Source organism: Phragmites australis, chromosome 19, assembly GCF_958298935.1.
Source record: "Phragmites australis chromosome 19, lpPhrAust1.1, whole genome shotgun sequence".
Taxonomy (NCBI): Eukaryota; Viridiplantae; Streptophyta; class Magnoliopsida; order Poales; family Poaceae; genus Phragmites; species Phragmites australis.
In genome coordinates this window covers 17486722-17557423 of record NC_084939.1, presented here as the reverse complement: position 1 = coordinate 17557423, position 70702 = coordinate 17486722, and the positions used below count along the sequence as shown (strand labels likewise).

The window sequence follows — 70702 nt, the reverse complement described above, 5'->3', positions numbered from 1 at the left end:
TGTTGTAAACTTGTAGAAATAGTTCTCTTTTGTTGATTATCTATCTTAAATTCCCAAATTTGTTTTGTTTCCCCCTGTTTTATGTCAAAAATAGCACTACTCAACTCAAGAACTTGCTAGGGTTCTTAGCTCCGCTCAAGACACTCCTCTCTGGGTTCAACGTTGACAAGGCTACAGTCTACACCAACGAGAGGTTTACTACCAATCATCTTTCAGAGACGCCGCCATCGATTAGCCGTCCGGGAATGAAGCCAGACAAGGAGCGATTAGTCGTCCGGGAATGAAGCTAGACTGGTGTTGGCTTACCTACCTCGGCGTCTCGACGGCGGGAGCTTAGCGTAGTCTTATTCTGGAAGGCTCTTCAGATCCATCCCTGCCCCAGCTATTGAGGTAAGAAACTCAAATACGATGGTTAAAAACTAACTTTGTGGAGATGGCGGCGAAGTCGACCAGAAATCCTCTGGCAATGGCGGAACTGTATCGCACCCGAGGAAGAAACAAGTTGATCAAGAGGTAGGGCCAGGACGTGGATGGGTTATCCAACCCTAGAAGGGTCCTTTACCTCATCCCCGTCCGCCACCTATGATTGTGCTGGCGAACTTCATGCCGCTGGCGATGATAGGCTTGCTGGACTCCTGTTCATCAACTCCGAGTTATGTGGATCAAAACCGTAATCATAGAGTGTTTCAAAATTTCGAATGCCTGCAGTGATTACCATCCAATCTCTAAAACTCTATCTGGCCGCCCGATTGGAAGATCACGAATTGATCTCAAAAGTCAAAGGGGCCCTGCTAATCATGCACTAATCTAGCACTTGCAGCCACCTCACCCTTCCATCCCGTCCTCTCTCGATCACCCTACGTACGTCATCATGGCTGCACAACCTCCTCTATGCAGTGCCAACTACCAGCATGCTGCCACGCCATGGGGTGCCGGTGGTGGGCATGATCAACAAGATGGTCAGATGCATGTCTCTCAACACACTAATGTTGCTCACAGTGGTGGCCAAGGCTACGCTGGTGGGAACAATCGAATGCGAAGATTCCAAGGCTACAATTGGCCGCCTCCTGGTGTTCGTGGATGCGGACGCGTCCCGCCGTCTCAGGTCACTCCTGCACAGCCTCATGTGTTCCCACCTATGTCGGTGGCTGCTGCTCAGCCTTTGGCGCTCGAGGGGGACACTGAGGCGATTAAGGCGAAGAAACCTCGCCCCCTGCACTACTACAGGTGTAAGTGCAATGGTCACTTGGCGGATTCTTGCAATGCCGATCTAAATTGCATAATTTGCAACAAGAAAGACGCTCATATGTCATCAAAGTGTCTGATCCTCAGCCGAAGACAAACGCCACTCTTTTCGGTTTTGGAATTGCAAAACTTGGCTTTCTGCAAGTTTTTGAGTTTGATTCAAGTTAGAGGCGCATGTCCCAGCACCTACCGCCTTGGTTACCATCTCCAGTAGTTGTATCACTGTGGAGGTTGTGCAAACAGTGCTTGCACGACTGATTCGACTAGACTAGAACTGGGAGGCCCTGCCTCATCGTGACAACTCCTTCCTTGTCACATTCCCGTCAGAGGAGGAACTGAGGATGATGGACAATGTCAAATTCCGCTTCAAGGCCCATGTCGTGGCGCTTACCATTGCTGAGTGGAAAGCGACGGAGGATGTCACCCCCGTGTATCAACTTGATTACATGTGGGTACATGTTTCTAGGGTAGCACACACATACTGCCACTACCTAGGCTTCTAGGCTCTTGGCTCTTGATATGTTAATATCCCAGCACAAAGGTGTCATCCGTATCAAGGTTGGAGTGCTCGATCGGGAACTCCTCCCTCTCAAGATAGATGTTGTTTTTGAAGGAGTGGGGTATGACCTCACCTTCAAGGTTGAGGCCAACGACTTTCAGTCAGCCATACTTGTTGTTGCAGACCCTATGGAGCACGATGACAGTGGTGCTACGGCCAAGGATTCTTTGAGCGGCAATGACACTGATGCCCAGGCAGTGAAGAGCCAGAAGAATACATCGTCAATTGCAAGCTAGTCAATTAATTGGACCTACGCTGATGCAACTGCAACTCACCGTCACTTGGCTCGGCACCCATCGCCTGGCATCGGCAACCAAGCCTATCGTCATGGATGCAACTGCTGGGCCGCTACGTACCTATGCCATCATGCCTTCATGGGGAGCTTTGCAATCGCAGCTGTCTTCGGGTCAGCATGTTGATGACGCGACCGCTGGAGCTCCTCCCCATGGAGCTTCTGATCCTACTTTTTTGTCGGCTAACCTGTGCTCGTCTCTGCTGGCGCTTGGGGTCTCAGGTGAAGCAACCATCTCTGGTGACCTGGCTCAGGTGACCGGGCTGGTGTCTTCATAGCCCTTCCATGCGCTGGGGGACACTACTCCGACCGATTTGTCGATGCTTGGCTCTTCACCTACGTTGATGAAGATTCGATCCCCACGCTCACCGATGTCCTAGGGCACATGCGGTGTGGACAAGAACCACAAAGACATTGTGGTCCCTCAAGTGAAGCCAAATGGCCTACGCCGCAGCAGCCATTGCAATGCAGTTTCCTCACCGAATGCCATCATTGCAACGGACAAAGATACCATGGCCAAGGCAATGAAGCGAATTGCTGCCTATAGTCTGGATGTTTTGATGAAGGGATAGGACAGTGGCTGACTTCAACCAGTCACCACACACGACTACCCTCTCACGTGACACATAATTAGGTATGCCACGATCTAAATACACTATTTCATTTACTTCCTTTTCTAATGATACATTCACTTCAAACTTGGGTAAATTAGGTGTGTCATTGGGTAGTTGCAGTAATGGAATAACGTTATCTATCAATGTCTTGAAACATGTAGAGGTTGACAGAATGAAGGTGACACCTAATCCTAAAGAAACAAATTTTTTTTGCCTAATGGTTCCTCAAATGAGATGAATCCCTTTGATGGAAGTGATGACGAGGACACCGAAGCTGACGGTGCCTTGCTTGCTCACTTCGTTAAGGATGTGTCGGAGGTCAATTGGGATGATGCGGAGCTAGGCACAAAAATATGTGACATTATGGCTACCGCTAGAAAATTTAAATCATCCTCTAAGACAAAAGGATGAAAGGCCCACAAATGCGGCAAGAAATCAAATAAAAATATTTCCCAATAAAAGGCATCTTCTGAAATAGCAAAGGTCTCTCTGACTTGGCTAAATATCGATATGTTGCTGATGGCATTAGGGAGCATATTTTGGATTTTGTGGCTATATTAGAGACTGGGAAGAGAGAAATGTCAAGAACAAATCTGGCTCACCTTTTAAGTGGCGCATATTTTATTTGGCATTGTCTTCCTCCTCATGGCAGGTCTAGAGAAATACTCCTCAGGATTAACGCATCCACTTTAGATTTTTATTCGATTGCGAAAGGGGAATTTTTGTCAAATTCCATCTAAGCAACAAGATAGATAAATTTAAATGGATCCTTATGGTGGTCTACGGACCAGCGCAGGGCAATTTCAAAGCTATCTTTCTAGCAGAGTTAGTGTGTGCTGGCCAACAGAACCCCTTACCAACCCTAATTGGCGGGGATTTCAATATTCTAAGGAGCAGTGGCGAGAAGAATAACAACAGATGCAGTGATTGTTGGCCTTTTCTATTCAATGTGGCCATTGATAGCTTTGATCTTAGAGCAATTCATTTAATGGGTCGATAATTTACTTGAGCAAATTCCCTTCTGAATCCAACTTATGAAAAGTTAGACATCGTTCTTATAACTATGGAATAAGAGTCTAAGTATCCATTGGTCTCTATACACGCTCTGGTCGTAAGTGTTTCAAACCACATGCCCTTGTTGCTGGATACTGGAACGACAACTTTCCCAGGGAACCAGAAGTAGTTCAAATTAAAACTTGGCTAGTTAACTAGGGATGATTTTTATGACCGTGCGATGGAAATCTAGAATAAGGCGGTAAAAGGCCGTAACCCTGCCCAATGATGGAATAACAAGATGAGCGCCTTACATAGACATCTATGGAGCTGGGCAGCTCATATTAGTGGCACTTATAACAAGAAAAATCCATCATGCAGTCCATTATAGATGAATTGGACATTTCCACTAAGGTACGTGGCTTGACCGACGTTGAGAGAGATCAATTGGATCAATCCAGAGATCGGCTAGCCAGACTTCTTCACGAAGAAGAACTCAAGTAGTACCAGTATGCGAAGGTGACAAACACCTTGCTAGGTGATAATAATACCAAATACTTCCAGATGGTTACCAATGGTAAACATAGGAAGAAATGAATCTTTTGCCTGGAGCAAGATGGTTGCAAAATTGAAGGTGATGCAGCTCTAAAGGCCTATAATTACCAATTTCTACAAGAGATTGTTTGGGCCACCTGAAGACAACTCCTTCTTTCTTGATGAGTCCAGGAAAGAGGATGTCAGTCGGGTCTTAGAGGAGGAGAATGAATTCCTAACGGCACCCTTTTCAGAGAAGGAAGTATGGGATGCTGTGTTCGACATGGAATGCAATAAAGCTGTAGACCCGGATAGGTTTCTGGTAGAATTTTACAAGAATTATAGGACTTTATCAAGTTTGACTTGATGAATTTATTCAAAGAATTCCATGTGGGTGAACTGTCATTGTTTAGCCTCAATTTTGGGGTGATAACACTTCTGTTGAAAATCAAAGAGGCAAACTAAATCCAACAATATAGACATATGTGTTTGCTGAATTTCAGCTTCAAGATTTTCATAAAGGCGGCCACACATCGAATTAATTCTGTTACGAATCAAGTGGTCAGTCCTAGTCAAACTGCGTTCATACAAGGACGAAATATCTTAAAGGGAGTAGTTATCTTACATGAAACAATACATGAACTACACAGAAAGAAAATGAGTAGGGTAATTTTTAAGGTTGACTTTGAGAAGGCTTATGATAAGGTCAAATGGCCCTTTCTGCTATGGGCCTTACGGATGAAAGGCTTCTCGCCCAAGTGGATCTCTTGGATTGAGACTTTCATTTCGGGAGGTAGTGTAGCAATTAAGGTGAATAATGATGTTAGACCTTTTTCAAACAAATAAAGATCTTCGATAAGGTGACTCTCTTTCCCCGATGTTCTATATTGTAGCTGACATGCTAGCCGTTCTTATCAAAAGAGCCAAAACAGCTGGGCAAATATGTGAAGTGGTGCCTCATCTTATTGATGACGGTATATCTATTCTACAATATGCCGATGATACGATTCTCTTTATGGATCATGACTTGTAGAAAGCTCGCAATATGAAGCTATTCTTTGTGCTTTTGAGCAGCTATCCAGACTTAAGATCAATTTTCATAAAAGTGAATTGTTTTTCTTTGGCGATGCCCTAGCCATGACCGAGTAGTACACCGATCTTTTTGGATGCGGTACTGATGACTTCCCTTTGCGGTATTTAGGTGTTCGTATTCATTATAGGAAACTAAGGAATGCGGATTAGAAAGGGGTTAAGGAACGATTTCAGAAGAGACTCAATAGTTGGAAAGGAAAACACCATTCAACTGGTGGACGACTAACATTGATAAATTTAATGCTTAGCAGTCTGCCCATGTACATGATGTCCTTTTTTTCTATACCAAGGGGTACTTAAAAAATTTGATTATTTTCATTCTAGGTTCTATTGGCAAAGTGATAATCAAAAGAAAAAAAAAATACTGCCTTGCTAAATGGAACATTTTGTGCCGCCCTAGAGACTAAGAAGGTCTAGGGATTCATGATCTAGATACAAAGAATATTACTTACTTAGCAAATGGCTTTATAAGTTGCTCACGTATGATGGAATATGGCAACAACTGATACGCAATAAGTAGTTGGGCTCTAAGCCCCTATCTCATGTTCGGTGGAGAGCTGGGGACTCATAATTTTGGGCCAACCTTATGGAGGTGAAGCGAGATTTATCTGTTTCAAAACCTTCACAATCATAGATGGCCCCTAGATTAGGTTTTGGGAAGACCAGTGGTTGGGAAATTAAACTCTGCGAGAACATTATCCATGTCTCTACAACATAGTCAGAAACAAACAGGATACTGTACAGAAGTCCTCCGAAACTTCCATCCGAATGTTTCTTTTCGAAGGGACCTTATAAGGCCAAAATTAGTGGCATGGAATGCATTACTTCCTCGAATCGCTAATATTGTGCTTACTCAGGAGCAAGATGAATTCCGCTGGAACTTAACTCAAAATAGGTAGTTCTCAGTGAAGTCTCACTATCTTGCCTTAGTGCATTGTGATGTTCCCAATGTTAACAAACACATTTGGAAATTGAAGGTGCCACTCAAAGTCAAGATCTTCTTTTGGTACTTACATCAAGGTGTAATTCTAATGAAAGATAATCTGGCTAAGCGCAATTGGTAAGACAGTATGAATTGTTGCTTTTGTCACAAATAGGATACAATTAAACATTTATTCTTTGAATGCCGTCTTGCCCGCGCTGTGTGGTCTATCATACAAGCGGCTTTATGATTCTTCTGACCTTGTAGTGTATCTCATATATTCGGTACTTAGCTATAGGGTATTAGGAAGGACTTGAAACCACAAGTCCTACTAGGGGCGGCTACTACTTGTAGGTCGCTATTATTATGCATGAATGATATAGTGTTTGATAAGAAAAATATCTTTTCTCCTTTGCAGGTTACCTACCTATGTACTCACTGGCTCCATACCTAGGCTATCTTATAGAAGCCGGATTCTCGGAATATGGTTGCACATGTGTGTTAATACTTGGAGTAGGTGGTCAGAGAGTGGTTTACCTAGGTGTATGGATGACGGTCTAGTCGGAGAATCGGTGCGCTTTAGAAACTCCTGTTTCCACCCATGATAAACTTTTATTGTGTTTTCATTTCTATTTTGGGTTGTGTTCATCTTAGTTACGTAGAGGCCAACAACGTTCTTAGTACGATTGTATCATTTTAATGTAATTATCTGAGTTCAATAAAAACTTCCTTAAACAAGAACTTGCAAGGATTCCTACATCTACCTTCTTCCATAGAAAAGATAGAGAGAGAAGGAATCTGAATTTGGGCAGATCAAATCTCATGGAAGTTCTAGTTTTCTAAAATTTGGTTAAGTCATGTGGACGCAGAGTTTGATGCATAACGCTACTTCTACTCGTGCGGGAAATCCTCTGTTTGGAGCGCGAGGTGCCCGCAAGCTTCAAGATGCATCCAAAATGGCACTGACTAAAGAATGACAGTGGCAAGTCCACAAGGCTATGTAAGCTGTAAGTTTGTAACAGGACAAGATGAACAAGAGGGCATGCAACAAAACACGATGAACAACCTGGGAGCAGACGGGGTAGCACCCATCTTTCAGATATGCAGTTGCAAGATGCCTCTGTGCTCAGGCCTACCTCTTCCCATCTTACACAAACAGCAGAAACGCAAAAGCATCAGCGCAATCTTGAGAATTGAGATCAAAGCGCCATGGTAGATATATGTGACTAAGTGAGGGAGGCGTCCACTTTGCACCTCTTGCATACATGCTACTAGCTGCTAGCTTCACAAAATGTCTGCTGCCACAATGCCGGCCAGTTCTACTACCATTGACGCAACTGATGCTACGGTGATCTTACCTACAATTGCCAAAAGAAACTAGCGCTACTAGTTGCAATTGTCATCTGCTATCTACTGCCCACCTCGGAGCTACTGCTTGCCAAGAACCTGCTTGATCCACAGCGCCCGGTGTGGGTTAGACATCGCCAGGAACGCAGCTCCATGGCCTCGGCCCTCGACAAGGTACATGAGCACGACGATGAGCTGCTCCTCGGTGAAGCCTGGGACGCCCATCATGGTGGGGTACAGGTCGAGGTGTAGTTGGGCCGGAGCAGTGGCGCGGATGGCAGATGCAAGCTCTTTAAGGGCGTCGCAGAGGGGAGCCAGCTGTTGTACGCTGTACTTCCTGCCCCTTCTCCTCATCACCACAAGGCAGCATACTGCTGCTGCAGCCGGAGCAGCACCATGAACGATGAGGCGCCGTCGATGAAGCTTGATCCGGTCCAGCTGCAAAGGGCGAGCCGATAACTGAGTCAGAAAGGAACACACATTCCCAAAATAGTTTGATAAATTCGTAGACAAGAAAGAAGTGCCATTCCAATTTGGTGCCTACAAATTCTTTCAGAGATGTTACAACATACAAAGAAGGCTACAATGATGAGTTGATGGAAGGGATTCGTGAGATGGGAATGAAAAATGGAAATCCAATCAACTCATTGCTCTAACGTTCTTTCAAAACGGAAGGGCATTGCTGCTTCTCTGTGACAAATAACAACCATTTAGTGTTACCGAACATCCGTGTTCAATTTTTTTTTCGAATCGGATACTTCAAATCCAAGTCAGATTCCAACATCCATATTATATTTTAAATTATATTTTGCGTGTCCAAATTTTTTTACCGAATTGGATACACGAATTCGAGTCGGATTCTAACACCAACATAATAATACCAACTACCCTACTAATACCAACGGACTCCACAAAGTGCCAACAGGCTAGGTGCATAAATGCACTGAGACAATTGCTGAATATTTAAATACCACTGATTTCAAATCCAGTTGTAAGAATGCCAATGAAAAATTGTAAAAACGACACTGCCAGTGGCGTTTTTACAGCTTTCCAGCAGCATTTTTTTGCAATTGCCAAAAAACAAATGGCATTGTTACAAATGCCCAAAATGCATTAAATTACATACAAACGAAGCATGCCCAAAAATCCATGTAACAGGACAGCAATCTAAACACGTCATGACGGCATACATATCTACATCTGTGAACACTGCACACTGCGCTACGACGATGAAGCTGCCTCGCAAATGCACATCCACAACAAAAGCAAAGGGGCAAGCGAACAGCCAATGCTACCTCCACACATCTATAGCCTGCACATAAGCCATCAGTTCCATCTGATGAAACACCTCAATTCCACACCATGGGCACTGCATTATGTTACCCCGAATCACAACTGAAACTATGGGATACTCCAATTTTGCGATGCTCAACAGTCCTGTGCGTCAGCATTCGCTGTGGCGTGTGGACTCTACACAGGCTAGCGTTCAGCAGATTGGCAGCAAGAGCCAACTCCGTGGCTCTGTGAAACAACTCCGAAGTCCAAACCCAACAACTTGACGAATCTAAAAAACTCAACTCATCTCGCGGGAGAAGAGAAGAGGCGAGCAGCTTAGGGCAGGGCCAGTCTAAGATTTTGATGGTATGAGACGAAACTAAAAAAATGCCCCATTTAATTGAAATATCAAAAAATTAATTAATATATAAATTATAAATATAATATTTGGTGCATTAAAAAATATTTCTGATAAACACTTAAAGTATATCCAAAAACAACGCTCAGGACCAGCCACAAATCTGGAAACGATTGATTCACATATAAGAGTCATGTGAAAACAACATCAGGAGTCCAGGGATCACAATGTTACTCATTGCTTGTCGCTAGCCTACTTGCGGTAGTCGCCTCGGACTCGTAGGACTCAGCGGCGATGTCGTGGAACGGTGGAACGCGTCAGTGAAGGTGAGCCCGCCACGAGAGGCGTCCACCCAGACGCCACCTCCAAAGAGCACACGCAGTTCGCAGGGGTCGGACGACAAAGACCGAGGACGCGGTCTGCCATGTGGCGCTGACTGCCCAAGGCCCGAAGGAGGCGAGGGCCATGACTGAAGGCGCGCCGAGGAACAATGAACGAAGGAAGTCGAGACGGTGTAGGAGGCGGATCAGGACTGCACGATAGGAATGGATCACATCAACTTCTCTGCGCATAGGTATATGGTATACCTATATCACTATACGGGAGGGGGCCCTGGGTTTTGGAGGCCTGGGGTGGCCGCCCTGTTTGCCCCTCCCAAGCTAGCCCTGGCTTAGGGGCTTCATGCCTGTACCACCACGGATGACCTCACCAATCGCCTAGGATTTGAGCTCTGATTGCGCCCAGTACAGATTGACTACGATTCGAACCTGTTGCTAAAATCGAGAGACATTTATCTTTCAGAGGGTGGAGGGGGGCATTCGTGCCAACAACATATGCAGTGAGGGGTTGATGGCAATAAGTGTTCTACATTAATGCAACGACACACAATTCTTTCGTGTGTTCAAGAAAAATGAGCACTCTATGCTGCGATGAACATATGCATGGCAAAATGCATGGGCAGACACATTTCTATTTGTTTCTCTTCCTACAGCTATTGTACACAAATCATGGAGGAGGTGCATTTCTTGAGGTTTCCCAGCTGCAGAGCGTTCTAGAGTACCAAGACTAGACATGATGACAGCACAAATGTAACTAACATAGACCAAGTTCCTCAGGACGAAAAATGGACAAGAAGCCTAACAAATATAAATCAGATACATCGGCCGGACCAAGAGAAGACAAGCGCACCAATTTCAGCACGATTACTAGGCTCCATCAAATAGAGTAAAATCCTATCAGCAGAATCCTTGTTGTAAAATAGCGACGAATGAAGTCATTCGCAGACTGTTTCTCAGAATAGTTGTATACCTAGAATTTTTGTAAATGACATGTGTTAACAATTCCCAAGGTGAAGAAGATGAATAAGGAATCACTTACAACCTACAAGTTGTGACAAAATTCTCTATTTACATGTTACCTAGAAGAATCTTCTTTTCTACAAATGGCAGGTTTCATAAGTTTTCCAACATTATTCTTTCTTTGTGACGAGCCATCCACGAATATGCATAAATGGGATGTAAATGTCCAGGCATTATGGCCAAATTGGGTGACACTTGGGCCGGCGCGCTCTCGTAAGCGTGGTTGGAGTCTTCATCTGTCTTAGAGGTGGATCTAGCTCCCATGGATGCCACATTGAAGTCTGGTGGTGTCAAAAAGTTGGCCATAACAAAGAGTGTCGAGGCCTGTGCATCATGTGTGGCGTGTGGGGCAGGAGGGGTGTGGTCCGTCGGGATACCATCCTCGAGGGGTCCTTCTGCCCATTCGCATTGAGTTTGGTGGCCGCAACGCCACAAATGGACCAGTCAAAGTGGTCAGGTGTCGCCTCAACCTTGTAATGGGTCAACGCTAAGTGAGATGGAGTAGGGGTGCCACAACAAAGCTCCGTAGACAGGATTGTGGAGGAAGCCACAATAACACATGTAGTGTGTGTGGCGGGGGTGAAAGGGGGGAGAGTTGACAACATCCCTAGAACTAGCCCTGTAGCATCGGATGGAGAATGCAAGCCCAAGTCACCACCGCACAACAACTCATCGTGTGCAAGGGGAGGGTTGAGGATGCGCAATTTGCTGGCCAGGCATGACGCCTTAAGGAATTATTCCTTGGTGTCATGCATCCACTTTGCATTGGCCTCATGCATTGCTTGTAGACTGGCGAGGAGTGGTGAGCATTCACTAGATCTCTCATCATGTCACGAAACTCATTTCGGAGCGAGGCCACATGAAAAGTGGAGAGCTCCTAGTGCACTACCACCTCTTTGGCCTTAAGCTCATCCGGCAATGACAGTGAATGATGGGAAAGAGTTGGATTGGGTTGTCCTTTGTGCGAGGGTAGCAACATCGCTGCATTGTGGGCGTTGGCTTGTTGATGCTTGTCGTGATGATCACCACAGTGATCCTAATGTCTTGAGGAGCATGAGCACTTCCAACACACCTTGTTTTGAAGATGGTTCTTGGCCAAGCAGCAATGAGACAATGACTGACACTCTCAAACCCAGTGACCGGAGTAGTAGCAATGAAAGCATCGGATCAGGTCTTTGCAAGAGGAAGCATGGTGGTCCAGTGCTAAGCAAATGAAGCAGTGGCTAGAGGTCATCGAGCGGAAGAGGTGAAGCGTAGGGGGGATTTGGTGAAATTGCCTCCTTTCCCTTGAGTGGAACTCTGATATCTCCCTCTTGATCTTGAGTTGTGCCTTCTACTCGAAGGCTCATCCTTTCTCCACCGATACCTTCCCCTAACTTGGATCCAACTTGGTTCATGTGCGGCATTCAACAATCCTTGAGATGTAGCTGACGTCACTGACAGATCATGAATGGAGGGATATGGATGGGGAGCTTGGGCTAGGGTAGGAAGGCGTTGGATGGGGGTATACGATGTAGTCAGGGGCGGTGGCGCTAGCAGCTGGCAGGGTGACATCACGACATTACTGGAGCATGGTAGAGGATGACATGGTGGTGGAGATCCAATAGAGAAAGTGTGATGGCGATGGATACAACAAGAGGGAGACCTAACCGCGGCTCACCCCATGCGTTGTGAGAGGCAACGAGCCCTACATACTGACGGGGGGCTTGGTGTGTAGAAGGTCAGGTGACGATGGCGGTGCCAGCATGAGACATCTGCGTGGAGGAGCTTCGATGGGAAAATAGGTCTAGCTGAGCTTTAGCAGCATGCTGCATGACGAGAACTGGCGAGCGAAGTTGACGGCATTAGGTTCCCGATGAGTTGCAACCGGATCTAGTGGATAGCGTGGACAACACTAAGGTTCGGTGAGTGGACTCGATGAAGGGTGGGGATGGAGGATCTAAAGTCATGTGATTCCACAGGAGGCGTCAATCGATGGCGGGGCAAGTTGCAAGGCTGTGTGACAACCATCAGAGGGGAAGGACTAGGTGAGTTAAGACAGTGGTGATAGGGTAGGTTAGGGCAAGGTCGATGAAGGAGGAAAGGGCTTGGACGGAGGGGATGATGACAGCCTGGGTCGCCTGCTGTAGTTGGCTTTAAATATTGAACCTTGGTGTCTATTGAACTTGTAAGTTGTAAACTTGGTGCCACTACTTCAGCACTTGATCCCATGCATATAGCAGGATCATATGCGCATGCTTGAAGAGATCACCATCAAATCTCAGTCAAGCCCCTCCATGACGCTCATTGTCGCTGCCCCTAGCGGTAGACGTCCCTTGGCCTCGTGTAACACTAGTGGTAGGAGCATCGCGAACAACAACTCCATCGGCGCCTGCTTCAACAATCACCAACACTGCGACAATCGTAACAGCGTTTCTGGTGGCAACAAAAATTCCAACCCTACCGAGCAAGCTGCTAGTACAGGTGGCCCAGTTTTCTATCCATCCCTTTTCAATTTGTAGAAGGGCATTGTGCAAGTGTGGCCTCATTGTCACCCAACATCCAACCTTCTCGGTCCCTCACCATCTATCCCCTTATCAACGCCGTAACAGGCGCATGCCAACCCTCAAGCGTTGATCGTCATGTACCCTCACATGTTCGATCAACCTGGCTTCTTCCATGGGACTGTGGCTCCTCCAGGCGCCGTTGGTGACGGCCTGCCCCAGGCTGCTATTCATCACCAGCAGTCGAGCCATTAAACGCAAATGTCTGGTGTTCAACATTCCCTTACCAACGCTTTCAACACCATGACCCTAACGTAGCCCCCGGCAAATGCTGATTGGTACATGGATTCAAGCACCACATCGCACATGACTTAGGATACCAATAACCTTTCCTCCCTCTACCCTTCTTCTTTCTCCACTCCTTTATCCATCATTTTCGGTAATAGGTCATTGTTGCCCTTCACGTCCACTGGCTCCAAGTCATTTCCTGCCTCCCATTGTTCGCTCTTTCTGAACAATGTTTTAGTTACACCTAACGTCATCGAAAATCTTATTTGTGTTCACCAGTTTACCATTGACAATAATTGTTCTATAGAGTTTGACCCATATGGCCTTTTTGTGAAGGATCTTCATACAAGAGCATGATCGTCAGGTGCAATAGTTCTAGCAATCTATATCCCTTCCAGTTGTCCCTAGTCAGTAGTCAAGCTCTTGCCACCGTTGCTTCCTCCACCACATTGTCTTGGGCACATCGGCCATGAAGCTCTCTCCAAGCTTGTTAGCTCTAGTGCTATTTCTTGTAGTAATCATACTCTCAAATCATTGTGTCATGCTTGTAGTTCGGGCATTATGTGTGGTTGCCTTTAGCTCATCAAACTCTAGAGCTCTCAATAATTTTAATTCAATACATTATGATCTTTGGATATCTTCAGTTTCTAGTGTGTTTGGTTACAAGTAATATCTCATCATTCTCGATTATTCCTCCCTTTTTCTCTGGACTTTTCCACTACGTCTAAAGTCTAACACTTTTCAAACCATCTCTCATTTTTCTCTTTTGTTTGTACTCAATTCAGTTCTATCGTAAAGAGTATTCAATCTGATAACAAACATGAATTTGACAATTCCTCTGCCTGCACATTCTTTCTCACTCACAACGTTGTGCTTTGCATGTCGTGCCCTCACACTTCTAAATAGAACAACATAGTCGAACGTGTGATTCTCTCCACTAAAACATCATGTGCTCATTGTTGTTTTAGGCTAGCCTTCCTCCATCTTATTGGGCAGAAGCACTTCATGATGCAACCTATCTTCTAAACTGGCACCCCCACTAAAACCCTCAATGTTTCAACCCTTTGCACTCTATAGTGTTCATCCTTTCTACTCCCATCTTCGAGTTTTTGGATGTAAATGCTATCCTAATCTATCCACCACAACAGCTAATAAACTCTCGCCGTGTTCTTCCTCATGTGTTTTCCTTGGCTATTCTTCCAAACACAAAGGCTATCAGTGCTTAGACCTATATTCCAATCGACTTATCATCTCCCAACACGTGACATTAAATGAAGCCTCTTTTCCATTTACTGAGATGTCCACTCACCCACCATCTCCTGATGATTTTGATTTTTTTGTGTGACCTCGACACACATCCTTTGCCCATTAGGCCATGTGTCCCCTCTTCTATTGCAGGTACTTCACATGGTGCTCCGCGCTCTACCTCTGCCTTGCACTTTGAGGGTACCTCAGCTGGTTCCTGGCCACACATAAGCAGCGCGTACCCGACTGAGTCTAGTACTCCATCGATCCAGCGCATCTTCAACCATGCGTCGAGACGCTGGGCTTCTAGGCCGTGCGCCAGCTACGCTAGAGACTGGGCTACTGGGCCCTGCACCAGCCATGCCAGGGTGTTAGGGCCTCGTCTGTGGCCTCCCCGTTGGGCTTGCACAGGGGCGCTCCCCCTCTATTGACAAAGCTGTTAGTACTGCTGCCCCTGTTGGTTCGTCGCCACAAGTTGTTGCAAGTGGAACTAACCGCGTCCTCTAGTCGAATGCCATTTTGATTCCTTCAGTCACCAATGAGCATCCGATGGTGACCCATGGTATATCTGGCTTTCGTATTCGTGATGATCACCTGAATCTTCATGCCACGGCTCGCTCACCCTTGCCGAAGACTTATCATGGTTCTCTTGCTGAACCAAATTGGTTTGTGGCCATGACAGCTGAGTTTGATGCTCTTCAGAACACTTGGACCCTTGTCTCGCATCCTTCTTGCGTCAATGTCATGACTAGCAAGTGGGGTTTTCATCATAAACTTCTTCCATATGGTTCTCTTGGGTGGTATAAAGCTCGTTGGGTCCTTTTCGTGATTTCACGCAACGTCTAGGAATTAATTTTCATGAAACATTCAGTCCAGTGGTTAAACCGATTGCTCATAGAACTTCTTATTCCTCTTCGGTGCATCACACTCATTTATTGCGACAACATCAATGTGGTTTATCTCTCCACTAACCCGGTTCAACATCAGTGCACATAAAAATTGAGATCAGCTTACACTTTGTTCGTGAGCATGTTGCTTTTGGTGAAGTTTGTGTTCTTCACATCCCGACATCATCTCAATATGCATACATATTCGCTAAAGGGCTGTCTACATCTCTCTTTACTGAGTTTCGGTCCAGCCTAAGCGTTTGTGATGTCGTCGTTTAGACTACGGGGGAGTGTTAGACGTAACCATGCTATGCATGTTTAGTCCGGTCACTCATATTGTCTGGCCTCCTTCCATATCTCCCGGATTCTTGTTTCTATAAGCCGATTGTTTAAATATAGAAGGATAGTGCCTATTTGTATTGCATGTCTACTCAAGATCCTAACACTTTCATCCACTTCTCCCACACCGAGGCTGAGGCAATGGACAAGGCTGCTGGATCTAGCCTCCTTGGTAGGGGTACGATGGTGGGCACGGTCCTGCTCGACCTCTGGTCGTTCGCTCCTTTTCTGGCCATGGTGGCAGCTAACAAGTGACGGGATTACAAAGGCGGGTAGGTCGAAGAGGGAACTGGATGGCGAGTTCGAGCCCGCCTTGAGGAGGCCATGGTTGTTGTGGAGCGTGGAGAAGTGAAGCTGGTCCCCACATGATGTTTGCTATGGTGATGGCCACCGCCAGGCAAGGCTCCTCCACAAGGTCGACATTGCAGATATGGGCGGCTCATGCGAGGTGCGGGGAAGAGAGAACATGGGTCGTGAGGAGGAGGAAGGGATGAGGGAAGCGTACCGACAACCAAGCACGAGGAGGAAGACAGTGGAGGGAAGGATTTCACCGAGCATGGAGGTGGCCAGCCAAGAGCATGACATCACTAGCCACAGCGGTGGCCGACCAATTCAGAAGTAGGAAGAGGAAGAGGAGTCATTTCACATAAAAAATGGCAAACGAGCATGGTGGCATTTGGCAAAGCCAACTCACAAGAGTGGCATTTGGCCATGTGCCACGTTAGGTGGCAAAAAGTTAAATTCTCTTATGAACAATGGTAACCAGTAATTGCAAGTGACCCAGGCATTTATGAGGAAGGTGACAAAGAAGATGAGATAAGAATCTTCTACCCTACATAATGTCAGATTCAATGATGGGATGTCAACGTTCTCCTCTTGAAAATAGGGTAGTTTAGCAGTGACCTTCTGCCACCACTAGTGAAAATGCAGATATTCATGTTACCAGAATGGGGAAGAATGAGTAGAGTACATCAAGCGCAGCAACAGCAGCTCCCTGCAGACAAGCTTTATGCCGCGCGGGTGTAGCCTTCTGTGAGTCTAGCAAGTCATTTTAACATTCGAACTATGAATGAGGAGAGGCTTATGCCTAAGACTCCAGTAACTAATAAGAAGTCTCTATTGCTGGACCCTAGGTTTTCATTATGTACACCTAGTGTACAGTCGTTGTATTCAATTTATGAAAAAAAATTAACACATCATATGTGCAGTTGAATCAATAACGAACCAAATAACAAATCAAACAGTAGGACCTGAAGCTTCTTTTGCAGCAGGAGATTAACTAACCATTGACTAGAAACACCAATACATTTCTGGTATAATCACAAGCCTAACACATTGGTGTCTTCTAGTGGTTATGAAGAAATAATGTGATTAAAATAACCTCAAGTATTTACTGGCAAGTTGCTGGACAAACATCAAGGATTAAAGAGGAAGTTCCTAGTGAAGTACTGAAACTCAACATCCATTTCCACAAGCAACTGACAGAAGACCCTATCAGCAGCAGATGCGGCGTCATTTTCATTCCCACGACTTACTGTAAGTCCATCTATTTCATTGAGAAATAATATCATAGCCTTTGCAAATAGCGACCTCACTGCTTTGTAGGTGGTATCAGTATTGGCTTGACCATCATCAGTTGCCTTGGTGGCCATCGATTTAGCGTAGCGGCACAGTTCGAATGGAATTCATGACTTAGTGGCCACGATTTAGCGGCACAGTTTGAATGGAATTCTCTGTTCCAGTCAAAAAAAAAAAAACACAGAACCAGCAGTACTCATATAGCCATATTCTATTTTCTATCCTTGCATACATGCTAACACAGCAGCTAGCTTCACAAAATGTCGCTGCTACAGTCACAGCCAATATTGTCACGTTACCATCAGGACGAAGCTACAAGTAACATGGGTGGTGCACTGGCACAGGGTGAAAAAAATTATTAGGAATTTGCTTATATCGACCATATAAATTTGTGTATGTTATCAGATGTATAGTGAAGTGGCATCATGGTCATTTCACCCTGTGCCAGTGCATCACTGCTGTTACGACCAATCTTAACTACATCACCAAACCGGGGTACTAGTTGCAATTGTCACCTGTTATTTACTAACCAGCTAAACCAACCCGCTTCAGTTTACTGATTGCCAGAATCCGCTCGATCCACAGCGCGATGCGATTCACGCATCGCCAGGAATGCAGCCACACGGCAAGGAAGGAGAGGGAGAGCTGCTCCTCGATGAAGCCCGGGACACCCATCACGGTGTGGTACAGATCGGGGTGCGGTTCGACCAGAGCAATGGTGCGTATGGCGGATGCAATCCTTCCAAGGGCCTTCCAGAGGGGAGCAAGCTGTTGGGCATTGTACTTCCTCCCCCCTCATCACCAGAAGGCATCGAGCACAGCTACTGCAGCATGAACGATCAGATGAAGCTTGATCTGGTCCATCTGCGAAGGGAGGACCCCGAAACTACGCAAAATAGTTCGATCAATTCGTAGAAAAGAAATAATTTCTACACCGATTCCGTGCATAAAAATTCTTTCAGGGCCTGTTTTGTTTCTTGAATTGGGCCTAGAATCGCTAAATTGGAAATGTGCCGAAGTGAATACCAGTGTTTGGTTGCACTTAGAATCAAAATCGGAATTAGAGCCCAATTCTTCATGGATTTGAGACCAACTAAACTGGCAGCCACTCAATACCGAGGCCAAGCCTCTGAATTCATCTGAAACTGTTGCTCGTCGTCCTAAAAAAGAGAGATCGCTGCTTCGTGACTGCGAGTAACATGACCCGTCGCTGGCAAGCTCGACCCCGCCCATCGCCAGCGAGCTCAATCTAAACATGTCGTGATGGTATACACACATCTAAAATTGTGAACACTGCAGTGCAGCGACAAAAATGATAATCCGCAACGGAAATACAGGAGCAAGTGAAGAACCAACGGTCCGCGTTAGGGTTTTAGCGAAAATATTACTATGATCAACAAGCTAAGCACAAAATCAATGTACAAAGACACGATATTTTTTATAAAGTTTGACCATCTTATCTATATCCTCGGAGTATGACTATGGATGCTCCGTCCCATATTTTGTTTTTGTTGATCTACGGTTACAACGATAGTGTCCAATATTTATAGGCTCAAAAATATAAATACGACTACAAATTTATTCGTAGTCCCACTTTATTACAAACTCAAATCTATCTATAACCGACTATATACGCCTATTTGACACATATTCTAACAGCGCCTGTCCATAACCTGTCAATTCGATTCGATAAAACATCTTAGTTCCACACACCACTGGATCTGCATTATGTTACCCCAAATCCATAGAGCACCCCGAAATTCCAGCTGAAACTATGAGATAATTCAATTATGCGATGCACAATAGCCCTGTGCGTCAGCAGTGCTGTGGCATATGGACTATACGGGTTAGAATTCAGAAGCTTGGCACCAAGAGATGAGCCGCTTCGGGGCCCTGGTAATATCCATACCACGGATCGCCTCACCAATCGTCTAGGGTTTGAGCTCCTATCGCGCACAAGCATCTTTATCCTTCAGGTTAAAGATGGTTCATTCGAGCGGGAAACGCACCTCGGTAGCGTGGTGGTCGGGCTGCACCGGGAGGACGGCGCAACCATCCGCAAAGAGGCGCCGCTTCGCCTTGGGGCTACCGAACCCTCCGCCTTCAGCGGCTGCCTCGTCGCCCCCGCTGCTGCAGGAGGCCGCCGCCAACGAGGCCGGGCCGACACTGAGGGGGTGCTTGCGGGAGACGGCGCAGCCGCTGCTTGCTGCACTCATAGCGGAGTGGTGTTGTTTCATCGATTTTCTCTGACTTAAGCACGGTTAAGGTAGGGAGAAACAGTAAAATGTGAGAAAGGGAACAAAACTGTGACCGTAAACACTTTAGTAATTCTGTTGATTCACTGTGTTTGTCTTACTGTTTATGCTACAGTGTAGTATAAAGTCCCTGTCCACAGCGATTTCAAGTCGAAGGATCCCCTTCCTATTTTGCCGGTTCGCACCAGAATGGGTCGAGCAATAATAAAACAAGTGCGGTTTTCCTTTTCGCAAGTTTGCGAATTGAGGCTCCCAACTCTCCGCGTTTAAATTTTGCGGGCTTCATTGCAAAGAAAAAAAGAAAAATAAACGAAAGAAACTCGTGGGCTTTTGTTTCCTCAGCGTAAAAATTTGAAAGAAATAAAAACATGTATTCAAATTTTCTGAAGATACGATATTCTTGTGAAAATTTTGGTATTGCATCTTTTTTCCGAGAAGGAAAACAACAACAAAATCTAGGATCATTTCCTATCACAACGTGTTCAGGCTCCACACATAGCACAGGGCCATCGCCGATGGAAATAGGCGTTCATGGAGGAGGGTGTTTTTCTTGACGACAGAATTCCCCCAGACGCTGAACATGCTGGACAAGATCACATCGCAACTGTTACTAACATGGCCCAAAGTTTCTCAAGGTGGAAAAAGCGAATAAATGAAAACCATAACGAATAGCAATCAGATACATCGACCAGACGAAGAGCGCAAATGAAGCAGTAAGACACCAACGAATTAAGTCATGAACTGATTCTATCTGGGTATAGTGGTACCTAATAAAAGTAAAGAACCCATGTCAGTGACGCCAAAAGGCGATGGAAACGAGATTAGGTATCACTTACAAGTTACAACAAAATCTGTATTTACATTTAACACTCAAGAATCTTCAAGCTACAAAATGGCAGAAGTCCCCCAGCATTATTACTTTCTCTGTGGCACATCATCCACAAATCTTCGGAACCGCTCTGCAAGTTCTTGGTAAAACTTAACATCTAATGGCTTTATTCTGTTGATTGCATGCTTGAAATGTCTGATTGCTACTTCTGGAATGTCAAAGTTCTCCTGTTGAAAATAGAGTAGTTCATCAGTGAACTTCTGCCACCACCAGTGAAAATGAAGATAATCATGTTACCAGAATGGTGAAGGAGTAGCTTACATCAAGCGCAGCAACAGCAGCTTCCCTGCAGACAAGCTTTATGTCCGCACCTGTGTAGCCTTCTGTAAGTCTAGCAAGTTCATTTAGATTCACGTCAGGACTGCATGGCATTCTGCGCGTATGAATCCGGAAAATATCTTTACGATCAGCTTCATTTGGTGGTTGCACATCAAGCAGCCTATCGAAACGACCTAGGGCATACATCGTTCACAAGGTCAGACCAAAGGATTGTGGGAAACATTGTATGTGTAACCCAAGCAGTGCATTTAAGCAGTAATATAAGTAAATAGACAGAATAATTGGATAAATAACCTGGCCTCAGAAGTGCATGATCAATTTTGTCAGGACGATTTGTAGCTGCAATAACAGTAACACCAATTCTTTGGTCCAAACCTGTTGCCTCAACAGAAATTATGCATAGTCAAAATTTATGAGACCAATAGGAGTTTGTAAATAACATAATAAGTTGAATAGCAGGTCATCATCAGATTTCAACTGTGCATAAGCACAGGTAAATGGCTAAGACTCCAATGATAAGAGGACCCCACCTCATCTCAGGAAACAATTATTGTTAGACACCACGTTTTCATTACCCACACCTTAGTCATGACATTCATTTTATGAAGAAAAAAAAACTTGAAATCACAAGCTAGTATTACTACTGTTTACCTACTCATTTTAACGCATGGGAGTGCGCCACCCATGACCTAGGTTCTATCCCAGGCATGGGCAAGGGTGAGAAGACCCTTTCTGAAACATATGTATAGTTGAATCAACAATGAGAAGCAAACAGTAGAACCTGAAGAATGTTAGAACCCTTTCTGAAAAATATGTACAGTTGTAATATCCCTAGACTATATGGGGTTTCTTGCATATTATCATATGTACATGTATATATATACTGTCTCGCGGCCTTCAGGAAATACAAGTGGCTATTCCTAACATAGTATTAGAGCTAGGGTTTCTTTTTGTACGCAACAACTCATCCATCTAGATCTAGTCCACATCTCCCCGTCGCGGCTTCCTCACCGTCGTGACTCCCACCTCCCCATCGTGGTTCTGACTGCTTGCTCGATCCGCTAGCGACCTAGACATCTTGCCCGTCCTGCTCCTTCATCTGCCAAATTGGTTGTCCCTCAGGTGGATCTACCACAGGAAGAGTCGGCCTCGCCCCATGTTGCCTTCTACCCACCACGCTGCCGGCCCGTGCCGTGCGCTACCTCCTACCTCGGTGTGTCGCGGTCCAATCCGACCTCCTCTCGCACAGATCTGCCTCCTGGCCGGTTGCCCAGCTCAATCCGAACGTCTATCGTCTCTGCTGGTTCTGCTACTCTCTCTTCTGTCACTGACAGACCACCTTCTATGCAGTCAGGTACTTTACCTTGGATTCTTGACTTAGGAGCATCTTTTCATGACCTCTAAATCTTCTAGTCTGTCTTCGCTTCTTCCTCTTGATTCTTATATTTATGTCGTTACCGTTGATGGTACTTCTCTTTCAGTTATTAGTTGAGACACCCTTAGCTCTTCTTTTAGCGTTGCTTATGTTGCTCGTGTTCCCCAACTCACCATGCAGCCTATGTTAGCTGGTCAGCTCAGTGACCAAGGTTGTCATGTTATCCTTGATTCAACTCTTGTTGTGTTTAGGATTGTCGCATGGGTGCTCCGGTTGGTACTGGATCTGGCATCATGATTCTCAGCGTCTATAGAAACTTGATTGGCTTTGTCTTCCTTCCGCTGTCGCCATCGGTCTCTCTGCTCCTCGACTAGTAGCTCCTTCCGACAGTGACGCCATCGTCTTGGTCATCTTTGTTGGCCACATCTGTCTTCTTTAGTTCATCGTGGCCTTTTAGAATATACCTCATGAGATGCGTCCTTAGATTGTTACGGTTGAAAACTTGGTAAATAGATTCAGCTTATCCTCATAGTGAGTCAGTCTCGCCGTCCTTTTGATATTGTTCACTCAGATGTATGGGATCCGTCTCCCTTCATTTCGAAAGAGGATCATATCTACTATATTATCTTTATAGATGATTTCTCTCGCCACACTTGAATTTATTTCATGAATTCTTGTAGTGAGGTGTTATCTAGATATAAGTGTTTCTCCACTATGATTTGCACTCAATTTAACACTCCTATTCATGTTTTCCGTGCTAACTCTGCTGGTGAATTTCATTCTGGGCATCTTCCCTCCTTTCTTGCTAAACAAGGTACGTTGTCTCAGTTCTCCTGCTCTGGAGCTATGCTCAAAATAATGTTGTTGAGCGCAAGCATCGTCATCTATTCGAGACTGCTCGTGCACTTATGCTGACATCTTTTGTTCCACCTCATTTTTTAGCTCAAGCGGTCCCCATTATCACATACTTGGTCAATATCTAACCCTCATTTACTCTCGAGAGTAGGATTTCTTTTGAGCGTCTATGTGGACACCATCCTGACTACTCTCTTCGTCTTTTTGGTTGTATTTGTTACGTTCTCGTTCCCTATGAACGTACCAAACTGACCGCTCTCCTGCTCTGGAGCTATGCTCAAAATAATGTTGTTGAGCGCAAGCATCGTCATCTATTCAAGACTGCTCGTGCACTTATGCTGACATCTTTTGTTCCACCTCATTTTTTGGCTCAAGCGGTCTCCATTGTCACATACTTGGTCAATATCTAACCCTCATTTACTCTCAAGAGTAGGATTTCTTTTGAGCGTCTATGTGGACACCTTCCTGACTACTCTCTTCGTCTTTTTGGTTGTATTCGTTACGTTCTCGTTCCCTATGAACGTACCAAACTGACCACTTAATCTGTTGAGTGTCTTCCTTGTTACTCGCCGAATGCATATTTCTTAGGATGTTGCTTCTGATTAGTCTCGCCCCTTCTATCCTCGTACCTCTCCTTCCACTTCTTCAGCATTCTTGGTCGAGCCACTGTCTTTTCTCACTTTTCCTGCCACACCTGTTCTTGTTTCTTCTTCTCTTCCCTGGGCACCGTTGGCACCTTCTCCTGCTTTGCCTTCTTTGATGCCCTCCACACCTTTAGCCTCCATGTCACATGATCCTCCTTCTGGTCTTGTTGAGCATTTTACTTTCCACTACATTATCGTGCTGTCTCCTATCCTGCTATGTCACCTTCTGATAAACCATCTACTTCTAGTGATTCAGTTCCTCTATCTTCTCGCTATTCTCTTCATGATCGCCATTCGATTCGACCTCCTGGTCACTTTGGCTTTGTTGGTGCTATTCATACGCGTCTTCTTACCGTGATGATGTTGTTCATCAGGAATAGTGCATGCGATGGCTGAAGAGCTTGCTGCTCTCGAGCACACTGGCACATGGGATCTTATTTCGCTTCCACCACATGTTCGTCCTATCACGTGCAAGTGGATCTATAAGGTTAAAACCCGCTCTGATGGTTCTCTTTGAGCGCTATAAGGCTCGTCTTGTCGCTCGTGGTTTCTAGCAGGAGCATGGTCGCGACTATGATGAGACTTTTGCTTCAGTAGCCCACATGACCACAATGCACACTCTTCTTGTCGTTGCTTATGTGCGCCAGTGGTCTATCTCCCAACTTAATGTCAAGAATGCATTTCTTAATGGTGAGTTACGTGAGTAGGTCTGCATGCACCCACCGCCATGGTATTATGTTACTAAGGCCATGGTTTTCGTATCATCGCTCTCTCTATGACCTTAAGTAAGCCCCTTGAGTTTGATTTGAGCGATTTTCTTCTGTGATCATTGTTGTTAGTTTTTCTGCTAGTGCTCATGATCCTGCGCTCTTTGTTCACACTTTCTTTCATGATCAAACTCTTGTTCTCTTGTATGTTGGTGACATGATCATTACAGGAGATGATTCTAAGTATATTGCCTTTGTGAAGACTCATCTTAATGAGCAGTTTCTTATATCCAATCTTGATCCTCTTCACTACTTTCTTAGGATTGAGATTTCTTCTACTACTAAGGGTTTCTTTCTGTCCCAAGAGAAGTATATTCGGAATCTTCTTCATCGTGCTTCTCTCACTGATGAGCGCACTATTAAGACTCACATGAAGCTTAATCTTCAGCTTCGGTCCACTGATGGTGAACTTCTTGCTGATCTCACATGCTATCGTCATCTAGTTAGGAGTCTTGTTTATCTTGGTGTCACTTGTCTTATACTTCTCATGCACTACACATCCTTAATCAGTTTGTTTTGCTCCCACTCAACTCCACTAGTCATCTCCTGCATGTGTTGCGCTATCTTCGTGGGACTATCTCCCGTCTCTTCTTTCCACGCTCCAGCTCTTTACAGCTTCGTGCTTATTCTAATGCTATTTGGGCTAGTGATCCTTCTGATCGCCGGTTTATTTCTGCCTACTGTGTTTTCCTTAGTGGTTCTCTCATTGCTTGGAAGACTAAAAAGCAAACCGCAATTTCTTGTTCTAGTGCAGAGGCTGGGCTACGAGCCATGGTATTGTTGACAGCGGAGCTCAGTTGGTTACGGTGATTAATTGAGGATTTTGGTGTTCTTCTCCTGCACCTACTCTTTACTCAGACAGTGCAGGTGCTATCAGTATTGGTCGGGATCTGGTGAAGTATGAGCTCACCAAGTATATTGGTGTTGATGCTTCTTACACGGACACATGTACAGGATGAGGTGATTGCTCTTCAGTATGTTCCTTTCGAGCTTTAGTTGCTTGATTTCTTCACAAAGGCACAAAATACAGCTCAGCACAAGTTCTATCTCACCAAACTCAGTGTGGTTGATCCTCCATGAGTTTGAGAGGGATGTTAGGTACATATGTTGCTCTGTGTAATATCCCCAGACTATAAAGGATTTCTTGCATATTGTCACCTATACACGTGTATATATACTAGCATAGGACTTTCAGGGAATACAAGTTGCTATTCCTAACAAAAAAGATTATAATGCAGCTAACGATTGATTAACCATTGACTAGAAACATCAAAATCAGATTTGATGCTTGGTTTGTATACAGTCAACAAAATACATTATAGTTATTTGGCAACCTCTAATCACAAGTTTAACACACTTAGGTGTCTTCTTGTGTTAATGGAGAAATAAGGCGATTAGAATATAGCCTTAGGTAATTATTGGCGAGTTGCTGGACAAACATGAAGGATCAAAAGAGGAGTTTACTAATGAAGTACTGAAACTCACCATCCATTTCCACAAGCAACTGACTGAGTACCCTATCAGCAACAGATGTGCCATCATTTTCATGCCCACGAGTTACTGCAAGCCCATCTATTTCATCAAAAAATAATATTGCCGGTGCATTAGCTCTCGCCTTCGCAAATAGCGATCTCACTGCCTTCTCAGAGTCGCCAACCCATTTGCTGAAAAGTTCAGGACCCTTAACTGCAAGGAAGTTCAATTTTGCTTCAGAAGCTACAGCACGAGCCATCAATGTCTTGCTGCAACCTGGTGGTCCTATCATTAGCAATCCTCTGGGGGGTCGGATCCCTATACGTTCAAATGCTTCTGGACATTTCTGTGGCCATTGGATGGCTTCAATTAACTGCTTCTTGACACTGGATTGACCACCAACATCTTCCCATTGTACCTTGGGAAGCTCAAGCATTACCTGTATAGAAGATGATTGAGTCATTAAAATCATTTTTCTACAGAGCACATGTATATATATATATATATATATATATATATATATATATGTATATATTCATACAAGAAGGCAACAGTTACAGTCTTGACGGTGGATAGAAGTGATACCTCACGCATTGCACTTGGTCTAACTTTCATTTTAGCCTTCTCAAAGTCTTCAGTGGTCACTAACAATAGCTTTTCATCTTTCTCATCATCAGATTCACTACTTTTAGTGTTATTACCCTTGGTGCAAGGAACATCCTCTGCTGACATGGTCAACTTTGAGAGAGATGATGATAATGACCTTATTTGATAGCCGAAAGGACCATCAGTCTCTTGATTATTACACTTATCTACAATAGTGTCAGGATGACCAAATTGTTGAGTTAAATTTTCTTTTAGGCTGATGTAACGGCGAAGAGCACTCAATGCAGCCTCATTGCATAGTGCGGCCAGATCAGCACCCACAAATCCATGGGTGGCCAGAGCAAGGGACTCGAGGTCCTCACTAGTAAGAGAGTGGTGAACTCCAATTAGAAGATGGTGAAGTATGTCCAGCCTCTGTACCGGAGATGGTACTCCTGCAAACCAGTTTCAAGACAACAAATCGTGATCAACTTGGTTTTAGACTCAACAATTTATCAACTGGACAACCATGTTTATGCAACATTAGAAGCATCAAACATCTTTTAAATTTCATACCATCTATAAGTGCATGGACAACCTTAGTTTAGCAAAAGTTACAGCAAATAGCTACTAACAACATACAAATTAACCCTACTGGGAACGATAGAACTTACAATAAACTTATAAATATTGGCCAACCCTAAAAGCATGATGTTACCACAAAAGAAGAAAGGAAATGGTCCTTAATGTATTCTGCACATTCATAAGCAATTGGTTTTAGTTGCAGGCACATTACTTAAAAAGCATTATGTGACATGTGACTAAATCAACAGCTGTTTTTTTTCTTTTCGAAAATACATGGATAAAATCATAGTGTTCTACCTATTTCAATTTCTTTATCCAATCTTCCAGGGCGTCGCAACGCAGGATCAATACTATCAGGACGATTTGTAGCAGCTATCAATATAACACGATCGCTAGGGCCTATCTCATCCATCATTTGTAACAGAGTGGCTACCATTCTAACAGATAACTCCTCACCCCCATCCTTTCTTGCTGGAGCAATTGCATCCAATTCATCAATAAATATCTAAAAAAATGAAGATACATGAGATGAATACATGATAAGTTACAATGGTAAGAAAATGGGCTAAGAATTCTAATTCACACATCAGTGAAATATTTGAACCATAGTAGTGCAATCGTTGCTAACTAAATACTTGAACCATAACCTTAGATAATCAGTGAAATAAACAATTTGATATATGTCCTGACTTATATGCAATGTTTCAGAGAGGATAAACGAAATATCTCGATTATTCGCAAAAAGGATTCTGCCTTTTTTTTTCAAATTGTTTCAAATATATCAATATCAGTTTAGATATGGCAATTTTCCAATTTCGCAAGAAAACAATGAAGCGAATATAAAAAAAAGGAGGATATGCTTCTAAATATGAGCAATGGAATAGTAAAATAGGCAAGTTAACAGCTTTGGTAAGACACTTCTATCGATGCTTAGGGGCATACAACTAAAAATATACTTCCAACTGGAATTAGCTCCTTGTAAGCATCACCAAAAGAAAATGAAGCTTTCATAATTCGTAGACCATAGGAGAATTTTGCTTTAAGAATTAAGATGGAGAAAATGATGACATAGAGTCAAGTCAAGTCAAGTGATTTCCCCCTTTAGATCTCAAGAAATAGCAAAAAGTGTAACGAGTTCAGTTTCATAAATTTAAATAAAAGATTTAATTTTAAGAGTTTAGAGTAGCAGAGGATATCAAGATATTCGGGCTGCTTGGGCTCAGCAATACAATGTTACTCATAAAAAATCTCCATTACTAGTAAATACCCTTCCATGTTGAAAGCCAGGATAGGTATCGTTTAAGAGACAAGTTCCAAAAGTCATCAACAGAAGATTGCTCTTTTTTCATCCCATGTAATACAAGGGGGAGGAGATTTTTCTTAAAGAGGTAACTCTAGTAGGTTTCTATGTACAGTTGGCATGACAGTAAAAAAGATGCAGCTGAGCATTAAAAGAAAATCTAACCACAGAAGGGGCAGCTTGCTTAGCTGAAGTGAAAACATCATACAATGTTTGCTCACTTTCCCCGAAATACTGACTGATGATCTCTGGTCCATTGATTGTAAAAAGGTTTACTCCTGCATCATAGGCACAGGAAGAAGCAAGAGAGGTTTTCCCTGTTCCAGGTGGACCATAAAGAAGAATGCCTTTGTACCTGAAAACAATCAACATATTAACTATATAATTGAAAGAATCAATTTTTTAGCTGGATCTAGGGGGAAGTGTGTATCTTCAAACTGTACCTTGGCAAACCAATTTGATCAGCCAGTGAAAATAAAATGATTCCTTTTATAGTTTCTAACTCTTTAGATAATCCACCAAGCCTTGGAGCACGATTGGAATCTTCAATTCTTGTATCAGCAGATACAGGAAATTCGAATGGCAAACCTGGCTTATCCGAGCCAAGCTTCTCTGAGTACACTGAATCAGATAGATGCACTTTTGTGGTTTTGTCAACAAAGAATAAAATTGGGGCTTCCCCTAACTTAGCAGAAACCTCTGCAGTCAACAGTGAATTGCCTTTCTCATACAAACCATCCAGAGCAGAACTATCTAATTCTGCCCCCATGACCACAAACAAAGACAATTTTCCACACAATGACAGCGGAACGCAGTTTCCTTTCAACAAGTGCCTACCACTGAGCCACCGCGTTGCAGAAGTCTGCAGCAACTCGTTAACTTTCTCATCTGCTAATGCTGCTCTAGCAGTGGTTGGATCCAACCACAAGGAAGAGACACTATTGGATGCAAAATCATGGGACTTATTCCTGAGCAGTGGAGATGATGGAATCTTCATAGGTGACTCCATCACCATTCCATTTCTTCTAGAATGGCAATCAGACTCTGATTCAATACCACTGGAAGATCCAACCTTATGTGGAACTAGACTAAGGTAAAGATTCTTACATTTTCTTACCCGTAAAATCTCGACATTAACAGTTTGTGTTTCGTACTGAGGTGTACATAGCGGGCTAATAAACAAAGATCGACCTACTGAAGGGTATCCCAGGATACAAGAAAGATCCCAAGAGAGCTTGATGCCATTCTTTTGAACCTAGTAAGAGAATCCAATCAAAACTTCCACTCAACACTTCGACATCAAGAGAAGAAAAATAGAAAAGAAATACCTCACATGAGGGGAAAACTGTGGCGATCACAAAGTTTCTCCCAGCTTCACCATACATGAGATCATTGTCCACATCAAGATCAAAGAATCTATTGCACTCAAATAAATTATCTAGGGGGAATCCATGTAGTTGGTCACTACTTGATGACATTAGTGATACCTACAAAAAAGGAACCATGCCTCAGCTTAGTTATCCTAAACAAAGACATATACACAAGTAAACTAGTAAGTTTGTGCCTCAATGGAACTCATGGGAACCATTAAGATCAGTTTTACAATCAGGATACCACAAACCCTAAGTTTCCCCCTGCTACACAAATTCTACATAGAAGCCAAACTGAAGCTCATAACTCATAAGACCTGAATGATCTTCAGTGCCTTCATAGCTACAACATACATCCAAATTTCAGCAGCAAGCTGCAATTCTTTGTGGATATTGCACATGAATCATCATGTTCTATCAACAAGACTTTACAGCATCAAGACAAACAGAACACCAATGAGACATCGTGGTGCATAGATGTGCACAGTCAAAGGTAAGCTCGCCAGCTACAACAACCTGATTCGATGCTAATTGCAGTCATGGAGGCTCCAAATCTACTGAAATAAGTAGTCCAAAATTAAAGAACACGGCTGGCACGCAGAAGAGAAGCATGAGCTTACGGAGACGAGGCACCCAGGCCGCAGCCCGGCGGCGACCATGGCGGACTCGGAGAGCCAGAGCCTCCCCTCGCCGCCGCCGCGGCTCCCGCCCCTGGGCGCCACATCGGCGACCGTGCCGGCGAAGCAGTCGGCGCCGCCTCGGGGCACAAGGGCCGGGTACCGAGCTGCGGCGGCAGCAGCGGTGGATGGGAGGTCGAGGCCGCCGCCGGAGTCACAGGTGGGAGGCGTGCGTGGGGACGCCGCCGGCTGCTGCTTCTTCTTGCCGCCCTTGGGAGGCATGGCGGCGGCGTCCGGCGAGGTCTTGTGGGTTGGTAGGGCTTAAGAAGGTTTTGCGTTTTAGTCCTTCTTCCTCGAATCGGCGCGGAGGCGAGCGGTGCGGCGGAGAGGGCACGGCGGCGAGCACTGGGCCTGCCTGTTTGGGGGAACCGAGCCAGATCCGGCCTGGAACAAGTGTTGGTTGGGCTAGGGACCGGATGCGATTATGGGCTGCCAGAAGGGATATCCGTCGGGGGGAAATAAAACTTGTGGGCGGAGCCCATGAAGCACGCGTGGGGTAGTTTTAGGCCCAAACGTGCATGTGCGATGACCCCAGCAAGCATAATAATACGAGATCCATAATATTTCGGAGACGTTTACGTGTACTAACAACTTACGTGTAATGGTGCTTGCAAATTATGTGTAAACTTGCTCATGAATTATCCCACATAAATTGTAACAGGATATATCATTGAAGTCTCAAAAAATTCATTGAAGCTGCTATCAAACACTAGCCGAAGTTGCTACACTATCAACATAAGATGCAACCATAAGTTGAAATTTAAAATTAGTACATAAGTTTTTACAAAGTCACTACATAAGTTGTTACAAAGTTACTGCATCATCACGAAAGCGACATGTTTAGCTCATATTGATTTTTGTTCGTTAGATGAAAATCAAACGGCTGGCATTTTTCATGTGCATGTAGCTGAGGGCTCACAAGGGTGATCCACTATCAGGAAGGAAAGGCGGAGGGGTCACGCTCCCAAAAAACTTTTCGGAGCGCGCCCGCTAGCGGCCAAGTCACGGACGACGCTGTCCGAGCGGTCTGCCTCACGCCTTGGTCGGCCTCCGGCTGATCAGCCAAGTCTGCGCGCGTATTTCTCCTTTTTTTTGGCTACGACTTTGGGCTGGTCTGCGGCTCGGCTGACTGGGGCGCGCAGCCTCGACTTGGAAGGGGGCTCGGCCCAGCGTGCAAGGGATGGCAGCCCAGCAGCACGAGCAACGCCGGCCTGGTATGCGATGTGTGGTGTGGCCCAATAGAGTGCGGGGAGGTGGTCCGGTAACTTTTTCTTGATAACTTTTTCTTCAAATTTTTTCTCGGTAATTTTGTTTTAAAAGCTAAACTTTTTTAAAAAACTTTTTCACCGAACTTTTAAACTAATTCTTTTTCTCAGAACTTTTAAGCTAAAATTTTTTAAACTGAACTTTTTTCTCAAAACTTTTGAGTCAAACTTTTTTCTCAAAACTTTTGAACCAAACTTTTGCTTCGCTGTTGCTTCGATGTGGCAACCCGGCGTCGGAGTCTGACACGCACACGCACCCTCGTAACTGTTGCTTCACTGGCTCGAGTGCTCGCTCGCAACTCCCGCAGCCGCGCTGACGCGTGAATCGCGTCGGCCTTGTCGTTTTCCTATCGGAAAGTGGCGGGAGCGGGCTTCTTCGCGGGCGCACGTAAATTAGCACTGTCCGTCACGTCCTGGCCCATAGCGCGACAGGTCACGCTTTATTCGGGACCTTTCTTTTTCTAAATAACACTTACCTAATTATTTTTAGGGACTGGCTACCTAATATTCAGCTTTTTTTTCCTTTTGGGATGCAGTTGATTTTTGAGCCAATAGGAGAAGGATATGTAAGTCACTATCTCCTTTTATATTTGGATGTAAAAAGCAACATGCATGCATGTTGGTCGGCTAAAAGTACATGGCACGCGCGCGGGATCAACTACGGTGCTTTGACGTGTTAAATTTCTATTGGAATGGGACTAGAAGTCCAAGTGAGCAACTTTACCGACTTATACTTCCTTTGGGAGATGGGGGCTATTCGGACTATATACAAAAGAGACACCTCATTGTAACATAATTTACAGATTAAAATAAAATATAGAAGTATCCACCATACACTATCTCTTGTTCCTAAATAGGACTAGAAGTCCTAGTAGTAACTTTACCGACTTCTACTCCTTCTCGGAGATGAGGCTATTCAGACTATAAACGAAAGGAGACACCCCATTGTAACATGATTTATAGATTGAAATAAAACATAGGAATATCCACCATACATTATCTCTTGTTCTACTTAGGATTATGGGCATGTGTTTGAGAGTTAGAGAGGGAGAGGTCCTACCGAACGATAACTTATTCGACGAAAGGAATTCAATATGCATGCATGTTTTTTTTTTGCCTGGGTTTTGTTGCGTTGGCGTCAAGCGGTGCTATAGGCGGGCCCATGGGTGTTGGGGTGGAGTCATGTTCGGTCTCCAGGCTGGTGGAGGTTCCACACAGCAGGGGTTTCACGGCAGCAGGCTAGCTGTGGGGCTCGTCCCTATTATAGATAGAATTTTTATAGCTGTCCATATCTTGTTTTGGTAGTTGTATATCTGCCTCGTTTGTTTCCTTTCGCAAACCGATTGTAATCTCCTCAACCAACAGTTGTTGGCTTAAGCTTCTATAAAGTTGTGCACCCTTGCCCTACGTGCTGTGTGCGGCGCATGCGCAATTCTCTCCGAGCCTCGCATTTCTACATGGTATCAGGATCTCGGTCTTAGACCTCTCGTCAAACCCTACCCGACCGCTGGCACTCCGCTGGCCCACCAGCTTAAACCCTAGCCTCTACTGCCTCCACCCCCCCCCCCCCCCGTGCCTCCGCCATGGCCTCCACCAAGACCACCCCCAGCACCACGAATGTTGTGTCCACAGCGATCTCCCCCTCCTCGACTTCCTTCAACGTCGTTAACGTGAAGACGCATGTCCCGATCACACTCAATCTGGCAGTCTCCAACTACACCAAGTGGAGCCAATTCTTCACGACGATGTGCGGCAAATTCGGCCTTCTTCATCACATCGATGGCTTCGCCCCCATGCCGGCGGATCCCTCATGGGTTCAAGCCGACTACGCCGTTCTCTCCTGGCTGTTTGGCTCCATCTCCGATGATGTTCTGGATGTCACCATGGAGCCGGACCAAAACACTCGCAATCTTTGGGTTGCCATTGAAGGTACCTTCCGCAGCAACAAAAAATCGTGAGCCATCTACATCAACAACCAGTTCCACACGCTCTTCCAGGGTGATCTGTCAGTCTCGGCCTACTGTCAACGCCTGAAGCAGCTCGCTAACTCGCTCCATGACATCGGCCACCCCATCTCCAACTCTCAGCTCGTCCTCAACCTGCTAAGCGGTCTTGCCCTGCGGTTCAGCCACCAGGCCGACATCCTCGCCGGGAAGGATCCCTTCCCCAGCTTCGTCTCGGCTCGCACCTCCCTGCTACTAGCGAAGATGCAAGCCACACACGCCTCCAGCATTGCTACCGCACCGCACTCCTGGCATCTACTACAACACTGACTTCCATTGTGGGTGGGTGTGCCTGGGCCTCCGCTGGTGCCTCCCCGGGCGTGTCCTCAGGCTTCTCCAAGCATCGCAATAGCAAGAACCGTCGCAGGAAGAACCAGGGGCCATCAGGCCCCGAAGCCTTTCTCCCTAGGTACAAGGCCCCTCGATATGCTTCAATCCATGGGGCATGCCGCCCAATGCTTCACAGTGGCGCGCTGCCACCTGTGGTGTTGGCCTTCTGAGTCCGCACCCGCCAGTTCAACCGCAGGCCTACCACACGACGTTTGCCCCACCCACATGCCTCCACTGATGCCCATGTAGCCCGCCTGGGATCAAGCCGACCTCATTGTCGCTATGAATGGGTTGTCCACTCAAGCTTCGGGACAATGGATCATTGATTCCAGTGCTACAACACACATGACTGCAACAGATGGTTACCTCCTTTCCCCCGACCCCTACTATCTCCTTCTTCTGTCACCGTATGCAATGGCGCCACCGTTCCTGTCTCCTTTCATGAAACTACCATCCTCCCTACTCCTTCATCCAACTTTCTCTTAAACAATGTCTTACTTGTTCCATCCGTACAAAAAAAAATCCCATCTCTGTCCGACAATTCACTCGAGACAATTCATGCTCCATTGAATTTGACTCTTGTGGTTTCTCTGTCAAGGACATCCGGACGCAGCGCGAGATTCTTCGGTGCAATAGCAATGGGACTTCTACACGTTTGTGCCACCATCACCATCGACCTTGGCACATGCGCTTCGATGCAATAGCAATGGAGACCTCTACATGTTTGTGGCACCAGCGTCTCGGCCACCCCAGCGCCCCCGCCCTCCACACTTTACAAAATTCGTCTCTTATTGCATGTAATAAAGACGATCGCGCCCTATGTCACGCCTGTCAATTGGGCAAACATGTGTGCCTTCTGTTCAGTTGTTATGTCACCCAGCCATCATTCCCATTTGAGTTAATACATTGCGATGTTTGGACATCTCCTGTTTTAAGTATCTCGGGGTTTCAATACTATTTGGTCATTACTAATGATTTTTCTCACTATTGCTGGACCTTTCCTCTCTAAAGAAAATCCGATGTATACTCTACTATTGTCTATTTTCAAGCTTACGTGCATACTCAATTTGGTCTCCCACTCAAATCCATTCAGGCTGACAACTGCACTGAATTTGTCAATCAAGCCACCTCTGACTTCCTTCTTCGCCATGGCATTCTCCTACGCTTATCATGCCCATATACATCACAGCAAAATGGCAAGGCTAAGCGTGCCCTTCGCACTCTCAACAACATTGTCTGCACACTTCTTATTCATGCCCATATGCCGCCAGCTTACTGGGCCGAAGCCCTTGCCACCGCCACATACTTGCTTAATCGCCGTCCCTCGTCTACCATTCAAAATTCCACACCCTACCACTGACTCCACCAACAACAACTAGCATATTCACATCTCCGTGTTTTTGGTTGCCTATGCTACCCAAACACATCCTGCACCTTGGCAAACAAACTATCACCGCGTTTTGTTGCGTGTGTTTTCCTCGATTATCCTAGCTCCCACAAAGGTTACCACTACCTCGACCTCGCCACGAATCGTGTGATCATCTCACGTCATGTTATGTTCGATGAGAATGTGTTCCCGTTTGCATCCCACAGCTCTTTCAAGTCTATGCCCCCCGCCACCATGCATCCTCACCCCCACGTTGTCGCGCACGCCGCACATGCAAAGGTCGCTAGATGATACCGAGGAGCTGCCGCTTCAAATGTCACCACCAGCTATCGTAGAGGTATTCACGCCTCCGACCGGCTCTCCACACCCCCACCAGCCAACTGTCACAGAGGTCTTCGCGCCTCCGGCCGACTCCCCACCGCTTCCTCCGCCGGCTGTTGCAGAGGTTCCTGTACCTCCAGCTAATGCCGCACCACCACAAGTCGGCATCTCACCTAGACCGGTTATCGCAGAGGTGCCCGTTGCACCTCTGGCCAGCCTGGTTCCTTGTCCTTGGCCCGACCCTCACCACATGGTGACTCGTGCCACCACCGAGATTGTCAAGCCCGTCCAGTGCTTAAACCTCTCGGCCTTGCACTCCTCCATTTCTCCAGTTCCTTGCAACTACATGAGTGCTCTTGCCGATGCCAATTGGAACCGTGCGATGTCTGATGAGTACCAGGCTCTCATGGCCAATATGAAGGATGGGAACAACGACTAGAGGGGGGCTGAATAGGAGCCCTTAAAAAATTCTTAATCAATGAACAAGGCCTTTGTCCAATTTGAACCCAACCCTCCATAAGAACGAAACACAACTAAGAGCAACACAAAGCACAGCGGAAACAACACGAAAGTGCGCTCACAGCGAACAGCAAAAGTTCACTGACCAGTATTGATGAACAGTACTCCGCCCAGTACTGATGAACAGTACTCTGGCCAGTACTGATGGGCACCACTCGACCAATCTGATGAACAGTACTCCGACCAGTCTGATGAACAGTACTCTGACCAACCAGATGAACAATACTCCGACCTGCAGGAAGGTTCGAAAAAGATCAGGTTGCAAAATAACACACTGTTCACGGATGTTTTGGATAGGAACCAGAAGTTATGAACTGGTTGCAGTACTGAAAAACTACAGCCCAGAACACAAGATCCAAACTAGAAATCCAACTAAACATGGTCTAAATCCAACAAAATTTTAGCCACAGCTTCTCACGAATACTATGAGTCTTTATCCAAAAGATCTCCTCAAAGAGATCAAGATTTCAATCTTTATTTCGTGGATTTGACCAAAACACAAGTGGAGAGGAAAATGCTTAGAAAAAAGGACTTCAGGTTGCTCGTGTGAGGGAGATTAAATAGGATCACCCTAGATGTTCTCACACAAGTCCTAGCAACCTTTTGACCCAACAAAATCACTGCCAAAAGCGAGGAGTGAAAAATCAACTAAAACTTCAAGAACAAGAGATAAACGAGAGGGAGATCAAAAGCATCACAGGTTTGCTAAGCAATTGATGAATAGAAATATGAACTTAGCAAGATTCATAGATACCTGGCTTAGAAGCCGCCCTTCATCCTCTCACTCTTGATGAGATAAAGTTTAGAGCTATGAACTATAACTACTCTCTCTTGAAATCCTAATCAAGCCTAAGAAAATATCCAAATGAAGATAGGTCCTGGAGAGGTGTTCACGTGCTCTGTTTTTTGTCTCAGAGAGCTCCTTTACACCAGCCCTCTCCCATATATATAGGCAAAATGGACAATTCCTAAAATGCCCCTAAAGACTAATACATAGATATTATCCCCGAAGGGCAAAATGGTCCAACTATTTTGTTGTCCATCGGACAGAGCCGGCGCCTTCACCACTCTGTTTCGTCTCCAAGCAAGCTCCGTGATGGTGCCACACATCCTCTGACTCTGACCCTTGTTTTGAGAAAAAATATTGGCAAAACCGCCTTACATGCTTCTCCAAGCATGACTCCTCGATGTCGACATGTGTTTGACCTCCGCCATGACCTTTGACGCCTTCAAGCCTTCGCGCTCCCGCCACCGGTCTGCCTCTCGACTTGCTATCACCTTTCCGCCTTGACTTGGTCGATACCATCTTTATCACGTTCTCTTCCCACCATGTTTTCTTACGCCCTCCACGTGAGCTATGCGGATTGCCCATGGCTCCACCTGGCCTAGCACGATCCGTCGACATCAAGCCTCCACTTGCCCTTCATCGCCTTGCCGTCGACCGCCATGTCGCATCCATACACCTACACATCATGAGCCAAGAAACATGTCTCTCCGTCATCCTCTGTTTTCACCCCCGGTTAGTCATAAACATAATCAAACACAATTTAAACATGCTATGAAAACCGACGGCTCCAAATCAACAATTACATCAATCACTCATCATCAACAACACAAAACTCCCTTGTGTTCTCAATCTCCCCCTTGATGAGTGCATTGACAACACTAAAACACAAAGATATTGATTTGATAATTATAAAAGAAAAGAAATTCATCTAAGTGACCAAAAGCCAAAGAAAAGCAAACACAAGGTCACTTAAATGAGAAAAACAAGAAAAGCCGGAGAAAAGCAAAGAAGAACTTCTTGGTTCCCAAACAATTAGGCAACGACTCAACACAACCGAGAATTCATATGGCCCCAAAAGAATTAGGTTAAAGCTCAACGCAGTCATAGAAGTTCAAAACTCACAAAAAGCATCGGTTTCCAAGATAGAGCACAAATGAACTCAACTGTGCAAAATGAGTATAAGCACAAGCTCCCCCTCAATGTTTGAGGAGCACGTTGGCTCAATAAAATGCACACTCCCCCTTACTTGTGCATCTTCTCATTATTTTGGCCATCTCTCCCTTACTATGCAATCTCTCCCCTCTCCCCCTTTCTTCACTCTCCCCCTGTTTTTGTAAACTCTCACCCTTTTGGCAATTCAAACATCAAGCTCACAAGCAAGCATGCCATGAAATAGGGTGCATATGAGGTGCAAGCCTACAAAGCTTCACATATAGATTACAAAGCACTTGAAGGGACTAGACATATAAAAGCACTAAGAAGAGTAAAAACTATAGCTCAAAGGCACACAAAGTCCCTAAATGATACTATGTTACAAGCATCGGGAGTAAAAGCAAGTTTTGATCATGTCTTTCAAAATACAAAAGATGTCACCACAGAAGCATCCACGGTTACATGATCAGTACAAGGATTAAGTAAAAACTAGTGCTATGTCAAGCTCAAACCAGTTAACCAAGTTCCACTCAATGAGCTTTGCAAACACCCACATATCGATCCAAGCCTTAGTTTGACCAGGTTAAAATAACATACTTAGCCTATTTTAACTAGTACAGATTGTCTTTTTTCATTCTTTGATCAATTACTTTGGCCCATCTATAGATCCCAATCGAGCACATACACGCGAGCACTGCTCGGAGGAGCTGCTCAACCACTCAGCGACTACTCGCGAGCCACCTACAACCACACACAGGATATTCACGACCACGTATTGGTCACACACAACCACGTACAGGACATTCACGACCACTGTCAAAGAACACTAGCGACTACAGACGAGTACATGCGATCATTCACACGAACACGTTGTGCTGAGCACTAGTGACCATAGACGAGTACACGGTGGATGCAAAGATTTTTCTCATATCAACTTTAGCCACCATGGGTTTACTTCCTTGGCAAATGACATGAATCATTCATTTTGATTGACTTAACATGTTATTCACAATATGCAAATTTTCACAAGGCCAAAGCAAGTTGTGCCTTTGCGACACAAAAGAGCATAAGCTCTCCCAAGGGTTAATCATGGGCTAAACATTTATAAAGACAAAGAACATAGTGCAATGTTCCCCAATCCGCTGAGCTGATCAAGGAGGACTAGCATAAGCTTTTCACAGAAGTAGCCCTAATTCAAGCACTGATTCAGCTAAAGCAAATCCTCAAGGGTGACAAGTGATTAAGTTCAATATTCATATTTCAAATTCTTCCTTTTAAAAGACAAGCTTGCTGAACAGATTTTGTAGCATATCTCACAAAGAGCCTAAGCTTGCACAAATTGGTATACATCTACTACACTTAGCACAAATTCATAACTAGTACCAGCAAGTGCTATGAACATATAAGAGAAGCTCGCTAAAATGCATTTTGCACATGATGATCATATGATACATGATGAGATGCAATGAATAAACAGAGTATCTCATAAGGTGTACATAAAAGAGCAAAGGAAAGCACAAATGTACACAATACTACAAGAGAACCAAAAACTCTCCAACTCAAAAAGGAAGGCAGACACCAAGTTCCCCTCACAAGCGAGCAAAGGTGGATTGATGATGCGGTTTGGAGAATATATCTGCAATTTGATTATGGGTATCCACATGACAAAGATCAATATCACCCTTTTCATAGTGGTATCTCAAGAAATGGAATCTCACATCTATGCGTTTTGTCTTTGAGTGAAGCACGGAGTTTTCGGCAACGCTTATAGCACTGGTGCTGTCACATAAAAGTGGCACGCTTTGAAAGCTCAACCCAAAAACCTTTAAAGTAGCAATCATCCACAATAGTTTGGAGCAACAACTAGCAGCTGCTACACATTCAGCTTCAGTGGTGGATTGAGCTACACTGGATTGCTTGCGGGAAGACCAACACACAAGAGAAGATCCAAGGAACTGACATGTTCCAGAAGTGGACTTGCGATCAATAGACACCCAGCAAAATCCGCATCGGAGTAACCGCGAAGTGTGAGTGTCGCTGATGCAGAGTACCACAGACCATGCTCGGGAGTAAAGTAGAGATACCTCATAATCCGCTTGACGGCTTGGCGATGTGAGGTTCTCAGAGACGCTTGAAAATGAGCGCACAGACACAAGGATAATTGTATGTCTGGCCTCGTAGAAGTTAAGTACAAAAGCAATCATGCTCCGGTACTCCTTTTGATCCACTGCTTCACCATTTTCATTCACATCCAGAGCTGCCGACACGGGCATGAGAGTTGACATGGGCTTGGCATCCGTCATGTCAAACTTCCGCAACACATGTTTGGTGTACTTGCTCTGGTGGATGAAGGTACCTTCCTTGGTTTGCTTGATTTGAAGTCCAAGGAAGAAATTCAGCTCACCCATCATGGACATTTTAAATTCTTTGCTCATAGTCTCTGCAAACTTGGCAACTAAAGCATGAGATGAACCAACAAAAATGATATCATCCACATATATCTCAACCAAGAGAAAGTTATTGCCATGCTTGAGGAGAAACAGAGTTTTATCCACCTAACCCATTTCAAACCCGTTTTTAATCAAAAAGGTTTTCAACCTAGCATATCAAGCTCTAGGGGATTATTTTAAACCATACAAAGCTTTGTGAAGCTTGTAGACTCTGTCTGGGTGTTTTGGGTTCTCGATACCTGGGGGTTGCCTAACATACACTTTCTCCTCTATGTACCCGTTTAGAAATGCACTCTTGACATCCATTTGAAAAAGGTTGAAACCCTTAGAGGCTGCAAAAGCTAAAGGATTCTAATGGCTTCTAAGCAAGCAATGGGAGCAAAAGTTTCCTCATAATCTATACCCTCTTTCTGGCTATACCCCTGGGCCACCAGCCTAGCCTTGTTTCTCACAACTAGACCGTCCTCCCCCTGTTTGTTTTTGAAAATCCATTTTGTACCTATGGGATGACACCCTGTGGAAGGCTCAACTAGGACCCAAACTTGGTTTTGCTCAATGTTCTCTAGCTCCTCATGCATAGCATTAACCCAATTTGAATCAGATAGCGCATGTGCAACATCTTTGGGCTCAAAATTAGCAACAAAAACAGAATGAGCAAAGTGGGATATCTGATTTGAGCTTGACCGTGTAGTCCATTCATGCAAACCACCAATCATCTGCTGTGAGGGGTGTCGGCGCTGAATGTGCTGAGGGGCTTCTCTTTCTGAAGTAGCCTCCCCTCAACGACAACTAGAGCTTCTGCTTGATCATGTAGTGGTGCAGTAGATGTGGAAGCAATAGTAGCATCAGGACCTTCTGTTGATGTAGTGAAAACAGAAGGCAGCTCTTGAGCGGCTGGTGATGGATGGAAACTAGCATCATCATCGTCATCAACTGGAGCTGGAAAGTCCTCATCAACAAAGATGCTCTCGCTCAATTCTTGTTCACCTGTAGTCTCAAAAGCAAGGGTTGTGCATGGCATAGTTTCATCGAAAGTAACCTCACATGTTTCCATGATTTTGTTAGTTTTTAAATTAAGCACACGATAAGCACGACTATGTAAGGCATAACCAAGAAATATGCCATCAGATGAGCAGAACTCAAATTTGTCCAAATTACCTTGCTTGAGAATGAAGCACCTGCATCCAAACACACGAAAGTGATTTACCTTGGGTGCCCTTGCAACTCTCAAGTCATAGGAAGTTCTGTTCAAGATCGAATGCAAGAAAATTCAATTTGAAACATGGCAAGCGGTGTTGATTGCCTTAGCCCAATACTTTCTAGGAGTCCTATGCTCATCGAGCATCATCCTAGCCATCTCAACAAGAGTCCAATTTTTTCTTTCAACCACACCGTTTTGTTGAGGCACATAAGGTGAAGAAAACTGATGCTCTAGACCATGTTCAGCACAAAAGCCTGAAATTGAGCATTTTTGAATTCCTTGCTATTATCACTGCGAAGAGCTCTCATGGCATTGCGAGGAAATTCATTCTTCAACCTTAAAATCAAATATCAAAAATGAGAAAATACCTCATCTTTTGCTTCTATGAAAAACACCCAAGAGTACCTCAAAAAATCGTCAACGATCACAAGAACATACCACTTTCCACCTGCCGAACACACACGTGATGGACCAACAGTGTTCATATGCAAAAGCTCTCCCGGGTGATCAGTTATCACCTGTTTGACAGGTGGGTGAGAAGCAGCAATCATCTTCCCAGGAAGACAAGGGGCACAAACCAAATCTTTTTCAAACTTAAGCTTGGGCAATCCTTGGATAAGGTCAAGAGCACTCAAACGAGAGAGTAAATCAAAGCTCATGTGACCAAGTCTCCTATGCCACTTCCAAAGCTCAAAGGTCGAGCTGACCATTAAGCATCGAGAAGAACCAAAAGACTTTGAAAAATCCATTTTGAACACTCGTTCAACTGGAGAAATACCACACATAAGATCACCAAAAGAATCAATAACACGGGAAGTATTTCTCTTAAAGTGCACTTCAAAGCCATCTTCAAGAAGTTACGAAACTGAAAGTAAATTGTACTTCAAGTTGTCGACCAAAACGACCTCCTTGAGTACAAAGTAATCATTTACCTTGATGGCACCAACTGATATTACCTTTCCTTTGCTGTCATCCCCAAAAGTGATGTATTCTTTTTGCATCACTAGGGTGAGGCTGGAGAAATATTTGGGATTTCCGGTCATGTGGCGCGAACAGCCAGAATCCATGATCCACATGTTCTCCAAACCTCTGTCCTCCTGCTAATAATGGGAGAAATTGTGAGCGAATGACTCAACATTGGGGTTAGTGAAATATGAAGCATTCTAGTGTCAAGCCACTCGTCCAGAAACAGGATTAGCACGAGGAAACTTATTCTTTCTCACAAGTGGGGAGCGAGCACCACGATGGGGAAAACATGGTTCGCCAAAGCCTTGAGACTCAGAGCCACGAGCATGTGAGCCGTAGCCATATAGAGCATGACCAGGTCCATGCCGGGCAAAAGAACCACCTACAACCATGCGACCAGTTCCACCACAACGAGAGCGAGCCGATTGTTTGTGGCTAACCTGAAGAAAAGGCTCATGTACACCATGGGCAGGGTAGTACATGTCCTGGTTGTTCCACTCAAACTCACGTCTCTCGATTCTCTTGCACCTAAAACAAAACTCAACTAGGTGACCCTCATGGTGACAGTACTCACAGTGATATCTAACTCCTCTATTAGGTTTGGGATTCACTCTAGGAGGCTGTCTTGGCTGTTTAGGCTTGCCTTTCTCAGGAATTGGTGGAACGGTGTCAAGCCGGTTTCGGTACTCATTGGGCTTGGGTATCCATATTTGTTTCTTGGGAGGAATTTTGGGTGGCTCAACTCGGATAACTTTACATTTGTTTTGGGAGTTGGTGGCAGTAGATTTCTCACAAGAACTCACTCCAGAGGTACTGCACTCTCCAATTGTCCCATATTCATAAGGCACTCTGGTGTAGTCACGCCCGACACCAGCCCTATCCTCTCTCTTGAATTGTTCCACAATCATACCCAATTGTGGTTCACTAGTAGACACCCAACTCAACACAGACCTATGCAGCTTGTTCTCATCTTCCAATCTAAGCATTTCAGCCTGACAAGTATGTAATTCATTTAACAAGGAAGCACATGTATCACAGGTAGAAATAATAGTCTTAGAGCTAGAAGCATGAACTAGTTTCTTCTCAAAATCCTTAAGCTTAGCATAGATTTCAAAAAGCTTAGATTTCAAGATTGGGCAATTTTTGCAAGCTCCTAACAAAATAGGCCTAGATTGAAATTCTTCTAAAACAAGCTTCGATTTTTCAAGCTCATCTACCATAGAAGCATGCAAAGATGACCAAATGGGCCAACCGGGCCGGCCCGGCACGGGCCTAGCTCGGCACGGCCCGATTGGCCCATTTACTGTAACGGGCCGTGCTGTGCCAGCCCGCGTGCCGAGTCGGTGGCCCACGGCACGGCCCAGCTATCACCGTGCTGTGCCGGGCCGGCCCACGGCACGGTCGGCACGACGGGCCCGTTCGGCACAACGAGCCCAGTCGGCACGGTGGAGGCACGACGGGCCTGTTTGGCACGATGGGCCCGACCGGCATGGTGGAGACACGACGGGCCAGGTCGGCACGGGAAGGCACGACGGACCCGGCCGGCACGGTGGAGGCACGCTCAGCCCGTCAGCACTCCGAAAATAGGAAAAAATCAAAAATAATAGCTAAAAAAATCCAAAAAATAATAAAAATATAGAAAATAAATACATAAGAGCATTATTGATTGGTTGCCTCGTTAAAAACCTTTCTACTAGAAGGAAAAAAGAGTACAACCTATGATTATGCTCCAAAAATTACATGGTTTCATTAGAAACCCAGAATTTTGCTTGCAATATTTAATATGCTTCCTCAAGTGTCCCGTTCTATTTGGAGATCTGGCACCTAATTCTTTGCTGCATATATTACACTTAGCAAATCTTACCTGTTCCCCGTTAATTTCTCTAAATACCTTTTCAAAATGTTGCCACACCCATGACCATGCACGCGAGTTCTCGGCGTCTTGATCCATGAATTGAAAGATGGAATTGGTTTCTTGATGTGAAGTGGCTACTGGCTACATGGCTAGCAACTAGAAAAAGAGAGATGGGTGGCCGATAAGAACACATGGAGTTTGAGATGGTATTTATAGGCCAAGATGAGAGGAGAGGTGGGTGGGGGTGGGGCCGTGGGGGTTATTTTTAAAAAAATAAACAAAAAACATGAATAAAATAAAAAACTTAGAAATAATAGGGGCACATGATTAATTCTAAAAATGAGCTTTATTGATAGGTTGCCTCATTAAAAACCTTTCTAGCAAAGGAAAAAAGAGTACAACCTAGCTCAGAAAATTTGAAATTACACGTTCTCATCAGCATCTAGATACAAATTTTGGAATGATTCTTCAAGCTCAGTGTTTTCTGCAGTGTGTTGCATTCGTGCTTCAGCTTGTTCCCAATCCTTTACTATGGTGAGTATCTCAACCATCTCACTTGACAGATTTGTTCTTCTCTCTTCGATTATCCTTCCAGTAAGACTGAAGGCAACCTCAGAAGAAACTGTAGATACAGGAACCGTTAACAAATCTCGCGCTAACAGTGAAAGCACTGGATAATTCGTCTTGTGCTCATGCCACCATTGCAGTATATTGAAGTTTTCTTGTTCATGGCTGATAACGTCACTGTCGATGAAGGTAGTTCGCTCCCCGCCGGATGTTGGAATTCCAGTGCTCGTAGACGATCGTGACGAAGAGTCTGAACTTCTTGATGAAGAACCTGCACCAAATATTTTCCCCAACGTTGTCGTCTTCTTACTTGTTGTGGGTGCTAGTGGAGGTCGTTGCAGGCGAACTCCGCCATACTTTGTTTCATATTTACTATAAACTTTGAATAACTTAGAACGAACATTAGTATAATAATTAGAATAATCATGGCCAAGAGCATCACCTAGAATTGCGAGAACTCTACAGAAAGCTACAATTTTAGCTCTAGGATCTAAAATAAAGGCAAAGGCGTACAACAAAGGAATTTCTTTCCAATACTTTAAGAATTTAGATTTCATAGGAACTACACAATCTCTTAGAAGATTGTCATTTTCATAGTTGTTTAAATGAGTAGCAATTTCAACAATATTATGCACTACTAAACAAGATGTTGGATAATAAACTCCTGATAAACTCACAGTTGAATCATAAAAAAATTCAAGAAACTCCAGTATCCTTTTAGCAACATACCAATACGCTTCCGTGAGCAAAGTTTGACCCCCATGCTGATGGTAATGTGTATGAATAAACACACCAAATGTGCTCATATATAGTATAATATTTTTAAGCATAAAAAAAGTAGAGTTCCATCTCACCGGCATGTCCAGAGCAAACTTACGTGGACGCACACCCATTGCAACACAATACTGTTTATATGCTGCAATTCGTTCGTTAGAGGAGTTCACAAAAGATATTGCAGTACGAAAATCGTCTAAGTATTGTGACAACCTCTTCAAACCGGATTTTACTATAAGATTGATAATATGACAAGCACAATGTTGATGTAACAAGAAAGATTCAGCATAGGTACTAAACAACGGAGTAAGAATATCCATTGCTCTAGAATTTGCACCGGCATTATCTAAAGTGATAGAAAATATTTTATTCGTGAGACCAAAGTCTGCAAGTACTTGAGATATTTTTTCAGCAATATTTTCACCGGTATGCGCGTTATCAATCAAACGAAAACCTATTATTCTCTTTTCTAATTCCCAATTATTATTAACAAAATGAGCAACCACACTAAGATAATCCTCTCTAGCCCTACCTGCCCATATGTTCGAGGTCAAAGCAGCTGAAAATGTACATGTTTGCAACATTTCTTTAAGCTTATTACGACACGCATTGTAGTATTTTACCATATCCCTACTAGTTGTCTGTCTAGAAACATGCGTGAACCTAGGATTATGAGCTTGCTTAATGTAATCTTCAAATGCAGCAGACTCACCGATATTGAGTGGTAGATCCGCTCTTACAATGAAGCGACATAGCTCTTTTCGAGCATTGGTAGAGTCGTACTCCCAATGACGAATAGAGCCGTCGGGGTTGTACTGCAACACTGTCTGCTTCATGGCTGCTCCACTCTTTCGCTTGCAACTTGTGGCGTGCCTCTTCAAGTGCCCCGTTCCACCCGAGGGCTTTGCAGATAATTCATGTTTGCAAATATAACACCTAGCATACCTGACACTTACCCCATCTTCCTCTTTGTAGAACATTTCAAAGTCTTGCCGAACTTCGGAAGTACCGGCTCTTGATCTTTTAGACCCGATGCTTGCTAATGTGTGCGCACTTGTAGAGCCTGATGATGGAACTGTTGCTACATCACCTGCATGTGAACCAACCGGAGGTTCACTGTCGGGTCCATCATCACCTGCAACACTAGTATCAAAGGGGCCGTAGTCCCCTGTGAATCATTGGAGAGAAAAAATCATGATCTATGGATGTATCATGATCACCGGTATCCATGATCAATGTCGAATGACACTACAAAAATTGCAAATATTCAGAGTTAGAAATAATCAAGTAATAAAACTAATAATAAAATAAGACTCAACAACGATGCAAAAAAATCACCAAGATTTCTTCAACTTCAAGACAACAAGTCAGCAGGATGACGGTTTTGGAATTGCTCGGATTTTTTTGCAACAATTCAAACTAATTTTGCCAAATTATCGCTAATTCTCAGGAACTTTGAGACAAGAATGAGAAGAGGAAACAAGAGAGAAAATGGTGTTGCTGGTGTGGAATGGAAGGGCAGGGTGCTCCTTTATTTATAGGTGAAAAATGGTGATTTTTGACATTTTTTTCAAATTTTTTGGAGCTCAAACGGTCACAAAACGGCTATAAAATTCAAAAATATCGGGTTAACGGGTTAAACGGGCCGTTCCGCGTGCCCCCGCCGGCCCGTCGTGCCCCCACGTGCCGGCCAGGCCGTGCCCCACGCGCTTGGCCGTGCCGTGCCGTGCCGGCCCTACCGTGCCGTGGGCCGCCACGTGCCGAGCCGGCGCGGTGGGCCGTGCCGTGCCGGGCCCACCGTGTCGTGCTGGGCCGTGCCGTGCAGGCCGCCGCGTGCCCGGCCCGTGCCATGTCAGCTCGGGCCGGCCGTGCCTCCTGGGCCGCCTTGTGCCCGAGCTGGGCCGTGCCGTGCCCGTGCCGGCCTGGGTCGGGCCGTGCCGTGCCGCGCGCTCGGCCAAGGCACTGCCCGTGGCCTCGTGCCGTGCCGGCCCAGCCCATCTCGGCTCTGGTCGGGCCGTGCCTTGGACCGGCCCAGTAGGCACGGCCCATTTGGATATCTTTAGAAGCATGCCTAGATTGTAGATCAGACATTTGAATCATATAGACACCACAATCATCACACTCTGTCTCATCTACAACTATGGGAGCAGATTTTAGCAATTCAAGTTCCATGGTAGCATTTTCAATTTTCCTTTTATATTCTCTAAGCTCACGCACAACTAACTTGAGATTGCGATCTTGAGCTACCAAAGCATCTTCTAGTTCCTCTACTTTCACAGAGAGCTCATCGGCAGAAAGTTGTACCTCCGAGTCCAACTCGGCATCGCTGTTGTCGTCGGCCATGAAGCACAAACCGTTGAGGTTGTCGATGATCTCCTTCTTCTTATTGTCCTCGCCCTCACTTGAGCTGGAGGAATCATCATCGCCGGAGTCGACGTCAAAGTCGTTGAGGGAGGCGAGGAAGGTGTGTTCCTTTGCCTTGAACTTCTTGCGGAAGTCCTTCTTTAAAGCCTCACAATCAAAGTATTTCTTCTTGTACTTTTGCTTGTCGGCCTCGACCTTCTTCTTCTTCTTGGGGCAGTCGGCGATGAAGTGGTTTGGATTGCCGCACTCAAAACAGCCCTTGGAGTTGCCTCTCCTTCGGTTTCTTCTGTTGTCATAGAAGCAGTTGAACTTCTTCATGATCAGCGCTAGCTCCTCATCTCCAAGAGCATCCACTTGTTCTTCTGTGACAAAAACCAGAAATGATAAAGCAAAGCCAAAATGTAAGGTGTTAGTAAGACCAGAACTGTCACTCGACTGGTCACCTCCTGAAACCAAGGCTATATTCTAAGAGTTTGACTGATTCTCATATTTGGCTCTAGTCTCATTGTCAATCGTAGTAGATATAACCTTGCTATACAATTCATCCACAGTGAGAGTTTCATAGTTGGGGGACTCAATGATAGCAGTGACTTTGACCTCCCAAACCTTACGATCTAGACTATAAAGTAGTTTTATAGCTCTCTCATGATCATCATAGGGAAGTCTACCATTCGCTCTCATCTTGTTCACTATCCCCTGAAACCTGCTAAACATGGACTCTACACTCTCACCAGGCAATTGCCTAAAGTTTTCATACTCTCTTCGGTATGTGTCAAACAACCTGGCCTTGACCTGTGTAGTTCCCTCATGGAAGTTTTGCAATCGTGTCCAAATAGCATAAGCAGTAGTAAGATCAGAGACACGATCAAACTCAAAGCGATTCAAGCTAGAGAAGAGAATGTTTCTCACCTTGCTATTAGCTTCAAACTCATCAACTTGAGCTTGGCTAATACGAACATCGAGAACCATAAATTGAGCGCTCTGAACTACGCTCCACACTGCAGATCCTTGACTTTCAAGGTAGGATCTCATGCGAGTTTTCCAGTAGGCATAGTTAGAACCATCAAAATACGAAACTTTATGGCCTTCTTGGACCATAAAGCCGATAAAGGTGTGGTGATCCTTGACCTGGCTCTGATACCAATTGAAGGACCAGAACAACAACTAGAGAGGGGGGGTGAATAAGAGCCCTTAAAAAAATTCTTAATCAAGGAACAAGGTCTATGTCTAATTCGAACCCAACCCTCCTCAAGAACGAAACACAACTAAGAGCAACACAAAGCATAGCGGAAACAACACGAAAGTACGCTCACAATGAACAACAAAAGTTCACCGACCAGTACTGATGAATAGTACTCTGACTAGTACTGATGACCAACACTCAACCAGTATGATGAACAGTACTCAGACCATTCTGATGAGCAGTAACTCCGACCAGCCTGATGAACAGTACTCCAACCAGCAGGAAAGTTCGAAAAAGATCTGGTTGCAAAATAAACACTGTTCATAGATGTTCTGGATAGGAACCAGAAGTTACGAACTAGTTGCAGTACAGAACATAAGATCCAAACTAGAAATCCAACTAAACGTGGTCCAAATCCAACAAAATTTTAGCCACAGCTTCTCATGAACATTGTGAGTCTTTATCCAAAAGATCTCCGAAGGGCAAAATGGTCCAACTATTTTGTTGTCCATCGGACAAACCCGGCACCTTCACCACTCTACTTTGTCTCCAAGCAAGCTCCGTGATGGTGCCACACATCCTCCGACTCCGCCCCGGTTTTGAGGAAAAAACTGGCAAAATCGCCTTGCATGCTTCTCCAAGCATGACTCCTCGATGTTGACGCGTGTCCGACCTCCGCCATGGCCTTTGACGCCTTCAAGCCTTCGCGCTCCCGCCATCGGGCCTCCTCTCGACTTGCCATCTCCTTTCCGCCTTGACTTGGTTGACACCATCTTCATCACCTTTTGTTCCCACAATGTTTTCTTGCACCCTCCACATGAGCGATGCGGATCGCCCATGGCTCCGCCCGCCCTAGCATGCTCCGTCGGCACCAAGCCTCTACTTGCCCTTCACCGCCTTGCCATCGACCGCCATGTCTTATCCATACACCTACACATCATGAGCCAAGAAACATGTCTCTCTGCCATCCTTTGTTTTCACCCTGGTTAGCCATAAACATAATCAAACACAATTGAAACATGCTATGCAAACCGAAGGCTCCAAATCAACAATTATATCAATCACTCATCATCAACACAAAACTCCCTTGTGTTCTCACAATTACACCTGGACTCTCATTCCCTGTCCTTCGAGCTCTAATCTCAATCCAGTGAATGGATTTTCAAGCATGAATTCAATTCTGATGGTTCTCTTGCTTGCCACATAGCATGTTGGGTAGGTCGTGGCTATTCTCAACAACTTGGCATTGACGTTGATGAGACATTCAGTCTAGTTGTTAAGCCCTCCACCATCCGCGTTGTTCTCAGCATTGCCGCCTCTCACTCTTGGCCCATTCACCAACTACACGTAAAAAATGCCTTCCTTCGTGGTACTCTGGACGAGACATTGTATTGCTAACAGCCAACTAATTTTATGGATCCTTCTTTCCCAGAGCATGTCTGCCTTCTTCGGAAGTCACTCTATGGACTTAAGCGAGCCCCCCATGCATGGTACCAGCGTTTTGCATCTTATATCAGCATCCTGGGCTTCGCTCCTCAACCTGTGACACCTCTCTTTTCATCCTACAGGATGGCACCCATCTTTCTTACCTCCTGTTGTACGTTGATGATATTATTCTCACAGCTTCGTCCACTCCTCTACTCCAAAAGATTATTGCTCTCATGCACTCTGAATTTTCCATGACGGACCTGGGGGATCTTCATTTTTTTCCTTGGCATCTCAGTCACTTGCTTCTTCGGCGGCATCTTCCTCTCGCTGCGACAGTACGCCACTGATCTCCTCCAACACGCGGGAATGTCCGATTGTCACTCTGTTAGTACATCGACTGACTCTCGAGCTAAACTTTCTGAGATGGATAGCGCGCTCGTCGCCGATCCGACCAAATACAGGATCCTCGCAAGAGCCTTGCAGTACCTCACCCACACCCGTCCAGACTTGGCATATGCGGTCCAGCAGGTGTACCTCTACATGCACGATCCGCGTGAGCTGCATCTTGCACTCCTCAAGCGGATTCTGCTGTATGTCAAAGGCAGCATCGGCTATGGTCTTCACCTCGGCACTTCTACCCTGACGACCCTGATGACCTACTTCGACGTCGACTAGGCCGGCTACCTCGACTCCAAATGCTCCACTTCCGGCTACTGTGTGTACCTCAGAGATAATTTGGTCTCTTGGTCCTCCAAAAGGCAAACGACAGTCTCCCGCTTGAGTGCCGAGGCTGAATACCATGTTGTCACACATGCAGTGGCCGAGTGTTGTTGGCTTCGCCGCTACTCCATGAGTTGTTGTTGGGGAACGGATAGCCTATGCTAGCATAAAACAAAAAAAAATTCCACCGCGTTCAACCAAAAACCATGAGAGTAGGGAATCATAGATCGTTACCATTAGATGCGCAACGCAGCGGAAGAAGAGTTGGAGTAGATCAATCCAACGTCGTGCACATCAATGCAGAAGAGGCAGCTCTCCAACCAGCTCTGAGCACGTGCGTCGCGCTCCTCGACCAGCTTCGAACAGGTACATTGCTCCTCGACCAGCTCTGAGCAGGTGCGTCGTGCTCCTCGACCAGCTCCTAGCAAGTACGTCACTTCTCGACCAGCTCCGCGACCACAAAGAGGAAGTAGTCGATCACCACCGCAACCACGAAGAGGAAGTAGTTGATCTCATTGACCAACTCGTCGACCAGGAAGAGAAAGTAGTCAGTCTCGTCGACCACGAAGAAGAAGTAGTTGATCTGGTCGAAGTGTCCTTGTCGCCGATCAGCACCGCAGCAACGGCTGCAGTGCCTCCACGGTATCCACACGTACAGGGATGAAATTCCGTACGCCAGTGTGCTAGCACCGCACCTGGCTAGGATTTCGTAGGGAGTTCAGGAAGAGGTGGCAGCCAGGGTTTTTTGGTGGTTGAATCAATGAGCTCACGACCCCTGCCTCCTCTTATATAGAGCACATTAATGGGCCTTTAATCACATTAAAGTTCATCATGACTCTAAACCCTAATTGACCTTTAATCATATTAAATCCCACTTGCAGATCCAATTTGCATATACAATTGCCTTTAGGGAAAATCACCAACAATCTCCCACTTGCACTAGAGTCGATCATGCAAGTTTTAAATTCCATCCCTTTAAGTGTGTGACCCATTAGGTTCATGTGTAAACGGCCACTACCCAGAAACCATTTCCGAATTGCAAGTCAATAGTGGTACCTAGCAGGACATATTGACAACCGAATGCACACAAAGATCATATCAGTTGAATCTTGATATACTCATGCACCTATCTCTTTACCACACGATACCAGTCAAGCTCAATGCGAGATACGTGCCACCCTTGTGATAGCTCGACCATTTACTCGATCTCGTAGTGAATTAATATCTTGTGATCAACTCTTTAATCACATTGGAATGGCCATGCACTTTCTTAATCCATCCACATCGAGGGGCCCAGAGATATCTCTCCCGTTATCTAGGAGGGGCAAATTCCATCTTGATCGCTCATATCCCAAGACATGTTTCATAGCATACCCGAAAACTACATTTATAACTACCTAGTTACGGAGTAGCATTTGGAAGCCCCTAAGTGTGTTACTTCACATTCTGGGAATCAATGACGATGTAACATCCCAATTTTTAGCCAAATCCAAAATTTTGTTCAAAAGAAATCAGTCCAAAACCATTTCCAAATCAAAATCCAAACAAAAATCAAAACCATTTCTCTTTTCTCTCTCCTTGGGCTGAAACCCGGCCTAACCCATCTCCCTCTCCCCTTTCTTTTCCTCTCCCTCGGTCCAGCTTCCCCATCCGGCCCACTTCCTTTTTCTGTTCTTCTCTCGCAGCCTGCACGTGCAACCGGCCCATCCCCGTCTCCTTCCTCTTCCTCTAGCACCTAAGCCCGTGCTTGCGCTTGCACCTATTCATGCTCACCGGCCACTGGACCTCATCGTCGAGCCGAGCTGCGCCGCCTGCCAACAACCTCCTGCCAACCGCCCGCTTAACTCCGCCGCCCCGTACCTTCATCAGGGTCTGCCGTGCACACCGCCATTTCGCCGCTCCTCTTCCACTGCTATCGCACACGATGACCACGACCGAGAGAATTGCCAGCATGAGCATGCACGTCGCTAACTCGATTGCCGAGCTTGACTCTTCCTACCGCACACCGCGCGAAGTCTAAACCGCTACACCATCGGCTCTGCCATGGACCCCCATTACTCGCACTTCCGCTCTCCCTCACCCGGCTATAAAAACCCCACCTCGCGCTCCCTCGCAGCTCACCACCGCTTGCCAAGCTCACTGAGGCAAGCACTGCTCCTCTCTCCCTTTCTCTCTCTCGCATTCTCTCTGTGCTTCCCTTTCGACGGCCGCCACCGTCGATCTGCTGACCCCGAGCTGCCGCCAGCCAATTAAACCCATGGTGAGCTTCACCGAGCCTAACTCCACCTCCATAGCCCCTCTGTTCAGCATTTCCACCTCTCTCCTGAGCTTCCACCGTGCCGCCATGGCCACCGCACTCCCTCTCCGTCGCTGGCTGCCTTCAGTACCCCACCGACCAAACCAAATGGCGAAATGTGTTCCCTACACTGCGTACAAGCTTCCAGAGCCCAAAATATCGACCCAAAACCATCTCCCTGCGGATTCCGAATTCGGCCGCTGCCCTCCCCAACTCTGGTGAGAAATAGACCTTGTTCCGGCCGTCGCTCATCGACGATATGCTCCCCAGTAGCTCTGCCGAGCCAAGCCGATTACCGTAGGCCTTCTCCTGGTCCAAACCGAGGCCCACATCCACCGGCGGCGAGCCTTCCAGCGAGCTCCCGCCGCGGGCAACCTCGTGCCGCCGTCCTCGCGCCACTCGACCGTTTGGCTATTGCCGCCGTTCCCCGCTATCTCCCCGTCGTTTCCCTCCCTCTCTGTGTGTAAACCTGACGGGTTGGCTCGGCCTTGACGCCGTCCCCCTCCCATCGTCGCCCTCCCTCGGGCCGGGTTGGGTCGCCTTGACCCATAGGCCGACCCAGTAGCCAAAGCTACCGCCACTAAAGCCAGCCCACAAAGCATAGTAACCTGTCCTATTTTCATGAAAATCCGATTTTTCGGGGAATATTCTCCCATTTTCTTTTTCCTGAATTAAATTGTCGATCAACTTCCGAAGCCCGTTTCTCCTCTATTTCAACTCCAATTTCGATGATTCTTCCACCGATATTCATCTAAATTCAAATCCTACCTTTTCATACCAGTTTCATATTTATTTCAAATTTATTTATATTTTATTGGTATTTATTTGCGTGTTCGTGTTGTTTGTGTGCCGCGCTTCAAAAACCGAAGCGTTCGAGGAGGAGCCGGGAATGCAGAATGTCGAGCATGACCCTCTCAAGGACTTCAACGAAGGTAAATCTCAATCCGTTTTCTCTTTGATCATATTGAACCCAGTTTTATCACCACGACCCGCAGCAGCCGTTTTCCATAGATTAATTGCATGAAGTATTACTTATCGGTTTAATTTAAACTAATGATCTAGTTATAACCTACTGTAGATTAGCCATCCTAATTGTTACCATCCCGAATATGATCTTGATAAACCTAGGATGTTTGCCTCAGCTATTTTAATTACGCTAAGACGATCACCTTGATGCTAGTATGCTTAGGGCTGTATACTTTGCTATTACTTCATGTTTAATCACTGTTAGTTTTGCGAAATGGGTGAAACTTAGTGCTTTGGTGTTGTGTGAGTTGTTGGGATGGGAAAACTTAACGAATAATGATGATGATAACTATGAACTGGTTAGAGTCGGGGCAAGTCAGGGTTCCATTGGGAATGCCTTGGTAGTTAAAGTGCTGCCTGTGTGGCAGGCTTCATGTGGAGATGTTTGTCTTGGCTCGATTAAGGACCGAGTTGATGTGACATCCTAACTAGTCTTTACAGTACAGCCACTCGACCCTGTATGTGGCAGGACTTAGTCTAAACCCCACCAGCTAGTTTACTGGTTGTCCGGAGGTAGGTGTGCAACGGGAAACCATGTAGCAGGTGGAAGCGGGTGCATGCTTGGCGACCTTGTTGGAGGCCTAGTTAAAGGTTAGGAACCCTTTGTTAGCTCCCGTAGGCGGCTAGTGAGATGATGTTGTGATGGGTAATAGCTTTGTTGAGTCGCACTGCCACGATGGTGGTATGTTGCCAAACTCAGCTTGTGGGTAAAGTGTACCACTCTGCAGAGGTAAAACTATTCGTATAGCCGTGTTCACGGTTATGGATGAACTACGGTTCGGTCACAGCAACTAGCATGGGTTGTATGCGTTTCCTTGGTGTGTGAGTGGGCAAGGTGTGCCTGTTTTTGGAAGATAGGTCTGGTTGTATGCCGTGAGTTGCTGTGGACGGGGTATCCAACAACATTAAGACTTGGGTGCTGGTGACCTTTCACCACGGCCGAAACCCCCCTTCATTTAATAATAATGATATATGATTTCATAAAACTTGCCTTATGAAAAATGAACCTTGCATGAGTAAACTTGGCATTTCTGCAAAGTTAACCATACAGCTTATTCCCTTGTCAATACTGTATGCATGTATTTATACCCCTTGATGTAGGGCAAGGGTTGGGACTTACTGAGTACGTTTGTACTCACCCTTGCTTGTGCTTTCAGAGGATGATCCAGACTTCACCAAAGCAGACTGTGAGGCTGACGAGTAGGTCTCGGTCACATCCGCACCCAAGTTGCCTGTGGAGTGGAGTGTTCGTCATGCTGTCCCTGTTGTGCACTCTGATGATGTGGACTATGTTGTTCGAGCACTGTTGCTTAGTGCTATATGTTTTATTCACCTAGTGGAGTTATTTCACCACTCCATTTGTTATATGACTATGGTTTCATTTGTTGTAAGACTCTTATATACCAGCGATTAATCCAGTGACTGATATAATAAAGGTTTTAAGCATTGGGGATGACCCGGGGCGCTTCAGATGATCTCAAGTCAAAGGATCCTGCAGGTACACCATTCGACACTACAACTGAAGGCACAATAAATAACATTCCAGCAGTGTCTCAAGGTGGATCAATCCAACACCATGTTCTCTAACATGTGTCCACATTATTGATTTGATATCTCCATATCTATGATCCGTGAAATATGATCATCTGTTAATCAATGTGCTAATCTATGAATCATTATTATCCCACATAATGATACAAGATTAGGGATCATTTAGAATTAACATCATAATAGAACAAAAAGTCTCATAAACAAGTCACATACTTGCTGATCAATGTAAATGATAATTATTCAAGGAACCAAATAAACGATAATTCAAAAGCACATAAACATAGGCATCTCTCACATGCACAAAACTCAATCATGCAAGTATCTAATACCCATAGAGCTCATGTGCACCTCATGCTTAAGCTGCAAGAGAGGCTTCATCAATGGATCAGCAATATTCGAATCCGTGTGCACCTTGCATATCTTTACATCACCTCTATCTATGATCTCTCGGATAAGGTGATAGAGCCGTAATATGTGCTTGGACTTCTGATACGACCTAGGCTCATTGGCTTGTGCAATGGCTTCACTATTATCACAATAGAAGTCCATTGGACTAGATGCACTAGAGACTACACCCAACAATAACGGTTGTTGCTACAACTTTAACTTGTTATTTTTACTACCTCCACCCATAAATGCAGTATACATGTTGTCACATCCCAAATCTCGTAGATATGGCATGAAGCATAATCATGCATCATGAGCATCATGTTTAATTGTTAAGCATTTGTCAAGTGTTTGTTAATTCCAATGGTGGATTAAATTTTGCTAAGAGTTATGAAAATACCCGATCTTGGAGTTTTCTTTTAGTTTAAGTTCCGCATAGGCGTTGTAGGTGAATCCATTTAAATGGGTTCATCTTGTATTGTAATTGCTGCACAAAAGTTCGTAGAATTTTTGGAGCACTAGAGCATCTCTTTTTGGTTTAACACAAAGAGAGAAGAAAAATGAGGAGAGAAGGAAAAGAAATTGCAGCTGAAATAAACATGAGGCACTAGCAAGTGGGCCTCACCCTGGCCAACCCACTCCCCTCCCTCTCCTTCAGCTGCAGCAGCCCCTCACTCTCTCTCACTCACTCTCTCTCACTCTCTCAAACCGGCAGCACAAAGAGAAGCAGCAGCCCCCTCTTCAACCCTCTCCTTTCTCCCCCAAATCCTCTCCCAAAGAAGCAAAATCGAGGCATGGATGTGACACCATTGCGTTTCCTAGCTTCTAATCTTTCCATTCATCCAAGTATTGGTTGCATGCAGGAAGATTTGGGTGAGTTCCAATCCATTTTCGTCACCCCATCTTCACTGAAATTTCAGCAGCTTGGTTCCTCTTTTCCCCAAGCTTTTCCTCTGTTTTCTCCTTCACCCGACGGTCACCAATCTCCACAAGGACCTTAGATAAGTCCCCTAGGATCCCCATGGTGAGAATGCATGTTTTGGTTTGGTTAAGCTCGAGTTTTGCAGCTACGTTCTTGTAGTTGCGAAGCACCGTTGTGTTCTTGTTGCGTTGGAGCTCATAGGGGAATGTTTGGATGAACAAAAGCTACTAAATCGTGCTTGTGGAGTGGGTAATTTAAGTCTAGAATCCATGCTTTAGTGCTAGCACATGCTCATGTGGGATGGGTTTTAACATACAAGTTGAATCGGCCGACAAATTGCTGCAAACTCACGCTTGCCAGCTCACCCGGAAGTTCCGAGTTAAACCAATTTAAAACTACCCGAGAACCCCTATCTAGAAGTTCCAGATTAATCCGAGTTGGACTAACTGAGAACCCCTGTCCGGAAGTTCCGACCTTCAACCGGAAGTTCCGGATTGATCCAAGTTAAACAACTCGAGAACCCTTGTTCGGAACCAAACATGGAGGTTCTGACCACCCGAAAGTTCCGACCTTAATCCGAAAATTGTTTAGATCGGGGACTCCTTTGTTCTTTTGCGTGGCTGTATACTTAGCTTGTTGTACTGCATCCTCATTCTTTATGCATCTTGTAGCATATTTCTTGTCACCTCATTCATGCTCATCGCAATGCATGCGCTCTTCTTTAGAGAACGAAGGACCAGAGCGTGACGCGGGCGTGATCGGGGGTGATCCGGATTTTGTTGCTATTGATTGTGAAGCTGAGTACCAAGGCAAGCATCTAAACATATTCTCCCTTATACTTTGGATCATGTGGAGTCTAAATTGATATATTATCGCTTATGTATGTTATGCATGTTAGCGAATCTGTGTCGGGTATGTGGGTAGAACCTATATTGATGCATTACTTCTACCTTGAATTGTTGAAAATCCCTATCCTTGTAGCGTTGGTATAATAATGTTGTTGCCTAACTTAAAAGTTATCCAAGATGCTTAGAAATGTATAGGTCCTCGGTAGAAGTCAAGCGATGGTTCGACCATCGTTCGCGAGTTTAGGGCTTATTTATGTTCACAAAGATAATGATGATGTTGGGATGTATGAGATCATGAGGATGAGGCGAGATTTGGGCTGGTGATAGGTATGGCTCGAGAACGGAGTCTCGGATGCTATAGGCCAGCCTGAGTCGATTAAGCACGGGCTGTTGTTGCAATTGGTTTTAGCACTTTCCGTACTACCACATATTTGGATAATGGACGAATGAGCCGATTATCATACGCCGTGTTGACGCTTGCCTTGTGGCCTTATGACGCGCAAGAGAAAAAGAATGAGGAGAAGCAAGGTGGTGGGGAGCCGGATGTGTTCGGGACACGCTCATGGTAACCCCGGTGCCATAGGGGCATGTGCAAGTGGATAGTTCCGGGTATGAGAAAAGTTTTCTCGAAGGCTAAGAGGATGGACCCGAGTTATGTGGGTAAAGATGTATCCCCTACAGGATATAAGAACAATTCGAATTGCCACGCTCTCGGTTATAAGCATGCTTCTATCTATTTGCATCAATAATAGAGTTCCATTGTGGGATGATGGTTTGATATATCGAGATGTGGTGATGGTTGATGTCGAGTTGAGATGTTTCAAGTTACATATATGCATATGTTGTTGATCTCAGGAAAGAAGGGTACCACTGGTTAAGTGTAGATGCTCACATCTTGAGTCAAATTCAGCTTTTGCATATAAATTCACTTAACCTTATGGTTGTTTCCTTGCTAATTCATCCAGATGCATTATCCTTGGAGTCGGGTTATTATATGTACCCATTATGGTTTAAGTTTTGAGAGTACCTTCGTACTCACGTTGCTTTGATGAGTTTTGCAGATGAGGAAGAGGTAGTTTTCAGTTACTTCACGCCCGCTGATGTTGGTGACAGGCGAGAGTAGTGCCATCTATTCGGGTGATATCGTTTTGGGGTGGTGCATCTGGGCAAAAGGCTCCACCTATCTTTTGTTGTAATAGATTTTATTTTCCGCTGCGTAGTATCTCTAAGTGGTTAGGAGATGAAACTGTTCTTTTGTCCTCCTAGCGTTCGTTTCGGTTAATGGATGAAAATCTATAATAACTTAAAGACTTGTAATATAATTTCATTTCGCTCTTTATTATACCTTGATGTGATGAATCATGTTGTAAAGGCTTGCTGTCGGAGGGTGAACTCCTGTCGCAGGGATCCTAGGGGACCCCTTTTTAGAGATTCGGCTAGGGGGATGATCCTGAATATGTTCGCGGGGGCGTAACACCCTACTCCTATATGGATACTATAAATGCCCTGAGGAAGTCCCTCAAGGATGTTGTTGGTTACAAGAATGTTGGTCTATCTCGTGCTGCTCACTTCTCAGCCGTTGTTTCTCTTGTGTTGTGCTCTTGTCTGTGCTTGTGTGTCCTCTCTTTTTTCCATACATGCTTCCTTCTGTGCCGCCGGCTGCTTTAAATACCCGCCGGCAGCAACGTGCCCCGAACGGGAGGGGGGGCACGAGTTCCGAGACACCATAAATGGAAAGGGCGTCATCATTTCCTCTGGGTGAAGTGACCGGGGGTGGAAAATACGTCCCACGCCCGGTCATCCGTCACCATAAATGCACTGGCAACGGGCGCCGTGGAGAGGGCCCACCGGGCAGCCGCAGAGCGGCCCGGCGTGCCCGCCCTGTCTTGTTCCCCTGCCACAGCAGCGCGGCAGACGGAACGCCTCGGCCCTTACGACGTTATCCCGAGAAGGGCCGGATGGCACGGGATGGGACCCGTGCAATTAATAACCCCACGCCTCTCTGCCAGAACGTGGCAGGAACTGACGCTGAGCGCGGCGGGAGCAGTTGGAGGTGACAGGCCACGCACGCTCTTTAAATGCGGCCTCAGGCCTTTGACTGGCTGACACCTCATCGGTGGGCCCCTCGGGGGCCTCTGCCAGGGGGCTTTCTATGCCGTCGGGGAACCGAGTGCTCGGGGGTCACTGCTCACCTCCCCGAGCACTCTCTCCCGAGAATGCCCTTTCTTGTCCTCGGGGAACCGAGTGCTCGGGGGTACTGTTCACCTTCCCAAGCACTCTCTCCCGGGCACACTTGTACGGATCCTCGGGGAACCGAGTGCTCGGGGGCTGCTGCACGCAGCCCCGAGCGCTCTCTCCCGGAACTTCCTTCGGTGGGTCCTCGGGATACTTGGGTGCCCTGGGGCCACCGCCGGCGGCTCCGGGCACGTTTCTCCCGGTACTTAGCTCTCCTGGTCGTCGGGGGACTAGGGTGCTCGGGGGTCACCGTACACCCTCCCGAGCACTTTCTTTCCGGTACTTAGATTTTGCGGATCATCAGGGAACTGGGGTACTCGGGGGCCACCGACTGTGGCCCCGAGAGCCCTCTTCTGGGACTCGATCTTTCTCACCTTGCGGGAGAGACTCCGTGGGATGGCGCCATGTGGCGGATGGCTGGCCTGGCCTCGGGATTCGGGGACCCCCAGTTCCTGATATACCGACAGCAGCCCCCGGGCCCATTGGCAGGCAATGGCCTAGAGACTGCTGATGGGCCCTTCGTCGCCAACGAGGCCGAAGCCGTGGTCCCTCCGGTCTGGGCCTTTGGTACGGCCCAACGGGGAGCCGAACGGACGCACGTCCAAATGACTCTCGAGGCGTGTGACAACGGGACGGGCGGCGTGTGATAACAGGGCAGGCGGCACGCGTGGCAGCCGCACAAATCAAGGAAAATACGCCTGGCAACTGCTGACACCGCTCGACCCGTGGGAGATTCACCTGGCGGTTGCGCTGACCAAGGAAACCGTCCCGCCGAGCGCGCCGCGGCAGGCAACGTTTGAATTCCCCTATGATATAAAAGGAGGAGGGGAGCGAACCGCCCCCCTCTTTCCTTCTTGCAATCAAGCTCTTGCCCTCTTTGCGCTCCTGAGCCCTAGACTTTCCTTAAGCGATCAGAGCACCTTTCTTCCCCCACCGTCCAGATCATCCCCCACCCCGACGAGATGTCAAGAGCAGGAGGAAGCTGCCGCGACAGGACTCCCGACGGCGTGCTGCCGGAGTCCCGCCTGGTGAACGAGGAGGCGGCGGACAGGGTTCGGAAGCTGATGGTCCCCGAGGGCCAGCGGGGGGCCTCGGTGGTGATGCCGGCGAGCTTCCCGCCGGTGACAAACTGGCCAGGGCGCATTGTTCTCTTCACTTCCTTCGTGGCGATTGGGCTGGTACCGCCATTTTCAGCGTTCTTTCTTCAGGTCCTGGAGACGTTCGGGCTCCAGTTGGTGCATCTCAGCCCCAACTCCGTCGTCATCCTGGCGATCTTTGCCCACCTCTGCAAGATGTTCGTGGGGGTGCCGCCGTAGGTGACGCTCTTCCGGCACTTCTTCGTGCTGCGGTCGACCAGGAAGAAGAGGGGCCTCTCCACCGCGGACGTCGCTGGCTGCTGCAACTTCCGGCTGCGGGACGGCCTGGGGGAGCAATACATTCCCCAGGTGCTGCGGAGCAAGTGGGAGGATTGGTGGCACGACTGGTTCTATGTTGACGTCAGCCCCCACGACCGTCTGACTCTGCCGAAGATGGCGGCGGAACCCCAGAAGGCGACCTGGGAGGTGCCGCCGCAGATGGACGTGCGGATGGCGTCGGTCCTGGAGCGCATTGACTTCCTGCACCAGGCCAGGCTTACTTCGGTGATGGTGGTGGTGGACTACCTGCGCCGCAGTCTGGCGCCCCTGCGGGAGTGGGCCCGGCCCTGCTGGTTTTACACCGGCCCCCAGGACATCACCCGGACCCAGATCGGCGAGGAGTGGGACCTGGGCAGGCCGGCGCTGAGGGGCCTGCTCTGGGGGTGATCGGGGTGGATGACCTGAGCTGTGCGGAGCTCCAGTGGAAGGAGATGGCGCTCTACGCCAATCCTGACCGGAGTTCGACGCCCAGGGGCTGGCCGACAGGCAAGGGCGCTGAAATCCCGGGACTATTCAGATCCCCGGGGCGGACGAGGCGGCTGGTGAGGAGGCCGCAAGTGATCCGGTGCAGACCGGTGCCCCGGGCGCCGCAAGCGGCGAGCCGCAGGCCAGCGGTGGGGCTGCTGCGGGCAGCAGCCGCCAAGCCGGAGAAGGAGGCACCGCCGACAGCGGGGCGGCGATAGCGCCTGGGGACAGAGGGAAGCGCCCCCGAACTTTTGTTCCTGCATCGGCGTCCCCGCCATCGCCGTCGCCTGGCGAGGAGGGAGGCCGGGGCGGTCAGTCATCCAGCGCGGGGTCGTCGGCGGGGGCGGCATCTGCGGTTCTGGAACCAGACTTTGATCTTCTTGGGCTTGGTCTGGAGCTCGGAGACCGCACGGCGGCCCTGCAGAGCCCCCCGCTGAAGAGGAGGGAGGACTCCGGGCCCACGCCATTGGGCCCGGGGTACAGGATCCCGGCATCGAGATGGCAATAAATAGGACCCAAATCTGCGTAAGTTTTCCCCCTTTTCTTTGTGAGCATACTTCGCCCAAAGCGGCTTTGGAGACTAACCTTCGTTTTTCTTCTGCAGGCCGCCAGCGGAGGCGCCGAGGCTGGCTCCAGCCCCCGAACCAAGCGCTCCTGAGCCAAGCGCGCCGGCGGAGCTGGAGCTGCCGAGCGCGCTGGCCGAGACGGAAACACAGGCGCCGCCCAGCCCCGAGCGGGTGGCAGCGGCCGTGCCCGAGCAGCCGGCGCCGGCTGAGTCCGCCCCAAATGCATCGAGCGTGGGGTGGTCAACCTCATCGTGGGCGGTGCCTACATGGCAATTTTCGGGGACCCTGAGCCCCTCGGAGTTGGCTCGCAGGGGACCCAGCGCCCAGCCGTCGCCCAGCCAGCCCGCTGATCCCCTCCCAGTCGTGCTGAGAAGCGCCCGGGAGATGATCGGGCGGCTGGAGGCGGCCGTGGCGGGGGAGATGACACAGCTTGAGGCGGACCGCGCCGCTCTTACTGCGGAGAGGGCGCGGCTTGTCGCGGGCTGGCGCCTTTTGGAGGCCCGCGTTGCTGCGGCGCGCGCCGCCAACGAGGGCGAGCTGCGCGCCCTGGAGGAGGAGCAGAAGGCCCTTGAGGGCACCAGCGCGGAGGCTACACGGGAACGGGAAGAAGCGGCCCGCCTGGCCGAGGCGTCGCAGCAGCAGGCTGCCGAGGCGCTTGCCAGGGAGAGGCAGGCGCAGGCGCGGGAGGAGACGGTTCTGGCCCACGAGAGGGCGGCGGAAGCCTCCCAGCCTGAATTGGCCCACCTGAAAGGCGAGGCTGACCAGGTCCACGCCGAACTCCAACACCGGGAGGAGGAGCTCCAGAGCCGGGAGGAGGACGTCGCCATCAGGGAGACCGACGTCGGCATTACGATGGCGGACCTGGAAGCCCGGGAGGAACTGTTGATTCTCCGTGAGACGGAGGCCACTGAGGCGGTGCTGGCCACGGCCGCTCGGGAGGAGCGGGCCGCCAAGTGGGAGTCTGAGCTGACCGCCCACGAGCAGGCCCTCTCCACCCTTGCGGAGCGCTTGAAGCGGGTTGAAGCCCAGGTGTCCGGCGCGGCCGGGGGACAGGGCTTCGAGGAGCGGCTGCGGCGCGCGACAGAGGAGCTCGAGGCCGCCGAGACCGAACGGGCCAATGTGAAGTGGATGATGGAAGACATCCTCCGGCAGATGCAGAGGTCCGTGAGGGCGGCTGGGCTCGGGCGAGTCGACGTGGAGGCGAAGGGGACTGGCCTCGGCCAGGTTGCCCTCGGCTTCCAGAGGATCAGCCAGCGCCTCGAGGCGCTGCCCCAGGCTGTCCAGGAACTCGCCGCCCGGGAAGGGCGTGGTTTGGCCCAGGTAGTGGCCGAACATGTCCTGGCCTGCTACCGAAGCCGGGACCCGAACTTCCCGCTGGAACCAGCTCGGGAAGGGGTGGTTGAATCCGAGGAGGAGGCCGCCCGGGAGGCAGTTCAGGGCGCCGCCGCCGAGGTGGTGGCCTACTTTACGCGAGAGGCACCGCCGACTCCAGACCCGGGGAGCAGTGGCGAGGGCTCCGACTTAGAGTAGGCTTTTGTAGTTTTTCTTTTTCTTTGTCTTGATGTAAATATGGGAGTGATCCCTCAGAATAGCTGTCATTTTTTGTGAATATAATGGAAGCCTTTCTTTGGGGTCGCAACTCCAGTATCCTTCTGAGTGCTTGATGAAGTTTCTGCTGTTTTCACTTGATGCCCCGAGGAGTACTCAGTCCGACCGACCCCGACCTTTCCTTCCCTGAGAACGAAATCGCCTCGACCGTCCTTCTCAGCGCGTTCAGCCCCCGAGCCCTCGCGAGTCCGCAACGGCTAAGTCAAAAGACAAAGGCACGAACTTCCTTGCTCTGGAGATAGATCAATCCAGCACGGAGCACGCCATGACTGGTGAACACTTCTCCACCTTGCGACCACTCAGCAAGTAGACTGGAGACACGCGCGGGCGGGAATGCGACCAAGAGTCCCCACGGTTCGGTGGTGCCCGGGCTTAGGACGGACCGGACCGAGCACCGACAGCCCGCCCCTGGGGCCTAGGCTCTGGACTACTCGAGCGGCTCGAGCGATAGGATTACCCGAGAACCCCAGGGACTCGGTAGTGCCCAGGAGACTGTCACGACACCGAACACCACAGCCTACCACAACAGACGTAAGCCAGCGGCAACTGCCCGCGCGCATACCGATCGGGATTCTTTTATCAGCGGGGAAAATGAGAGAGCGAATTTTTCTCGCACAATCGAGCATCTCACCAGACAGATTAAACATATGGAATCCAGAAAAATGCATTTTGACGTAAGGATTGCACATTGATATACATATTGTATTGACAATTTTTTTTACAAGGTTGGGTGACTTACCCGGTTAGTGGTAGCCCCCGGTCAACTTGGGCGGGGGGAAGCTCCCGGCCTGGTTGACCTGAGCCTGCAAACATGACCATCTACGGAAAGAACTTGCGCAGGTGCTCGATGTTCCACGGGTTGGGGAGCGGTTGCCCGTCTTCTGCAGCCAGCCGGAAGGAGCCTTCTCGCGAGACACCGATCACGATAAAGGGGCCTTCCCACCTAAGGGACAGCTTATTCCTTCCTTCGCGCGACTGGACGCGTCGGAGAACTAGATCCCCCACCTCGAGAGACCGGGCCCGGACGTGGCACTAATGGTAGCACCACAGGCTTTGCTGGTAGCGGGCTGCTCGGACGGCGGCACGCCGTCGGCGCTCTTCCAAATAGTCGACGTCGTCACGCCTCTGCTGCTCCTGTTCGCCTTCAGAGTAGGCATGCACCCGAGGGGAGCCTAGAGTGAGCTCAGAGGGGTGAGGCCTGCTACAGCCCCCAGGCTCGGCGACGTGGTCGGGGCTGACCGGGTGCTTGGGCTCGACTCCCTGGTCGGGAAGAACCAAGTGCTCGGATTCGACCCCCTGCTCGGGGGGAACCGAGTGCTCGGGCTCGACCCCCTGCTCGGGGGGACCCAAGTGCTCGGGCTTGACCCCCTGCTCGGGGGGAGCCGCGAGGACGGGGGAGTGCTCAGGGGCGGCCGGGAGCTGGGACCCAGCACCTGACCCAGTGCACTCATCGCGCTCCACCACCAGCACCATGCTTACGACCTGAGGAGTGGCCGACACGTAGAGTAGCAATGGCTCGCCTTCGGACAGGGCCACCAGCACGGGTGGTGAGGTGAGATACTTCTTCAGATCGCGGAAGGCCTGCTCGGCCTCCGGCGTCCAGTCGAAACAACCGGTCTTCTTCAGAAGCTTGAAGAGGGGGAGCCTCCGCTCAACAAGTTTGGAGATGAAGCGCCCAAGGGCCGCCATGCAGCCAGCGAGACGCTTAACCTCCTTGAGTCGAGCCGGGGGTCGCATCTGCTCGATGGCCCGGATCTTCTCTGGATTGGTCTCGATCCCTCGGCTGGAAACCAAGAAACCGATGAGCTTTCCCGCAGGTACCCCAAAGACACACTTCTCGGGGTTGAGCTTCAGGCGGGTGGTGCGGAGACTGTTGAAAGTCTCGGCAAGGTCTTCGAGCAGGGTGGCGCGGTCTCGGGACTTGACCACGAGATTGTCGATGTAGGCCTCGACGTTGCGGCCAACCTGCGAATCAAGGGTGATGCGGATAGCGCACTGGAAAGAAGACCCAACATTGCGCAAACCAAAAGGCATCGACAAATAACAATAAGTCCCCACCGAGGTGGTAAAAGCAGATTTTTTTTCATCCTCTATGGCCATGCGAATCTGGTGATAACCAGAGTTTGCATCTAAAAAACACAAAAGATCACATCCCGCGGTCGCATCTACAATTTGATCTATGCGGGGCAAAGAAAAAGGATCTTTGGGGCAAGCCTTGTTTAGATCGGTGTAGTCCACGCACATGCGGAGCTTGCCGTTGGCCTTCGGGACGACAACTGGATTCGCCAGCCACTCGGGGTGGAGGACCTTTCGGATAAATCCGGCGTCAAGGAGCTTGCTGACCTGCTGCCGGATGAACTCCTAGCACTCAGGCGCCTGCCGCCGAACCTTTTGCTTCACTGGGCGTGCGTTCGGGCGCACAGCCAAGTGGTGCTCGATCACCTCCCTAGGGATCCCGGGCATATCGAACGGCTACCATGCAAACACATCGACGTTAGCCCGGAGGAAGGCGACGAGCGCGCTTTCCTATTTGCCGCCCAAGTGACCGCCGATTCGGACGACCTGGGAGGCACCTTCGCTCTCCACGACCTCCTTCGTAGGAACGGAGGCGTCGGCAGCGAGTCGGGGTTTGGATGTAGAGGGTCCTGGCCCCCCTGGACGACCTTCGACCTCGGCTCGGGCTGAGACCAAGGCCGAGTACAACTGCTCGGCGTAGGAGGCGACGCTGCTGGTCTCGGCAGACACAGAGATGGGGCCCGCTGGGCCCGGCATCTTGACCGTGAGGTACGCGTAGTGCGTGACCACCATGAACCGAGCGAGCGCCGGGCGCCCGAGGATGGCATTGTAGGGGAGGGGGAGCTCCACGACGTCGAAGATGACGTTCTCCGTCCGGAAGTTGTCCCGGCTCCCGAATGTCACAGGCAACTCGACCTGCTCGAGGGGCAGGGAATGCCCGGGCGTCACCCCGTAAAACGGGAGCGACGGCTTTAGGCGCCTAGAGGGCACCTGCAGCTTCTCGAAGGCCTCCTTGGAGAGGAGGTTAAGGCCTGCTCCCCCGTCGATCAGCACTCTACTGACCTTCACATTGCAGATGGTGGGGGACACTACCAGGGGTAGTCGCCCCACACCTGCAATACTAGCGGGGTGGTCGGCCAAGCTGAACGTGATCGGAGTGTCTGACCACTTCCGGGGCCTTATTGCCTCTTCGCTCGGGGTCGCCGAGCACACCTCGCGCCGCATGGTTTTGACACTGCAGTGGGAGGAAGGCATATAGGCGCCTCCGTCGATGAAGGCGACAGTGTGCTCAGGCTCCTGAAAGCCGAGTTCGGTGTTGTTGGGGGCGGCTTCATCGTTGACACCCCCGCGGGGCTCGTCGCGGTCCCTTTGGTGCTGCTCGATGAGGCCCTTGACCGTGCGGCACTCCGTGAGGTCATGCCATCTGGTCTTGTGGATCCGGCACCACTTGCCTGGCTCGGGCCCCGCAGGAGCGGGGGCCCTTGCTGGAGCGGGAGCCTGGGCGGGGGCCGGAGCCCTTACGGGAGCTGGAGCCCTAGGAAGGGCCTGGGCTGGGGCTCTCGCGGGCGCAGGCTGTCTGTCGGCGGCCGCCCGGCGTGCTTGCCGGCGGTCGGGCTCTTGGGCCGGCCTACAGGCGGGGCCCTGGGCCGGCTCGACGGGGACGGCCTCGCGCCTCCTTCTCTTTTTCTTTTCCCGTCTGTCGGAGCGGGAAGGACCTGGTTGATCGGCGGCGGGGTGCTCAGGGCACGGAACGTGCCAAGCCAATAGCTTCCTTTGCTTTCTTTCCCTTCGCACTCCATAACCTGATGTCAATCCTCGGCTGCACAGGGGCTTTTGCTAAAGTAACATTGTAATCTCTGATATTTGGTGGTGGCTCCCTTGTTGAAGATGCTCTCCTAAGCATCCTCTTTAACACAGAGCCAGCCCCCTTTCTCACTACCACCACCACCTCCATACTCGTAGGACTCGCCTGCCCTCCTCCTGAACTCTTCCTCGTCCCTCGGCTGATCCATGGCACGCTGCACCTGTTACTCTTCTGTGTCCTCATTGTCGCTTGTCAAATCTACCTGAACTCTTGCTGATTCTTGCCTCCGAACCCTCTCCTCTACCTTTCCCTTTCTCTTATCTCTTATCCTATCCAGCTCACGTCTGAAATAATCACGCACGTCCGGAGACACCCTATCACAATATATAACATTCGTTCCGCACCCTGCCAAATGTTCTTTCAACCTTGTGGCACCACTGCCTTTCTTTTCCTTATTGCAGTAATTGCACCTAAACCCCAGGGCCAAATTGTCCCCGTGCTACCACACCACATCTCTATCCGTCATTGATTAATTTGCGATTTATCTGTTGGAAGAAGAAAACTCAATGGTTAGCCTACTAATAAATATCTCCATACATGTTCAAATCGCTAGTAAACTCAATTGAACGAAAATTATCAATGGTTAGCCTACTAATAAACTCAATTGAATGAATATTAGTAACATTTGCAACTAAAGTTGCTAGTAAATAGTTGATTATCTTGCACGAATATTACCAACATTCGCATGTATACGGTAATCGATGTAATAAGGTCCATAACCGAGCGAATCAACCTCTACATCTTCCTAATCGACTACACGACGAACTGCTGCCCTTCTAACACCGCTTACCGACCATAATACATGAAAGAACGCTACTAAACGGTCGACAACCGAACGCATCACGCACTGCATCGTCGGAATCGAACGCAGATAACCCCTACCGACCCTATATCCACGATTACCGACCGAGAAAAACGATAAATCGCTGAGTTTGAACGGTTACCAAGCCTGCTTCGTCAGTTACCGACCTACGGCAGGGAAGACCGCGTAGCACGGTCGGTTACCGCTGTGATGCGGTCGGTAACCGAGCCCCAGCGCTCTATAACTGCTCCTGGAACGCCAGAATCCCACCAGAGAGCGGCGGATTTGGTCGGGCGGGTGCCGAACCTCCATCTTCGGCTACGAGAAATGGTGTGTGGAATTTCTGCTGTGCATAGCGCTCTCCACACCGCCGACAACCTTATCCATTCCACATGGGCCGAAACGGGCCGTAGAATACTGTGCATTCGGCCTATTTAACCGAATTCCGAACTTTGGTCGCCAATTTGGAGCTTTAAACGAGATTTGTTTTGAATTTGTTTGCACAGATACTCTTAAAATTAGCTCCAGTTTTTTATGGATTTTTTTTGGATTTTTTGAGTTTTTTCAAAATCGATTTGAATTTTTAATTTAAATTTGGTTATCGTCCAATTTTAAAACCGAGTCAGACAAGAAGATCGGTAATCACGTATTTTTTATCGGTTATCAACGCATTTTCCAACCGTGCCCCCACCCCGTCCATATCTTGAACCCCTGCAGCCCTCACACGCAATTCTACTGTAGATAGATACTGTAGCAATTTTACTGTTCGGAGAGTTACTGTAGTAGTTAGTCTTGTGCATCCATTCCGGATCTAACGGTTAAAAAATCCAATATCGCGGTACTGTTCATCCTCTGAAGAAGCAAAGTCTAGGATACTTACCAGGTTGCAGAAGCAAAGTCCCATTTGCGGGGTATCTGCTCACTCTGAAACGTCCTGATGCTCTCACCAATTCTTTAATCACTATA

At 47.4% G+C, this 70702-nt stretch overlaps 5 protein-coding genes across 6 annotated transcripts; 3 read left to right on the top strand and 2 right to left on the bottom strand.

Annotated features, from left to right (window-relative positions):
- Positions 1 to 20393: 20393 nt before the first annotated feature.
- On the bottom strand, positions 20394 to 30765 carry LOC133900384 (calmodulin-interacting protein 111). 2 transcript variants are annotated; one of them, XR_009906530.1, is made up of 11 exons: positions 30407 to 30765; positions 29745 to 29903; positions 28860 to 29671; positions 28582 to 28771; positions 27414 to 27621; positions 26532 to 26986; positions 25959 to 26385; positions 21127 to 21207; positions 20815 to 21005; positions 20526 to 20720; positions 20394 to 20431 (listed from the first exon to the last, which is right to left on the bottom strand). XR_009906530.1 is itself a non-coding variant. In XM_062341501.1 (10 exons), the coding sequence occupies exons 1-10, from the start codon at positions 30683 to 30685 to the stop codon at positions 20580 to 20582; spliced, it is 2943 nt and encodes a 980-aa protein (XP_062197485.1). In that variant the 5' UTR covers positions 30686 to 30765; the 3' UTR covers positions 20394 to 20579. The 2 variants fall into 2 exon arrangements, 1 of the variants encoding a protein (XP_062197485.1); XM_062341501.1 differs by having other exon boundaries at positions 20394 to 20720.
- Positions 30766 to 33311: 2546 nt separating this feature from the next.
- Positions 33312 to 34001, top strand: LOC133900219 (uncharacterized). Its single transcript, XM_062341339.1, has 2 exons — positions 33312 to 33657; positions 33739 to 34001. Exons 1-2 carry the CDS (start codon positions 33312 to 33314, stop codon positions 33999 to 34001), a joined length of 609 nt encoding a protein of 202 aa, XP_062197323.1.
- A 3672-nt stretch (positions 34002 to 37673) lies between these two features.
- LOC133900218 (uncharacterized) lies at positions 37674 to 41393 on the bottom strand. The gene is made up of 3 exons (XM_062341338.1): positions 41220 to 41393; positions 40312 to 40782; positions 37674 to 37751 (listed from the first exon to the last, which is right to left on the bottom strand). Exons 1-3 carry the CDS (start codon positions 41391 to 41393, stop codon positions 37674 to 37676), a joined length of 723 nt encoding a protein of 240 aa, XP_062197322.1.
- Positions 41394 to 51381: 9988 nt separating this feature from the next.
- On the top strand, positions 51382 to 51690 carry LOC133900217 (uncharacterized mitochondrial protein AtMg00810-like). The gene has a single exon (XM_062341336.1). The coding sequence runs from the start codon at positions 51382 to 51384 to the stop codon at positions 51688 to 51690; it is 309 nt and encodes a 102-aa protein (XP_062197320.1).
- Positions 51691 to 62529: 10839 nt separating this feature from the next.
- LOC133900216 (uncharacterized) lies at positions 62530 to 70252 on the top strand. The gene is made up of 4 exons (XM_062341335.1): positions 62530 to 62630; positions 63485 to 64034; positions 64350 to 64606; positions 70243 to 70252. Exons 1-4 carry the CDS (start codon positions 62530 to 62532, stop codon positions 70250 to 70252), a joined length of 918 nt encoding a protein of 305 aa, XP_062197319.1.
- Positions 70253 to 70702: the final 450 nt, after the last annotated feature.

Bases quoted from the DNA above. Each gene is read 5' to 3' on its own strand.
- LOC133900384 (XM_062341501.1), bottom strand. From the start codon at position 30,685: ATGCCTCCCAAGGGCGGCAAGAAGAAGCAGCAGCCGGCGGCGTCCCCA. The intron at 29,672-29,744 runs GTATTTCTTTTC...TTCTCTTACTAG, and splicing joins CAGTTTTCCCCTCATGTGAG to GTTCAAAAGAATGGCATCAA. The intron at 28,772-28,859 runs GTACAGTTTGAA...GATTGTTTTCAG, and splicing joins GATCAAATTGGTTTGCCAAG to GTACAAAGGCATTCTTCTTT.
- LOC133900216 (XM_062341335.1), top strand. From the start codon at position 62,530: ATGGCGGCGGAACCCCAGAAGGCGACCTGGGAGGTGCCGCCGCAGATG. The intron at 62,631-63,484 runs GCTTACTTCGGT...TTTCTTCTGCAG, and splicing joins GACTTCCTGCACCAGGCCAG to GCCGCCAGCGGAGGCGCCGA. The intron at 64,035-64,349 runs GCTACACGGGAA...CGTGAGACGGAG, and splicing joins TTGAGGGCACCAGCGCGGAG to GCCACTGAGGCGGTGCTGGC.
- LOC133900218 (XM_062341338.1), bottom strand. From the start codon at position 41,393: ATGATTGGTGGTTTGCATGAATGGACTACACGGTCAAGCTCAAATCAG. The intron at 40,783-41,219 runs GTTTGGGTCCTA...GAAATGGGTTAG, and splicing joins AGAACATTGAGCAAAACCAA to GTGGATAAAACTCTGTTTCT. The intron at 37,752-40,311 runs GTATCTCTACTT...CATGATGTGTAG, and splicing joins GCCGTCAAGCGGATTATGAG to GTGTATGGATGCGACATGGC.
- LOC133900219 (XM_062341339.1), top strand. From the start codon at position 33,312: ATGGCCTCCACCAAGACCACCCCCAGCACCACGAATGTTGTGTCCACA. The intron at 33,658-33,738 runs GTACCTTCCGCA...GTGATCTGTCAG, and splicing joins TCTTTGGGTTGCCATTGAAG to TCTCGGCCTACTGTCAACGC.
- LOC133900217 (XM_062341336.1), top strand. From the start codon at position 51,382: ATGTCCGATTGTCACTCTGTTAGTACATCGACTGACTCTCGAGCTAAA.